The sequence below is a fragment of the Schistocerca serialis genome, chromosome 8 (genome assembly GCF_023864345.2).
Source record: "Schistocerca serialis cubense isolate TAMUIC-IGC-003099 chromosome 8, iqSchSeri2.2, whole genome shotgun sequence".
NCBI classification, from domain to species: Eukaryota; Metazoa; Arthropoda; class Insecta; order Orthoptera; family Acrididae; genus Schistocerca; species Schistocerca serialis.
This window is the reverse complement of record NC_064645.1, coordinates 185,079,484-185,151,572: the sequence shown is the minus strand read 5'-3', so window position 1 is coordinate 185,151,572 and position 72,089 is coordinate 185,079,484. Positions and strand designations below refer to the sequence as shown.

The 72,089-nt window shown below is 42.4% G+C and overlaps 1 non-coding gene across 1 annotated transcript; it reads left to right on the top strand.

Annotated features, from left to right (window-relative positions):
• The first annotated feature begins 54,553 nt into the window (after positions 1-54,553).
• Trnas-gga (transfer RNA serine (anticodon GGA)) lies at positions 54,554-54,637 on the top strand. The gene is given in 2 exon segments: positions 54,554-54,593; positions 54,603-54,637. It is a non-coding gene; the product is annotated as a tRNA-Ser (tRNA).
• The last annotated feature ends 17,452 nt before the right edge of the window (positions 54,638-72,089 follow it).

Sequence of the window (72,089 nt, the reverse complement as noted above, 5' to 3'; positions counted from 1 at the left end):
TACTGCTTGACTCCTCGGTGAAGGTATGTTCTCGAAACTTCAACAAAAGCCCGTACCGAGCTACTGAGCGTCTCTCCTGCAAAGTCTTCCACTGGAGTTCATCTATCATCTCCGTAACGCTTTCGCGAATATTAAATGATCCTGTAACGAGCGCGCTGCTCTCTCTTGGATCTTCTCTATCTCTTCTATCAACCCTATCTGGTACGGATCACACACTGGTGAGCAATATTCAAGCAGTGGGTGAACAAGTGTACTGTAACCTACTTCCTTTGTTTTCGGATTGCATTTCCTTAGGATTCTTCCAATGAATCTCAGTCTGGCATGTGCATTACCGACGATCAACTTTATATGATCATTCCATTTTAAATCACTCCTAATGCCTACTTCCAGATAATTTACGGAATTAACTGCTTCCAGTTGCTGACCTGCTATATTGTAGCTAAATTATAAAGGATCTTTCTTTCTATGTATCCGCAGCACATTACACTTGTCTTCATTGAGATTCTATTGCCATTCCCTGCACCATGCGTCAATTCGTTGCAGATCCTCCTGCATTTCAGTACAATTTTTCTTTGTTACAACCTCTCGATATACCACAGCATCATCCGCAAAAAGCCTCAGTGAACTTCCGATGTTATCCACAAGGTCATTTATGTATATTGTGAATAGTAACGGTCCTACGACACTCCCCTGCGGCACACCTGAAATCACTCTTACTTCGTAAGACTTCTCTCCATTGAGAATGACATGCTGCGCTCTGTTATCTAGGAACTCTTCAATCCAATCACACAATTGGTCTGATAGTCCATATGATCTTACTTTGTTCATTAAACGACTGTGGGGAACTGTATCGAACGCCTTGCGAAAGTCAAGAAACACGTCGATATGCAACAAAATTTTGGAATATATAGCCTATTGTGTTCGAACATTATGTAGTATCTCGAAGAAAACGTCTACTCACACACAGTCAACATGGATTTAGAAAACATCGTTCTTGTGAAACAGAACTAGCTCTTTACTCGCATGAAGTGATGAGTGCTATTGACAGGCAATTTCAGGTTGATTCCGTATTTCTGGATTTCCGGAAGGCATTCGACACTGTACCACACAAGCTGCTTGTAGTGAAATTACGTGCTTATGGAATATCATCTCAGCTATGTGACTGGATTCGTGGTTTCCTGTCAGAGAGGTCCCAGCTCGTAGTAATTGACGGAAAGTCATCGGGTAAAACAGAAGTGATTTCTGGTGTTCCTTAAGGTAGTGTTATAGGCTCTTTGCTGTTCCTTACCTGTGTAAACGATTTGGGAGACAATCTGAGCAGCCGTCTTAGGTTCTTTGTAGATGACACTGTCGTTTATCCGTCTAGTAAAGTCATCAGAGGATCAAAACAAATTGCAAAACAATTTAGAAAAGATATCTGTACGGTGCGAAAATTGAGAGTTGACCCTATATAACGAAAAGTGTGAGGTCTCCAAATGAGTTCTAAAACGAATCCGTTAAATTTCGGTCACACGATACATCAGCCAAATCTAAAGGCTGTAAATTTAACCAAATACCTAGGAATTACAATTATGGACAACTTAGGTTATAAAGAACACATAGAAAGTGTTGTGGCCAAGGTGAACCAAAGACTGTGTTTTATTGGTAGGTCTACTAAAGAGACTGCATACACTACGCTTGTCCGTCCTCTTTTGGAGTACTGCTGCGCGGTGTGGGATCCATACCAGAGAGGATTAACAGGTTACGTCGAGAAAGTTCAAAGAAGAGCAGCACGTTTTGTATTATGGAGAAACAGGGGAGGGAGTGTCAGGGACATGATACACGATTTTTGGTGAACATCATTAAGGCAAAGGCGTTTTTCGTTGCATCGGAATCTTCTCACAAAATTTCAATCACCAGAGTTCTCCCCTGAATGCGAAAATATTTTGTTGATGTCGACTTACATAGGGAGATACGATCTCATAGTAAAGTGAGGGAAATCAGAGCTGGCACGGAAAGATATAGGTGTTTGTTTTTTCCGCTTGCTATTCGAGACTGGGATAATAGAGAATTGTGAAGGTGTTTCGATGAACCCTCTGCCAGGCACTTAAATGTGATTTGCAGAGTATCCATGTAGATGTAGACTTGATTGTTTCAGTCCTTTCTTCTGAACTGGCAGAAATTGGAAGACTTCAGGCTGTTACTGCTTTGTGTCTGACTACAACCATTAATAGTAATAATATTATTAATACTGCGTGCAGCATTAATACTGCGTGCAGCTATAACGAGTAGTAGACCTTATGTAGATACTGCTGAGTAGTGCTGTCAGTTAATATATTTGCCCATTTCTAAGCGAGAAATGAATTAATTTCTGTACTACTGCACTATCTACAACTCGTAGAAGATATTTCTTGAGATATATAGCATTTGTTACGTATCTGTCTCAATTTTATCATCAGTAATGTACCGGACAAAGTGCAACATGCATGTGTAGCGGGTGGACTTTGTGAAAAATCAGTAACCACCACAGCATTAATGCTTCTAATTGAGAAAAATTAATTATTGATAACGTATATAATCAGTATTAGAGTCTTACAAAATTGTGATAATAGTTATGATCTTTTGAAAATAATTTAGTTTCGTTAGTGAAGTAGAATCGAATCGTTTAGTTTTACCTCTCAGAAAATTTCATTTTTCACCTCAGGGGGTAACTACCCCCAGATTGGGAACCACTGCTCTAGGCTCATTAGTCCGATATATCAGGAATCTTTACAATTAAAACTCAGTAAAACACTCTTGATCGCAACAGATGTTTATTTTGGTTGGCAACCGGTTTCGTTCTATAATTTACACCATCTTCAGGCCGTGGGCTCCATGATGGGGGCTGAGAGTGGTGGATGCAGCAAGATCGGCAAGAACACAGCCCTCAGCTGCAAAACGTCCTTCTTACGGATCTTGTTGCGTCCACCGCCATCAGCAACCGAATGGTGCCTACGGGCTAAAAATGGTCTACATTATGGACCGAAAGTGGCTGTGGCTGTCAAACCAAAATAAACGTCTATTGCGATCAAAACTGTTTTTTTGAGTCATCAGTCTTCTGACTGTAGCACGTGCAACCTACGTTCTCAATTATTTGCTGAATGTATTCCAATCTCTGACTTCTTCTACATTTTTTGCCCTCTACAGCTTCATTTAGCACAATGGAAGTCATTCCCCGATGCCTTAACAGATTTCCTATCACCCTGTCCCTTCTCCTTGTCAGTGCTTTTCACATATGTTTCCTCTCCAGTTCTGCGCAGAACCTCCTCATTCCTCAATTTATCAGTCCACCTAATGTTCAACATTCGTCCATAACAGCACATCTCAAATGCTTCGATTCTCTTCTGTTCCGGTTTTCACATACTCCATCTTTCACTGCCATACAATGCTGTGCTCCAAAACGAACATTCTCAGAAAGTTCTATCTCAAATTAAGACCTATGTTTGATAGTAGTAGATTTCTCTTGGCCAGGAATACCCTTTTTACCAGTGCTAGTCTGCTTTTGATGTCCTCCTTCTGCTCCTTCCGTCATTGGTTATTTTTAACTTCACCTACATCGTGACCATCAATCCTGATGTTACGTTTCTCTCTGTTCTCATTTCCGCTACTTCTCATTATTTTCATCTTTCTTCTATTTACTCTTAATTTATATTCTGTACTCAATAAACTGTTCATTCCATTCAGCAGATCATGTAATTCTTCTTTACTTTTACTGAGGATAGCAATGTCATCAGCGCATCGTATCATTGATATCCTTTCACCTTGAATTTTGATTCCACTCCTGAACCTTTCTTGTATTTCCGTCATTGATTCTTCCATGCACAGATTGAACAGTAGGGGCGAAAGACTACATCTATGTCTTACATCCTTTTTAAGCTGAGCACTTCGGTCTTGGTCGTCCACTCTTATTATTTCCTCTTAGCCCTTCTACATATTGTATACTACCCGTTTCTCCCTATAGATTACCCCTATTTTTCGCATAATTTCGAATATCTTGTACCATTTTACATTGTCGAATGCTTTCTCCAGGTCGACAAATCCTATGAACGTGTCTTCATTTTTCTTTAGTTTTGGTGCCATTATCACCAGCAACGTCAGAATTGCCTCTCTAGTGCCTTTATCTTTTCTAAAGCCAAACTCATCATCGTCTAACAATCCTCAATTTTCTTTTCCTTTCTTCTATATATTACTGTTGTAAGCAACTTGGAAGGATGAGCTGTTAAGCTGATTGTGCTATAATTCTGGCACATGTCGGCTCTTGCAGTCTTCGGAATAATACAAATGATATTTTTCAGAAAGTCAGATGGTATGTCGCCAAACTCATACATTCTACACACTAGACTGTTTTACTGAATTTTAAAATTTTACATCAATTAGTGTTCAAACTTCACTGAAAGAATGCTTTCTAAAAGCATGTTTAATCCTGAATGGGACAAATATTAACTTCCGTCCGTCAGGAAAGATTCTAAGAATAACATTAGATGAAAAACTGAATTGAGATGAGCACATAGCTGCAACATTCAAGAAGGAATCAGCATGTCTCCACGATCTACAAAAATGTATAAAGGTCAACCCTTCTTAACTACAAAAGAAACTTGTACAAAAGCTTATGTTTCCAACTGTTGATCTGCAGCTATGTTATCCTGCTAGGACTGTGATGTTAGACCTTATGATCATATTTCACCATCTTACGCAGAGCTATCCTGTCCACGTGCAGATAAGCAAAGAGAATTCGATACACTCTGTCTCCTCCACTGTATTAGCAACGTACACTGTCCCTCATATTACTCCTCGACCTTAAAACTCTTGTCTGGACAACACAGCAGAAACATTCCTTTCCTGTCAGAGTAAAATCATTTCTGTCCCACTCCATCATTCAGCCGCTTTCTCCTTTTCAGTAGCAGGAGCTCAACACTGAAATTGTACTACTCACCATATCAGAAAACTGCGTAAATTCTCCAGTTTCGAAAGACACTTAACGACAAATCTGTTGAAGCAACAGTAATGTCTAACTTTGCCCCTGTACGCGCCCTGTACCTCGTTACAACCTTCTTTTCGACCAGATCTTCTTCATTTCCAAATGCTCTCAGCTGGAGAAGTTTACCTAAATTTCTCACTCAGACGCACTATGTCAGAAGATATCACTTTTTTACAGTTACAAATATATTGTGTATCTGCAACTATTATTATTATTATTATTATTATTATTATTATTATTATTATTATTGTAATTATCAGCAGCAGCTGTAGCAGTACTGCTAGTATTAACTCTATTAATTCTCAAGCATTACTGTTTATTCACATTGTCTCCACATTAATTCGGATTATTTTTGATTCTATTAATACTACTTTTTTTATTAATTGTCGTATTAAAATTATTGTTATTTCTTAGATAACTATAATATAAAATACTGTATGGCTGAAACTCTACTTCAATGTAACAGAGCGTCTCAAGGCCCTAATCTCTTCAGCTTAAATAAATAAATTAAATTAAATATGTTTGTATTGATCTCATAAAGTTTGCTGTAAAGGGAACCAAGTCGTAGAGGAGGGATAGTCATGAGATCTTAATTATAACCACGACAAAATCAGTCCTTGATCGTGAGGCTTGGTGATGGTGTTAATCCTACTCTACACACTAATCCTTGAATGCGGCATTTATTTCCCAATGATGGATGAGTTGCTGGACTCCTTGTTGTAGGAATCTCTTGTGGCCTGTCAGGAAACATTTCACCTCGAAACTCACCTCGTTCGTCATGCTGGAGAGGTCTGACATCCAAGTGAAGAGAAAGGAGTCATAGTGTGCAAGCTAGGGGTGCAAAAAACGGCCTTGTTAAAACCGATACCGGTCTTTTAGTTTTTAATAACCAGCATTTTTCGATATTTCTTTGGTTTCGATTATAAAAGGTATTTTCTATTTTTTGCTAATAACCGAGTGAAAACTGAAATATCATTTAAACATAGCAGTAATGCTACAATTTTTCATTTATAAATAAACGTTTTTTAGAACTGGTGTAATTTTTATTCGTTAAATTTGCTTTGAAATACTGATTTATTATACAAAATGGGGAAAACGATTAGTTCTATTTTAATAACAATGTAGACAGAAGCGAACAACGTGGCACAAGGCTGGTACAGCGTTGCTGAGACAATAGTGTCCGTATTACAATGTGACAGGTTTAAGGTATGCAGATACATGCAGTGTATAAGACTTGCTCCCACCTGATCTGTACGGTAGTTTCTTGCTGTCGTCGCCGGACATCCGTTGTGTCGCAGAATGCCACCAACTCTAGCCTCGAAATGAAGTACAATTCTTCATTTGCTTTGCAAGATTAAAGATTTGTCTGTCACTTCTGTGAAATAATACAAGGGGAAGGAAATTATGGAAACAGTAAAAACTTGATAACAATTCACTCATGGTAACAATAAAAATGGGAAGTACCTGATCTGCTGCCTGTGTCTAGAATCAAGTTCGTAGCCGTTGGCTTATGCTCTATCTAAATTTTAACAATATGTCCTGTTCTAGTGCTTCATAAGTCCAAAAATTTGATAGAACTCTCTGCTTCTATTTCATGAGTAAACTCCATATTCCTATGTAAAGAATTATGAATATTCGCTAGATCTTGAACGTCGTTTTCATCGCCTGACAAAATTATGAAAAATGTCGTCGACATAACTGCGATACATTGTAATTTTCTCACATACTGTGATGCACGTATCAAGCAACATACTGTGATGCACGCATCAAGCAATTTGTTGTCTAAAAAATTTATAAAAATTTCTGGAAAGATTCCTCAGAGACTTGGCCCATTGCACGGCCATCTTCTCGATGATAAATTTTCTTATTAAAAGTAAAATAATTGAAGGATAACGATATTTTGACTAACTCCAGTAGCTCAGCAACATACATGGGGTCTACTTTTCCAAACTGTATGAAATTGTTATAAATAATTTTTGGTGTTTCATTAATCAGCACTTTCGTATAAATATTCCAAATATCGAATGATACAAGAAGTGCATTTTAGGGTGCACTGTGTTTTGTAAAATATATACCCTCTCAAAGCTAATTTTGACACGCTACAGGTTTTGAAACATAAAAACTTCTTTAACCTTTGCTTGCTGAAAGCTATTTACAAAATAAGTTGGACTTTTACAAGCGCTACTTATGAGGCGAATCGAATGGTTTTCTTTATGAAGCTTGATTTGTGCTGGTAAGAGTGTCATTTTTGAATTCATCATCAATAGCCTCTTCTTTTTCGACTTAATACCTAGAAGTATTGCAGAATTGTTAATAGCATTCCTGACAACGTTATCAAAAAGCGCAAGTGGCTAATTACCTGTAAGATTTAATTGTCTTCAAATTTTTTTTCAGATATAATCGGCACCGTTAACGAGAACACATGTGAAATAGTCATGAGTCTTAGTGACCAAACCTAATTTTGTACCAGTTCTGAATTTTTTTGTGCAGTTAGACAGGCATTGCAAAGGCTGATTTTTAATACGAGAAAATGTGAGTGCATCACCCGTTTTTACGGCTATATTGACCTATGAAGATTTAGAGAAGTTTAGCACTTCGCAGCCACTCTTAACTTCTGAAATTAATTCTTTAAACAACTTATTATCAAATTTTGGAGGCAGGTTAAAATTTAAGCCTTGATCAATCAGTCGTAATTCCTGGCCAAGTTAATCACTCTTGCGAATTTGTGTTTTGTTGCTTCGTCGGTTACAAATGTGCGGCATCCGACGCTGTTCCCGATCAGCCGTTGCAACCTCCGCCAGTGCTTCTGTTGAATAACACTAAGCTCCCAAAACATATGTTGATAGATTTGCAGAATTGGCAGGTAAACATTATGATTTGTGTGACACGTTAATTTCACTTTTAATCCAAGTCACTTCAGACCTAGCTTTAATACGTTGTGCAGCATATGAACCACTTTATGTCATTTTAGTGTACATTGGCGTCATTCGTTCTCTAAGCATTTTCTACTGGTCAAAATATCTTCCGCGAATACAAGAATGCAGTGTGAGTTCGAAAGAACAATAAACGGGGTAAATTGGTGCGACATAACTTAGAACCACCACCGAATAAATTCTGTATTGCAGGTATGTACATGTTTTCTGCAGTTCGTGTGAGAGATATTACATCGGGCAAACTGCGAGGGAGTTTCAAATTAGGTTTCGTGAATATGTGTACGCAAGTAGTGGACGAGTGTTGAGATTTCATTTAAAGTGGAACCAACATCAGCTTAAGAACGTTGAAGATGGCATGTCCATTTTCAGTTTGGTAGTAAAGGTATAGCACTGGGCATTTTAGAAGATATCCAATGTATGTGAGTACGACGTAGACCCGGAACTTACAATATAAGAGAAAATCTCAAGCAGTAGAAGGTGGTTCTTTGATTTTTGTCAGTGATTTACTTGTGGAGAGGACAAAAAACAGTGAGGTCAGAGTCTGGTTACTTTCATTTAACTTTCACTATGTGTTATGAATTTTAAGGAATGCGAGTAATTTTATTAGTGAACTGTCTTTCATAAAATTTACAGTAAACGTAAATATGGCATGTGACAGTTATGTTGCTCTATAAAATCTGTACTACTGTATTATAATTTACTGTTGACTTTCTTGCACAACTGTGCTGGTAAAAATGAAATAATTTTGATTACCTATAGGGGAGCAGATTGTGAGACAGATCATATGTTAATCATAGCTCAAAGGAAAATAAAGCTAAAAAAGAAACAAAGTACAAATAGGGTTGAAATTAAAAGGTACGATGTAGAAAATCTGGCAGAAGGAAAAATAAGAGAAAACTTTAGGAAAGAAATGGAAATTAACCTATCGGAATCTAGACTGACACATAGTGACCAGCAAGACGTGGAAAGTAGATGGAGACACCTCAGAAACAGTATTCAAGATGTAGCTTCCAAAACTATTGGTAAAAGAAAACGAACTAACAAAATCTGGTTTAATATAAAGTGCCAAGAAAGAGTACTGGAGAGGCAAAATGCGAGGAAGGCATGGTTACAAGACATGGACAATATTACACTAAAGGAGAGATACTATAAAATCCGCAAGGAAACACAACGAACTCTAAGACAAGAGAAGAGAAAACACTACAACAACATGGTAAGAGAAGCGGAGGATGATTTCAAGCATCACAGAGCAAGGCAGATGTACCAGAATATAAAAAAGTCCTTGGGAAAATTCACTTAAAGGGAACAGTTTATAAAGGACCACAATGGGAAAATACTTACAAACAAGAATGACATACAAGAAACATGGAAGACATACTTTACACAGCTGCTCAACTGCAATGATCCACAATATTACTTTACATTTGAAGAACCAGATACAGTTGATATACAAGTCACCACACCATCAGTAAATGAAATAAGACAAACAATAAAGAAATTAAAGAACAACAAGGCCTGTGGGGAAGACCAAGTATATGCTGAGCTTTTAAAAAATGGAGGACCACAATTGGAAATAGAACTACATTCCTTAATTGAAACAATTTGGGAGACAGAAAACATACTAGCCGATTGGAAAACTGCAATTATATGCCCCATCTTTAAGAAGAATGATCCCCTTGTCTGTGATAACTACAGAGGAATTGCCCTACTCGATGTCACGTATAAAATTTTGTCGATGTGTATACTACACAGACTGATTCCCATAACCGAAGAACTGATTGGGGACTACCAATGTGGTTTCCGCACTAACAGATCCACTTTGGATCACTTATTCACATTGAGACAAATAAATGAGAAGGCATGGGAATTTAATGTAGATATCCATACTCTATTTATGGACTTCAAGAAGGCCTATGATAGCATACACCGACAGACACTCTTGAACACCATGAAAGAATTTGAAATACCATTAAAATTAATCAAATTAGTTAAAATGTGTTTGGAAGAAACCATATGCAAAGTTAAGACACCGGCAGGAGAAACTGAAAATTTTAAGGTGTACACTGGACTGAGACAAGGGGATGCCATCTCACCTATTCTATTTAATATTATCTTAGAGAAGATTGATAGAGAATTCACCAAAACTAATCCACAAGGGATCCAACTGCAGGGACAGAACATTACTAGACTTGCTTATGCAGATGATGTAGCCTTAATAAGCACTTCAAAAGCTGAATTAATCAGGATGATGCAAAATTATTATAAAATAGCTGAGAAAGCTGGACTTCATGTGAATGAAGAAAAGACAGAATATCTAGTCATAAGTAAAAAACTCCAAAAGAATACACCACTGACCGTAAATGGTCTCACTTTCAAGGCAGTTGACCACTTCAAGTACTTAGGGAGTCTTTTTAGCAGAGACAATAGAGCAGAAATAGAAATAGACGCCCGTCTAGCAGCAGCTAATAGAACTTTTTACAGCTGTATCAAAATTTTAAGGATGAGATCACTTAGTACTGAATTCAAAATCCGTTTTTATCAGTCAACTATTGTACCAGTAGCATTATATGGATGTGAAGCTATTACATTCAGGAAAAAAGATGAAGAAAAACTGTTGATATTTGAAAGAAAAATACTAAGAAAAATATTTGGACCAATCTTCGATGAAAATATCATGGAGTGGAGGATAAGGAAAAATGAAGAACTACGGGAGCTGTACAAACATAGTACCATTGTGGAAATGTTAAAGAAGAGAAGACTGAACTGGGCTGGTCATGTAGCAAGGATGCCGGAGAACAGACTACCAAAAATAGCATCCACTAAGAAATTAGAAGGAAAGAGAAGAAGAGGAAGACCTCGAATTAGGTGGATGGAGAATATCCGGTTGTTGTGGTTGTGGTTAGTGTTTAACGTCCCGTCGACAACGAGGTCATTAGAGACGGAGAGAATATCCGGGAAGATGCAGCTAGGATGGGCATCAACTCTGATTGGACAAGAATTTCCCTGGATAGAAATAATTGGAAGAGGCTCGTAGAGCAGGTGTATGGTCGATAAGGCCTTAGCCACGTGTAAAGTAAAGTAAAGTAAAGTAAATGTCTTATTTAAAAATAATTATTTTAAGTAGCTTTGCTTTGGATATGATGCCCCCTATTGGAGTTATGAACAAATCGGATTATGTGGTTCTGTACCATGTTGTTGTTAATGGAATGTCTTTTACTGTTTTACTGCGTTTTACTATTGAGCTTCGTGCACACTAGTCCTGACTGAATTTTTTATTGTTTTATATTAATACTTCTATTTACAATATCATCAGACGTGCTACTCTCTAGCGGTAAGAATTTAGGTTAACACTCCTTTAGTGGTGCCTCGACATCGCAGCTGTGGTCAGTAACTGGTTACGTCTACAGTCTGTACACGAAACAGATGTTTTGCTTGATCTTTGTATGGACGTTATTCAACGTCCTTGTCAGTGGTTTTAATTTCCTCAAATGGTATATATTTGTGTTCTTCAAAAATGTATAAAATCAATTTCATTTGAGGTTTACATTATTTCTTTGATTACGCTGAATTATACGATCTCATTATTTGCACTTGTCTTTATTATCTGTCACTAATCGTCTAATCATTGGCAACATCCGAAACACATCATGTGCACAATGAAGGATTCAATACCATCTTGATCTGTATTACTTATGCGACTTACCAGATTTTAAATTCACATTCACAGCTGTGAAGGTGGTGTGGCGTGTGACAGCGGTACATGCACAGCTTGAAGCAAGCACCAGACAGTGGGTGGCAGCTGGCAGACAACACTTCGTTGGAAGCGTAGAGGTTCCGCCGTCCGGTATTGTCTTTGTCGCAAGGTCACTGGTTCCCGGAATTGGTCGTTGAACAGCGGTACCACCTGGTCTTGGAGCGCACAGCTGGGGACGCGAGTCGTAGTTGATGGCTGACAACACAAATGAGCGAACCCCTATGCAAGTAGTATGGGCCAAGCAGTGTTGTGCTATAGGGCTGTAAGTAGGGTAGCGGCAGAGCCTCAAATTCGTTGGAGAATGCACCTTGGGAAATGAGTATTGGTTAACTGTTCGCAACCCATGATGGTTGCCCCATATCTACAGAGGACGGGGCGGCCACTGTTATCATATGTGGCGGAACTGAGCAGCACGGTCTTGAAGGGGTGTCTGAGGAAGTGAATGATGGTTAGCAGCTGACAATACGAGCGAGCGGTCTCCAAAACTAAAAGTACGGACTGGCCACTGTTGACATGGTGTCTATTATTCTGTTCCTTACTCTTCCTAGGGAGCAGGAGCTGGGATGGGGTCTTGGGCTGTGTGTATGTCTTACACACAGCGCTTCACAAGGGCCAGTGCGAGTTCTTCTTAAGGCTGCCCGCAGTATGGTCCATTGTGCGCTTACAGGAAACACAACAGGATCTAGTGCTACATAACGTACTTTGCTAAGAGTTCTGTACAAGTGTACAAAGTTGTCCATGTTCTTATACTGCCTTTAACTGATTTTGTGAGTGCCTGGTTACACCTGTTTGGGAGTCCCATGGATAACATTATATCGTACATTTGTTCCGTGGTATAGGGAGAAGTCCAAAGTGTAGGCCTATCGTGAATTTCTTGCTCCACATGCATCTGCAAGATAAAGGTGTTGAAGAGAAATTAATCAAATTGTGATGGTTATATTACGAATTCATATTTTCATTTCATTGTTTATTTTTGGGGATTTGAGCATGACTGACTACAGCCCAGTAAAGTTTTACATTGTGTAGTCCAGATTCTAAGCTTATTTTTTCTGTTTCCATTTCTGATATCGATAATACTGTCTTTTATTCATAAAGTCTTCTTTTCTTCACTGTGGATTCATTAAGAAATCCTTAATTACTGCATGGGAATTGTGTGCGTTTACCGTCATTCAGAGTTTTTTTAGTATTCATTGTCAATTCATTAAGATATTTTTTTGTGACCTACGTCCTCAGTTACTTGTATGTATTTCAGTCTCTGTTTCCCTCTACAGCTTTCGCCCTCTGCAGCACCCTTTCTTACCATGGAAGTTATGTCCTCTCATCCTACCCTTCTTCTTGCCAGTGTTTTCCACATATTCTTTCCTATCCAATTCTGCACAGAACCTTCTCATTCCTTACCTTATCAGTCCACCTAATTTTAAACACTTATCTGTAGCACCATATCTCAAAAGCTTCGATTCTCTTCTTTTCTGGTTTTCCCTCAGTCCACGTTTCACTACCACACAATACTATGCTCCAAACGTACATCCTCAAAATTTTTTCCTCAAATTAAGGACTATGTCTGATACTAGCAGACTTCTCTCGGTCAAGAGGGCTCTTTCCGTCAAAGTCAGTCTGCTTTCTATATCCTCCTTCTTCCGTCCGTAATGCGTTACTTTGCTGCGAAGGTAGCAATATTCCTTAACTACACCTAATTCGTGATCACCAATCCTGATGTTAAGCTTCTCGCTGCTATCATTTCCGCTACTTGTCATTACCTTTGTCTTTCTTCCATTTACTGTCAGTCCATATTCTGTGCTCATTAAACTATTCATTCTATTCATCAGATCCTGTAATTCGAGTGTAGGAGATCGTCAGCGAATCTTCTCATTGATATCCTTTCTCCCTGAATTTTAATACCACTTTCGAACCTTTCTTTTCTTTCCATCAATGTTTCTTCGATGTATAGATTAAACAGTAGAGGCGCAAGACTGCAGTACTGTCTTACACCCTTTTTAATCTGAGTACTTCATTCTCATTCTCCCGCTGTTCCCTCTCGGTTCTTTTAAATACTGTATATTACCCGTATTTCCCTACAGCTTGCCCTTATATTTCTCAGAATTTCGTACATCATGCACCATTTGACACTATCGACAACTTTTGCAGGGTCGACAGATCCTACGAACGTATCTTGATTTTTCTTCACTGTTGTTTCCATAGCAACCGCAACGTCAGAACCGCGTCTCTGGTGCCTTGTCTTTCCTAAAATCAAACCGATCGTCATGTAACACATCTAATCTTTCTTTTCCATTCGCGTATATTTTACTCTTCTCAGAAACTTGAATGCATGGGCTGTCAAGCTGATTGTGCGATAGTGCTCACACCTGTCGTCTCTTGCAATCTTGGGAACTGTGTGGATCATCTGTTCCCGAAAGTCAGATGGTATGTCGCCAGGCTCATACATTTTACGAACCAACGTGAATACTCGTTTTGTTGCCACTTCCCCCAATTAGTTTAGAAATTCTGATGAAATGTTATCTATACCTTCTGCCTTATTCGATCTTAAGTCTTCCAAAGCTCACTTAAAATCAGATTCTAATGCGGGATCTTCTATCTCTTCTGTATCTACCAGTGTTTCTTCTTCCATCATGTCAAATGGTTCAAATGGCTGTGAACATTATGGGACTTAACATCTGAGGTCAACAGTCCCCTAGAACTTAGAACTACTTAAACCTAACTAACCTAAGGACATCACACACATCCATGCCCGAGGCAGGATTCGAACCTGCGACCGTAGCGGTCGCGCGGTTCCAGACTGTAGCGCCTAGAACCGCTCGGTCACCCCGGCCGGCTTCCATCACATCATCAGACAGGTTTTGCCCCTCGTAGTGGACCTCAGTGTATTCCTTCCACTTATCCGTCATCTCCTCTGCATTTAACAGAGGAATTCCCATTGGGCACTTAATGTCATCACCATTGCCTTTTAGTTTCTACAAGGTTGTTTTGGGTTTTCTATACGCTGAGTCAGCCATTCCGACCATCATTTCTTTTTTGATTTCTTCACCTTCTTTATGCAGCCATTTTGCCTTTGCATCCCTGCACTTCCTATTTATTTCACTTCTAAGTGACTTGCATTACGCATTGATTTTCCAGATTAAGTTGTTTTTTTTTTTTTTTTTTATTAGAGTAAAACTGATTAATCACGCCATTTGCTCAACAACACATCACGCAGTAAATTTGCATGACACAAACGTTACGCGCTTAAGCCATTTTGTACTATTTCCGCTGCGTCAAACGCCACGCGACCAGCGCCAAAAATGCTATATTTTACTGACACTTGGCCACCTGGACCTCTCACTGCTGTCTCTCATTTCTGACCAAGCTCTGCATATACCACAAATCTGGACGAAATGGGTGATAACGAGTAGGCACTTAGACAGTTGGTATCATTAGAAGGTATCGATTTGACGCTTGAATTAAAATATTTCAGGAGGGACAACGCTTTCTGCTTGGACTGTTGTTAAATTTATGTATTCACTAACATCGCGATTTTGGTTTGTTATGCCACTTTCAGCAAACAGCCTACTATGAAATGCTTCAATGCTGCTTTCCTTGTAAGAAGCCACTGTCCTCGCAACAAATATATTGATAAATGGTTCAAATGGCTCTGAGCACTATGGGAATAACATCTGAGGTCATCAGTCCCCTAGAACTTAGAACTATTTAAACCTAACTAACCGAAAGACATCACACACATCCATGCCCGAGGCAGGATTCGAACCTGCGACCGTAGCGGTCGCGCGGTTCCAGACTGTAGCGCCTAGAACGACTCGGCCACCCCAAATATGTTTATATATCTCATGTATATAATAAGACAGAAGTCTGCATCATCTAGACGGGGTGCTTAAAAATGTGTTACATACTCCTTAGAGATGTAGTATCCGTCAAAACAAAAAAATATTATGTGAATGCGTGGAATCTAAAATTAGAGAGCATGAGGACTTGGACGGAGACTGCAAATAGGTAGCGTTACATGGGAATGTGAGCCGCTCCGGGAGCTTGCCGAGATAGTCCGCGGATTTGGGACAAACACTGTGTCCGGAAAGCGCAACTGCCTAGTAAGCAGGAGATCCCGGGTTCGAGTCCTCATCCGGCACACATTTTGAATCGTTGCCGCTGATTCCGCCAAAGTCCCAATGGAGCTGATGTCGTTAGTTCTTTCCCTTCGGTTTCCTTTCCTTTCTCGCCATTCCCCCTTCACTTTACGTAATAGAGGAAAAGTACCTATAATTCTGTATCCGGAAACAAACTCCTGTTGAGATATAGGCCATTTTGCTTGTGACGAGTAATGTGTAATATTCAGTGGTAGGCATACACGCCATCAGTTCCTTCCCATTCCTTTCATTTCTCCCCCTCCCCACTCAGTTTACGTAATAAAGGAAAAAACAAACAAACACCGTCCGAACAGGCCTTCAAGGTCCATGGTACAGCCCGACCGACGTGTCATCCTCACCCTTCGTCGTCACCGTATGCAGACACGGACGGGCATGTGGTCAGCACACCGGTCTCCCAGCCATAATCAGTTTTCATGGCTAGTGCCACTACTTCTCAGTCAAGTAGCTCCTCCATTGTCCTCATAAGGGCTGAGTGCATTCCGCCTGCCAAGAGCACGGTGACCCATCCAAGTGTTAGCCGAGCCTGACAGCGCTTAACTTAGATGATATGACGGGAACCATTGTTACCAGTATTGTACGACCGTTGGCCACGAGACGAAAAGCACTTGTAATTTTGTGTCCTGAAACAATTACTAGTTGATATATGGGCCATTTTACTAATGACGAGTAACGTGTAGTATTCGGTGGTAAGCCATCTTACTGTTCCAGTTCACTGCACACTGCCATAGCACACATGTGTGGTCAAATATAAATGCTCTAGCAATATTGGGAGGTGAGGCGTTAGGATCGCTTCAGTATCGACGTATGGACACGAATTTTGAATGACAAATTAATTGGACCATACACCTTACCCAACAGTTTAACAGGTTTTCAACGTGATGAATTATCAGTGCCATTGAAGAACGACACCCTTGCAAGAAAGACAACTACTTTGGTTTATGCATGATGGCGGGACACCATCCCATTTTCTACGGATCGTGGGAGTATGCCTCACCGCAGCGTTTCACGGGCGTTTGACTGGTGAAGGAGGTCCGGTAACATGGCCTTCCCATTCATCGGGCCGGAACCCGTTGGATTTCTGGCTACGAGGACGTTCATGAAAAACAAACACTTTTTAAAAGGTGCACGAAATCCACAATTTTGAAGATAAGGCAATGAAATTTTGTACCGTGTTTTACATGAAATTAACACATTTACAGTTAAGTTCCTCGGATTATATGTGTTTAACTTTATTTTGTGGAATCAAAAAAAATGTGTTTTTCAGAACATAATAAATGCACCTTTTTCTCAGAAACTGTTCAAGAGACTTCTACAAAATTTTCGCTGTTTAATCTCTCTTGAGGGACTAGATAATATCGAATAGGAGCATATTAATTTTGATTTTATCCATACTGGATGAGAGGTCGTGGTTGTGAATGTCAATGTTAAAAAATATATCGGCTCAACCACTTGTTTATAGTGTAAAACACTAAGATTGACGCGTTTCGGAAGTCAAGCTTCCATCATCAGAATAATAAAAAGTAAAAGAACCTGTTAAAACTCGCTAAAATGGAACATGCACCAGGCACAATAAATTTTATTATCAATTTTATTGTGCCTGGTGCATGGTCCATTTCAGCGAGTTTTAACAGGTTCTTTTACTTTTTATTATTCTGATGATGGAAGCTTGACTTCCGAAACGCGTCAATCTTAGTGTTTTACACTATAAACAAGTGGTTGAGCCGATATATTTTTTAACATTAGCATATTAAATGTTTCTTAATTATAATTCTATAAGTATAACATAAAATTCATGCAAAATTTCCAAGCGCTTCCCCCCCATATCTCAGCTTAGAATTTGAAAATCTACTCTTGAAACAAAGTTTATTGGGTTTATAAAAGTAAGTTACAAAATTTCGTAAGTCTAGCCTCCACAGATTCCGAGAAAAAGATACATAAACTTTGAAAAACATAATTTTCTTACGTCACCTGTTCAGAAGGCCCCAGATTAGTACTCATGGTTCTCTTTCCCTTCAAGCCCTCTCTTCTGGTTTCTTCTTTTCTGCCTTCGTTACTTTACCGGGTCTTCAGCTGACTTTTCAGCTGCAGAGAGTCGCTGCAGATCTATTTTTCTCAAGATGTTTGGAATGAAATGTTCCCTACGTTACCATCATTAAATAAAAGAACTGCATCATAAGTTGTAATTCTGACAAATGTAGCTGATGAAAATGTATCTTAGGGCATCGTTTCCATATGATGAATTTAGAGATTCATTTGAATTCTTGGTTTTGCCACGAAAACACCTTTTTAGAAAGTCGGGATCGGTCAGAAGCCTGTACGTTGACTTGATAAGATCCAGCATACAATTTGAAAGCCTCTCCTTGTGTATGTAGGGGTTATTATCCCTCTGAGCTTGTAGATATTGATGTGCTGTTTCAAAAAGTTGACGCGGCAGCAAGCTGGCGTCACACATTTGATTATTTTTCAGGTATTTTGGATGCGATTCCATCAATGAAACTTTGATAATCATGGCAATCAATAAAAAATAAATCGGAAATTAATACTTTCTGTCAATTTCATGAACGTCCCCCTTAAAGTTACTGGTGTCTTCCCTGCCCATTGACAATGCGCAGATGTTCCAGGAGCGTGTGACCAATGCTTGTAAGGCAATCCCAATGGAGTCAGGTGTATATGAAAGGGTGGGTGGTACACTGCATAGAAGAGGTAGAGTATTGCCTGCAGTGTCCATTGCTACGTAACAGATGGGAATGAGAGCACGAACTGACCCTTGTCTCAACAGCTGGTGATATCTGAACTGTTCTTCTAGTTTTGACCACCACTACCACATGGAGGAATACGCCACACTTTTCCTTCAACATCCCATATGAAGGACGTAGACTCTTGTCTTATTACAAACATGGAATACACAAGTACGGTCGACAAGCGGACCCAGGTATCGTAAAAGTAAAGATCCTTTGATGTACTTCGTAGGGAGCTATAACTTGAAAGTAGACTGACGGGAAAAAAATCCCAGCACCAAGAAACAATCAATGTAGAGTAATGAAATTTCGGTAATATATTTGTCTAGGTAACATATTTAAGTGATAACGTTCCAAGATCAAAGGTTAATGTAAGTGCGAGGAAAACCATTGCAAATGTGAAATGCTGGGACGTAAATAACCGGTGTATCCACCAACATGTTGAATGTAAGCATGCAAACTTGCATGTATTTTGTCGCACAGGTGTCGGATGGCAGTTTGTGGGATGGTTCCATGCCTCTTACACTTGGATGGTCAATACAGGAACGATTAATGCTGGTTGTAGATGACACTGGTTTTGATAAAGCGCAGGTTACTACCAACATGTTCTGAAGTCGTATATCTGACGTGGAAACAAATGCAGGAGCACTGAGGGGGGGGGGCAGTTAAAGCTCAGAAAAAGAGACAGATGAATTGGCATGTCGTCCCTAGTTGGTCAAAACGAAGAAATAAGAACTAACATAAGTAGTATAGAATGTGGTATTTAAAAAAGTTGTAATTAAGACTACTTCACGCAATTTCCTCTTTACTGTTTTTGTGGAATTTGGATAACAGCTTCTAACAAAAATGCAGCTCGGAAGGAATCCAATTTGGTGAAGAGTTGATTGGTCTCTAGAAGAGCGAGAAATAAAACTTTGTTACAGTACAGGAACCGTTTTAAGCTGCGCAGGAAGTTTTATTTATTTACTGGTGACTAGTTTCGGGCTGGTTTTCCGTTATCAAATCACTCAAGTACATAAGTCCTGCATTACAATCAATAGGAGCATGTATGTTACAGGCGAAAAAACATAAACGTGCAAATATAGGACGTAGCGCCCACACATGTAGCGTCCAGCGGCTTACAAGGACATCTCGTTGTAATGCAAGACAATGCAGTGATGGACAAGCCGTGTAATGGTACTCTTCAATAAATAAATAAAACTTTCTACGCAACTTAAGACATTTCCTCCAACAGTTATTGTCATCATATAAAGGTTGCAGACGTGTTTCAAGCCCAGCACACTGGAGATACATAGAGTAGAACATGAGGTCGAAGAAAAGAAACAGAAATCAGGAATAATGATACCATGGATAGTGTTAACAGTCTAACAGAAATACTGGTTCACTTTTTTGAGAAGAAATACAGTAGGGGTATGTCAAGATGGAGGCTACAACCATGATGACAGGTCAAGTTTAAATCTCACTTGGATGCATTGTGGTTTTGATAAAGCGCAGGTTACTACCAACATGTTCTGAAGTCGTATATCTGACGTGGAGACCGTTCTGCAGAAATGGAAAAGAATGGAGTAATTCACCATCAAAATCTTTAATGTGCCAGGAATCTGTTTTCACAGTCGTCTTGTGAGAGCAGAGACCATTCGTTACAAGCGATAAACAATTGTGTTTATCATGCTCTGGGGAAGACATCACCCAGTCGTTAGCGTCGAAGATAATTGACCGTCTCTCATGAGAAGCAGAGTAATACCGGGTGATCAAAAAGTCAGTATCAATTTGAAAACTGAATAAATCATGGAATAATGTATATAGAGAGGTACAAATTGACACACATGCTTGGAATGACATGGGGTTTTATTAGAACCAAAAAAAAAAAAAAAAAAAATACAAAAGTTCAAAAAATGTCCGACAGATGGCACTTCATCTGATCAGAATAGCAATAATTAGCGTAACAAAGTAAGACAAAGCAAACATGATGTTCTTTACAGGAAATGCTCAATATATCCACCATCATTCCTCAACAATAGCTGTAGTCGAGGAATAATGTTGTGAACAGCACTGTAAAGCATGTCCGGAGTTATGGTGAGGCATTGGCGTCGGATGTTGTCTTTCAGCATCCCTAGAGATGTCGGTCGATCACGATACACTTGCGACTTCAGGTAACCCCAAAGCCAATAATCGCACGGACTGAGGTCTGGGGACCAGGCAGGCCAAGCATGACAAAGTGGCGGCTGAGCACACGATCATCACCAAACGACGCGTGCGAGAGATCTTTCACGCGTCTAGCAATATGGCGGTGGAGCGCCATCCTGCATAAACATCGTACGTTCCAGCAGGTGTTTATCAGCCAGACTGGGGATGAATCGATTCTGTAACATATCGGCGTACCTCTCACCCGTCACGGTAGCACTTACAAAATCAGAACCACGCATTTCCTCGAAGAAAAAAGGCCCGATAACGGTAGATATGGTAAATCCAACCCATACCGTGACTTTCTCGTCGTGTAATGGATTTTCCACGACAGTTCTAGGATTTTCGGTAGCCCAAATTCTGTAGTTGTGGGCGTTGACAGACCCTCGGAGCGTGAAATGAGCTTCGTCGGTCCACAACACGTTACTCAACCAATCGTCATCTTCCGCCATCTTTTGAAACGCCCACACCGCAAATGCCCTCCGCTTCACTAAATCGCCAGGTAACAGTTCATGATGCCGATGAATTTTGTACGGATGGCATCGGAGGGTACGCCTGAGTGCCAACCAAACAGTAGTGTATGGAATGCCGGTGCGACGTGCGACTGCACGAGCGCTGACTTTCCCGTGCGTAGACGAACCCGCTACAGTCTCCATTTCTTCCTGAACTGTCTCAGCAGCATTACGCCTTCTGCTCGGTCGGCCACTACGAGGTCTATCGTCTAAACAACCCGTGGCTTCGAACTTCGAAATCATTCTCGCCACAGCCGCATTTGTGAACGGACCTTTACCCGTTCGAATCCCCTTCCTATGGCGATAGGATCATAACGCTGAACTAGCACATTCCCCATTGTGATAATACAGCTTCACTAAAAGCGCCTTTTCAGGTAACGTCAACATGCTGCGACTGCTGGCGCATCTGATTCTCTCTCTCATTACAGCTCCTTTTATACACGATTGTCATGCGCAGTTACTGACGTCCAGCGCCACCTGCCTGACATTTTGTGAACTTCGTTTTTTTTTTTTGTTCTAACAAAACCCCATGTCATTCCAAGCATGCGTGTCATTTCTTACCTCTCTATCTACATTATTCGGTGGTTTATTAAGTTTTCAAATTTATAGTGACTTTTTGATCACCCGGTACATCCGTCTCAGGTAGATCACGCGGACTTCTCTCTCTCTCTCTCTCTCTCTCTCTCTCTCTCTCTCTCTCTCTCTCCCCTCCCTCCCTCCCTCCCTCCCCTTCCTGTTTGCGCCCTTAGCGGCGGCGGTCGCTGTTTGATGCCGGGGCGGCCTCCTCCCTGTTTCGGTCTATCACGATGGGCGATGCGAACACGGCTTTACTGCCCACGGCGGTAGCCTGGATCAGCTACTGATCTGCCCCTTCCCTGCCTCCATCCGCCCTATCTGCTGTTTCTCCCTCTCGTTCCACACTGCATCTCTCTTTCTCCCCCCCCCCCCCAATCACCTTCTCCCCCCCCAGAGGCTCACGGTCTCAATCCGCCGAGCCGCAACATTTACCGGGAGATAATTGTCTCGGAGGTAGAAATCCTTCTATCTAATCTTTCTGGGAGGGCGGTGGGAGAGGAGCGTAGGGGAGGGGGAGTGAGGGCAGGAGAGGGAGAATATAACGAAAAAATGATTGCTACATGCCTGATATCGGCTCTGCGCCGTAATAGAAGCAATTTAATTTATCTCCGCATGCATCCATCGTCTTACTGGCTCGTAGCGGCTACTGTTTAATTCATAATAGAGCCGGGCCAAGTTCACGCACGTACTACAACGGCCAAGAGAAACGCCTCGTGCCCTGAACCCAGGTCCTCAGCTGGGGAGAGGCCGGTGTTTGCTAATACATCACTCAAGTGTTTCTCGCTTTTCCTAGTTGCTGCAACAACAGCATGATAAATAACAGAAACAACATGACGAAGATCCGTATACTGACAAATGCAGAAGAACTTTAGTTCACCCTATTCGAACACACAAATCATACAGCATCCATTTTGCACAAGTTACGCACGCTTAAATTCTGTAACAAATACAAACGCATCATGGTTTTTATGTACGCACTTACTGACTACCGCAAACGTCAGTACGCTCTGATATGATGTTTCTCCTCGTTTAAGTTAGCTTCATTTTCGATATCAGTCTAAAGGGCTGATTTACAGCAAAATGACAATGGATAAAAGTAAAGCTGCCAGTAAATTTCACTAGTTTAGTAAATGACATACTATATCTACAAGGCAGGGCGTTGCATTAGGATGGAAAAGGGAAATACCTTACTAGTAAATTCCGTTTTTTATCATCATTGTTTCTACTGATTTAGTCCGGTATTCTATCTCTTTCTATCCATTCCTAACCTTTCCGTCTCTATACGCCCACTGTCTCCGTGTTACACCGGCAGACACCTGATACAAAGATCTCAGTGAACCGTTGATTTTAAACTTTCAAAATCTTTTCTTGAAGAATTTACTTTATGTACTAGCGATTCATCAAGAACATTAACACATTTAATCACACTAGGTGAGCGTGGAAGTAGTTGCCAGGAAGTAACTGTTGAAAAATGAAATTACTTTTAACAAATGTGAATTTTATTCTTAAAAGCTTTTTCAAAAACAGATTTAAAATTATAAGCAGAAAAGCACCTTCGAAGTATCAAGTTACAATTTTATTTAGAGGCAGAAAGAACAATATTAACTGTACGAGCATTTGGGCTGAGAAGCTTGCCTGCTCCCTTTCAACACGGCCGTAGTCATGACCGCTCACAGCCACCTCTGAAAGAGTACACTGGTGCAAATCTGCAAAACACCAGATTACTTTAAACAAAAATTTTTTAACAATTCACACAAACACGTAAACTATGCACCCCATGAGAGGGATGGGAATGGTACAACACTCAAATTACTTGTCACCGAAAGTGCAATTTCTTTTTTTTTCTTTTTTTAAAGGACACTTACGGTGGAAGGGTGGCAACCTTATAACCTAATATGACTATTTAAATAAAACCCATAAAATGCAGACTTACATAAAATGTACAACATGCTCTACATTACACATATACCGCCTCGCAAGATGATAGGCAAGATAAAAACATATTTCAAGAATTCGGCCTTTAAGCAATAAATTCGTTAACACTGAATCCGACAAACATGACAGAGGCAGCTATTAACGTACGGCAGACCGACAGACAGACAGACAGTAACTGCCTAATAAATGCGGACGAGCAAAAACAAGTAGTATTTAACAAGTAACTGAAACAACAACATATGACGAATCACTTAACTTTTAGTAACTACGATTTCTGGCGAAGACCTGGCGCAGCACCTCCAACGCTCTCACGAACCGTCCGCCACCAGCCGCTTCAACGGACGCAGGAAGGCGCGCCGATCTCCCGTCTCACGGCGTCGCAGCTCGCACCGGCCAGCCCGATGTCTTGGGTTGACTCCTGGTGCTCTCGTGTCGGCCGCGAAGCCACCGCCCCTCGCTATACGGCGCGGCCCACTGAACTGACGTGGCGACCACACATGCACCGACGCTCAAGACGGACCTGTCATCTTGTGTCCCAATGCGCGACCGACCAACCGATCGATCCAACCGCCAATGTCCATTGCCTGAACAAACTCGAGCAGACTGGCGGCCTAACACATGCTAGCACTCCGGACGACAGACAGACACTGACTGCCCCACACTGACCCGGCTGACCAACCGACCGACTCGCCGAGAGTGACAAAGTGCCCCTTAGCCGAGCTCATAGCGCTCCTTAAATGCACGTAAACAGGCAACTTTTCCCCTTTTCCACCAGAGGGAGACACCAAAGTTGCGATTGCCACAGTTGCGCCGCCGCCAGAAACGGAAGGCAACTGCTTTACACTACGCGCTGCGGCGCGCTCTTCAAAACAGCACATTTTAGCACGGCTCAATCGGTTTCGATCCCTCGTCAGTCGTAGGATAGTTATTTGTCACTTTTCACTTATTTTGCCTCTGGCAACATTTGTTAATGTAAAAATACAATGTCAAAATAAATGTTGTCTATTGCCAAAAGTTTAAATGGGAATGGTGCTGTCCAGAAATAAGTTATGATATCAATATATTGGATTGTTTGTAATGTAATTCTAGCTGAAACAGTCTATGTTTTTTCTGACAGGGGGCAGTATGGGCAGGCTGTGTCAACTGTGTCACCTGCAAACATGCAGTGTTTGTGTAATGTGTTGTTACAAGCGTTCTGTTGTTTCAGTATGGTTCGGACAACAGTAACATACGATCAGAGGCTCCTTACAGTCCCTTTAATGGAAAAGTGAATGAGACATGTGGCTGTCACAACGAAGGTCACTGTGAGTCAAAATGATGTCTCTAGAATCTGTGACAGGTTTCTAGCGCCAGTATCACTTGCGAATCGTCCGAGAAGTGGCCGCGGAAGAAAAGCAACAGGTGCGCTTGCGTGTAAGAGCCATCAGAAATCCTCAACACAACGCCATACGTGTATGGCGGCAGTCCCAAACAGCTACAGGAATGCAGCTGTCAATGCAAATGGTACGAAATAGGCTCCATGAGCAGGAATTACGACTCAGAAGACGTCTCAAGCCTCCTCCTCTATATCGGGTTCGAAGAGGGGCTCAAATGGCGTGGTCACGACACCACACCATACCTTGTCGATTAGGCAGCAGTGTGACACAATTCTCTCTTCTGATGAGACCTGGGTCAGTCTTCACCGTGACAATACTGACATGCGTGTGACGACGAGGACAATGTTTATACCCTAACTGTATCGTCGACCGCCACACTTATCAAGGCGGTTCAGTCATGTCTTGTGGTGGAATCAAGTACGGCTGCAGCACACCTCTTGTGCCTGCTCATGAGAGGGTGAATGGTGTAAAATACTGGGGCAATATCCAAGCACGCATTGTGGATCCATTTGGTAAACAAATTGGTATGGGATTCACCCTGATAGACGACAATTCACGCCCCCATCTCCACAGTCTTGTAAACACCTTCCTGGTGGAAGGTGTTTATAAATGGAAAGGTCTCCATGTTCTCCTTATTTCGGCTGCATGGAGAGTGCATGGGGCCATGCTAAAAAGAGCGGTCTCCAATCTTCCTGTCCCACCAGAGTCCTTACAGGGCAGTATAGAGCTCGCTATGGATGAGCGGGACAACGTTCCACAGGCTTATCTTGACAGTTTGGTAAGGATAAACGCCTAACCGCATTGAAAAGTGTCACCAATAGCAGGAGGGCCACATTATTAATAAACAATGTGAAACTTCCTGGCAGATTAAAACTTTGTGCCGGAGGGAGATTCGAACTCGGGTTTTGCCTTTGGCGGACGTGTGCTTTTTTTTTTTTTTTTTAAGTGACGTCTGCTCGAGGATTGAAAGAAAATGATCATGAACTGCACTAGCAATTACAACTAGGACCCTGCGACCTTAGATCATCGTAGTGTATCATCCCGTATATCTTGCTGGGTCGTCATTGCTCGTTCTTAAATCACTTTCGTTACAACAGGTTCATCGTCTCTCGCCAGAGAAGTACCAACAGCGCGGTGGTTGTGTAGTGCACTTCAATATTGTCCATATTTGGGGTACTAACTATTTCGCAATGCGTTCCTGCTTGTAGTTCAAAAAATCAGGTACTTCATTTGGACCGTCACCGCATGCCCCCGAACCCACGTTGTTAGGGGTTCATTACTATTCGATAGCGCATTTGAGCACATGTAATTTCGATGGATTGCTCACGCGCTGCCTGCGATGTGGAATATCTATGCTACAATAGAATCGCAGGTCAGAGCAGTGTTGGCAGTAAGTCGAGTAGTCGAGTATAGCAGCTCGCAGGGAGCAGTAGTGTTTTGTAGCTCGCACAGAGCACTTGAGTTCTGGAGTTTGGACAGGGCAGTCCAGCGGTTGACTTGTGTTGCGTCGGTCGTCCAGAACGATGGCAGTGCCTGAGTGATGTAGTATAAGGTAATATATATATATATATATATATATATATATATATATATATATATATATATATATAGTTCTTTGTTGCCGTGTGCATATGTTAATTGCCATAACTGATTTAACCACAATTATAATGTTAAAGTCCCATGTAATTCCTTGTAGAAATGTTTCAATAATAACTTTTGTTCTGAAGAAACCTTTTGCCACTCATTTATCTGAGTTTAAAGATTTTACGAATTTTTCCTGTGCATACTCATGTTGATTAAGCAAGAGAAAATCTGTTATTTTCCTACAAATGAAATCTAGTGGCCAGCATTGCAATGGGCTGTGCCAAAAATTTCTTATAGGAGCAGATATATAGATAGCATTATCCGGTGATATCAATGCGAGGTAAGAATTTTTCAGTTTATTCAGGATGATTTCATAGGGCAATGACGCAGCGCTGCTGACGTCAAAACTTATTAATCTCGATATGCAGTCAGTCTTTAATGGAAGGACACATTATGACTCGAAATTTTATTATTGGAAAGAAATTTTTCTGTTGGGAACTTAAACGAGATTTTTCTGTGGGGAGGTTACACTAAATGTGAATATTATAAATATTTTTCTGTTGGGAGGGACAACGTGATGGCCTTAGTCTTGATCATCGGATATAAAATCTCGTGTGGAAGAAGAAGAGTTTTTATGGTGATATGCGTCGGTGTTACCTGCCGTAGAAAACCCAGCACTAATCTGGCGAAGTATCAGACAGCCGCGACCTCTCTGCAGCTAAGGTGGTGTTCGTCCGTCTCAACTCACACTGCACGCAGTTGAGAGACTCCACCATGCGTATTTTATACAGATGTTCCTGAGTGAGCTGTTTCCTATCGACTGTTACATACCAAGTAGACTGGACGTCAGGGTCGAGCATGGCTGCCTGGAATACTCACCACACGAAAGGCCATCGCACGTTGGTGTATTCCGTATCAGCCACATTCGGTTGTCGCCACCATTGCAGCACGCGATAGATCTCCTTTGCCGTCGCCAAGGGTGGAGTCGGGAAAGCACACAAGGTAGACGAACGATGTCGGGATGTTTTGTAACGACACTGGGGATTCGAGGGAGGCCGGCGCCAGCGATCACAGCAGCAATCTCGTGTGGCTGGTGCAGCAACGATGCCGTAACAGTAAATGTGAACTGGCGAATGGGGCCACAGTTCTGTCGTAAACGATTACTAGCCCCAGTCGTCCCCTCTCCTTGGTGGAGGTGAGGGATTCACATCGAACTTTGAACAACATTCCTGTGCTAACGAAGTAGCCGGGAGTCCCCATAATGCTGCGAGCCATTGTGTCGTAATTGTCATAACTGAAACATCCTGTGTGGCGCTAGGTAGACGTTCGCATATTGTAACCTACGGAAGATGTTCAAAGTATTTGTATCTACTCTCCCTGCTCTAATTTGGACCTTCTGAGCTACCCATCCTCGACTCACCACACATCCTCACAGATTTACATCCGCCAGTACTCATCTCCTACTTTCTAAACTTCACAGAAGCACTTCTGCGAAATTTGCAAGACAGGAGAGCTTATGTGAAGTTTGGAAGGTAGGAGATAACGTATTGGAGTATGGTTCAAATGGCTCTGAGCACTATGTGACTTAACTTCTGAGGTAATCAGTCGCCTAGAACTTAGAACTAATTAAACCTAACTAACCTAAGGACGTCACACACATCCATGCAGAGGCAGGATTCAAACCTGCGACCGTAGCGGTCGCTCGGCTCCAGACTGTAGCGCCTAGAACCGCACAGCCACTCCGGCCGGCTACTGGAGTAAGTAAAGCTGTGAGGATGGGACGTAAGGTTCGCTTCGGTAGCTTAGTCGGCCCAAATTAGATCATGTGAAAGGTAAACGAACCGAGTTTAAGTCTCGGTCCGGCACTCAGTGTTAATCTGCCAGGATGATTCGCATGAGCACTCAACTGCATAGTGAGAATCTCATTCTGAATAAACAATGTGTTATATAAATTGACAGTGTCAAAAAACAGTTACGTTTGCAGCCGAACCTGTTGTAAGGTTGTCTTTCATTTTTTTGTTTGTGTTTACCAAGTCGAAATCTGTTTAACTCCTTTTATTGTCTTGCGGCTGTACCTGACAGAGCAGAACAGTTTTGTTTCCTCTTACTCCCAGTACTAACGATAAAGCAATACGCAACATTTATTTCGACCACTGTATCAAGTCAGATCAAACCTCTGTAATGTATCATTTTGCGGCTACAATCTGTAAGTCCTTCTGCAAGTGGCCAGGTAAGTCAGTTAAAAGATCAGTAATGGATCGTTTCGGTGCTGTAATAAGCTGCCTGACCCTCTCTAACTGGCTAGGTAAATCAGTTCAAAGGTCATGTAACATATCGTTTTGGGACTGCGATAAGCTGTAGGTCCATCTACATCTGGCCAGGTAAGTCAGTTCAAAGGTCATGTGACATGTCATATCAGGGCTGCGATAAGATATAGGTCCCTGTGCAGCTGGCTGGTTAAGTCAACTCGAAGGCCGTTTAACGTATCACTTCTACATTAATCTGTGCATCCATTTGTAACTTTTTCGGGAAAGTCATTTCAAAATTTATGTAAGTATCATTTTGGCTTTAGATCCCTCTGCAACTGACCAGCTAAGTCATTTGAAAGGTCGTGTGGTATCAACGTTCGATACCACACTTGTTAGGGGTTGCAGTTATCGACCGCGGTCCGTATTAGTATCGTTGGACCCACGAGTCGCGACTAGCGCCGCCAGCGCCGCTCCGCGGCGTGCATCAACTTTCTAGCGAGCTCTCGTCCACTCTTGCTCGGGACGTCAAGTAGGAAAGTAGCATAGCCTTCAGCTGATAGGAAGCAACCTCTAACAGGGCACTTAGTAACGTATGGCCTAAGTGAGGCCTCAATATATATCTGTTTATAATTATATGTTTGCAGCCAAGAAGAATCCTGTACAACCAGTTAAGTACAATATACATTATTTTTTACCAACGACTTCTAATTATTTTAGTCGTTGCAGGTCCAGACCATGCAGCCAGCACGTTATCGACGTTACCGAGAAACCTGCTGTTATTTATATGTTTCTCTTTAGCATTAGCTACTAGTCAACATTGGCGACGACTCGTTCGTCGTCATCATAACAGTTCGTGGCATGCACCATTTTGAGGGCTGCGATAACCTACATCTCACTCTGCAACTGACCAGGTAAGTCAATTCAAAGGTCGTGTTGTGTATCACTTTGAGGCTGTGATAATCCGAAGTTCCATCCGTAACTGGCCTGTAAGTCAGTTGAAATGTTGTGTAACGTATCATTTTAAAGCTGCATAAGCTGTAGGTCCATCTGCAACTGGCTGTATAAGTTATTTCAAAGGTTATGTAACGTATCATTTCAGATCTGTGATTAACTGTAGTTCGCTCCGCAGCTGGCCAGGAAAGTCAGTTCAAAGGTGTATGATGTATCATTTCAGGGCTGTGACAAGCTATATAACCCTCTGTAACTGCTAGGTAAATCAGTTCAAAGGTCGTGTAACATATCATTTTGGGGCTGTGATAAGCCGTAGGTCCCTCTGCAGCTGGCCAGGTAAGTCAGCTCGAAGGTCACGTAACACGTCATTTCATGACTCCAATAACATATAGGTCCCTCTGCAACTGGCTGGGTAAGTCAGTTCGAAGGGCATGTAACATATCACTTTGGGGCTGCAATAAGCTCTACATCCATTTGTAACTGGCTGGGTAAGTCAGTTCAAAGTTCGTGTACCTTATCATTTTGCCTGTAAACCCCTCTGGAACTGACCGCATAAGTCAGTTGCAAGGTCGTGCAATGTGCCATCGCTGTTGAGGAAGACATAGGGAGTTACAAGTAGTCTCTAATAATGTTCACGCAGTCAACAGCTGTCATGGCGCCTTCGATTACTATCACAAGTCCCATGGAAGTCCAGCTGAATACCTCCATAACATAATACTGCTTCCATCGGCCTGTGTCCAAGGCGCGCTGCATGTTTCGAACAAACGCTCGACTGGATGACGGCGTATCTGGACAAGACTATCGACCTGGTTTAACAATAAACTGGATTCATCTGACCAGGCGGCACAATTCCGTTGGTCCGCGGTCACATCTCGATGATCCTGTGCCCACTGTACTCGTAATTTATGATATTGTTGGGTGAACACGGGAACACATAGGGATCCCCTGCTGTGGAACGTCAGTTCAACACTGCACTGAATGGTGTGCTCCAAAACATTTGTGCCTGCGCTACCACTGTGCTCTGTCGTCGGAGCTGCCACAGATTGCCACCTACCCTGCTCTGAAGAGAGAGCAAGTCTCGATCCCTATGTTCTGTGATGAGGTGTGGACGTCCACCTTCTTGTCGCCCATCGTGGTTTCAGTATTCTTCGAATACTCTCCATAGATGCTGACGACAGTAGCACGCGAACAGCTGACCAGCTCGCTCGCTCCCGGGCACTGAGACACAACTACCTGGATTTTTTCAAAGTCGCTTAAGTCGACGGAGTCCGCATTTGCGTCGCTAGAATTAGTCTCCATTCTTCTCTGCTCCGCTCATATACTTCTCCATTCTTCACTGCTCCGCTACGAGGTGTGGCTAGAAAAAAACCGGACTAGTACTGGTGAAACAATAAAACGAATGCAATAAGGCTGAAAGTCGCGTGGCCTGTCACGTGACTCTCGCTCCGCCTACTGCTCGAGTTTCATCTGCCTCCTGCACTCAGTCTGCCCGTGGCGTCTGTTTTAAGTAGTTGACGTTTTGTCTGTGCGTCGGAAAATGTTGAGTGTACAGAAAGAACAGCGTGTTAACATCAAATTTTGTTTCAAACTAGGAAAATCTGCAAGTGAAACGTTTGTAATGTTACAACAAGTGTACGGCGATGATTGTTTATCGCGAACACAAGTGTTTCAGTGGTTTAAACGATTTAAAGATGGCCGCGAAGACACCAGTGATGACACTCGCACTGGCAGACCATTGTCAGCAAAAACTGATGCAAACATTGAAAAAATTGGTAAACTTGTTCGACAAGATCGCCGTTTAACAATCAGAGCAGTGTCTGAGTTAACAGGAGTTGACAAGGAAAGTGTTAGGCAGATTCTTCATGAAAGTTTCAACATCAACAAAGTGTGTTCAAAAATGGTTCCAAAGTGTCTCACAATTGAACAGAAGGAACGCCTAAGAATGATTTGTTCTGACATCCTGGAAAACTTTGAAAGTGATCCCACCTTCTTACAAAATGTTATTACTTGCGATGAATCGTAGTTTTTTACTTACGATCCCGAAACTAAATGCCAATCGATGCATTGCAAAACTCCTGGTTCTCCACGGCAAAAAAAAGCACGAATGTCAAAATCGAAATTCAAGGCAATGATGATTGTTTTTTTTTTGACATCAAAGGGATTGTGCACATTGATTGGGTACCAGAGGGACAAACAGTGAATCAGCATTACTACATTAGCGTCCTGGCTACCCTACGTGAGCGAGTACGGAGAAAACGGAACGATTTGTGGAGAAAAAAGTCATGGATCCTTCACCAAGACAATGCCCCAGCTCACAGTGCGTTGTCAGTGAAGACGTTTTTGGCAAAACACAACATTCCCATCTTAGATCATCCACCCTACTCACCTGATTTGGCCCCCTGTGACTTTTTTCTTTTCCCTAAAGTCAAGTCAGCTTTGAAAGAAACTAGATTTGAGACTGTTGAAGCAGTAAAAGAAAAAGCGACGGATGTAATGTATGGACTTACCGAAAATGATCTGCAGCATTGCTATGAACAGTGGAAAATTCGTATGGAGCGGTGTAGAGACTGAGGAGGAGAGTACATTGAAGGAGATAACATGAAATTGTAAATAATTGTAAATAAATGTTTTTTTCCAGCATCAGTCCGGTTTTTTTCTAGCCGCATCTCGTATACTTCCTTACCGCATCACATGCCCTCAGCACCACCAGGCAGCATACAGCCTCGCGGTGAGCAGTGGTCATATTATTTTGGCTCATCAGTGTACACTCATCACACAGCAGCACAGAGACTTCTCTGCGACTCCACTCCTCCGCGTCTCGCTAAACTTCTGGTTAATAAATAATCTACATCGCCTCCGAGTACAGAGACTTAGAAACCTGGAGATGGTAAACTTGACCAATCAGCAAGACGAACTCTTTAGTGGTACCAAGCATCTCCTCCAATCAGAAGACAGTGGAGACGGCACCTGTTTACTCGTTCTCAAAAATTTTCCATCAGCTGAACATCTGAAATTCGAACGAACGCGTCACTCACGCATAGCTCTAGAAGAGCCAATCGCAAGGCTGCCTGTTACCAAAACCAGCGCAGATAAAGCCCCGATGCAAGCCAGCTCTGAAACCTGAATTCAACTGCTGTTTCCAGGTCTTTCTTCCGCAAAGCTAAACCAATATAGTCCACCTGGATTCACCCAGTTGCATGTGTTTGCAATTACACCCGTATTAAGTCAATCTCTCAGTCACTCATGTTTTCGTCAGGGGATTGAATTTACGTTGTGTGCTGAACATTAAATGTAATAAAAACGAGAATAAAACACACTCAGTTTCGAGTCCCAGCATGATCTTCCTTCTTGCTATGGAAAAATATGAGAAAATATTGGAAGAGAAAAGACACACAGCCCAACTCGATAAAAGCACAGAATTATAAAATCACCAAATTGTTTGAAAGGTGGACTCACTGCCACCGTCAAACTACGTTGTCCATTTTGGGCCTAGACGGAATATACGAGGGTCATTCCAAAAAATGCACACTATTTTTTTTAAATCCATCTTTTATTCTACATGTTTAAAAGTTTTGCAGTGTGTAGATACATCCTTTAGGAACAATATTTTTATTTCTCCACATAATTTACATCCCTCTCAACTGCCTTACGCCATCTTGGAACCAGCTCCGATATACCCGCACGGTAAAATTCTGGACCAACCTCTTGGTGCCACTGTTTGGCAGCGTGCACAAGGGAATCATCATCTTCAAACCTTGTTCCACGAAGAGAGTCTTTCAGTTTCCAAAAGAGATGATAGTCACATGGAGCCAGGTCAGGACTGTAAGGCGGGTGTTTCAGTGTTGTGCATCCGAATTTTGTGAACACTTCCATTGTTTTTTGACTGACATGTGGCCGTGCATTGTCGTGCAACAGCAAAACATCCTGCTTTTGCCGATGTGGTCGAACACGACTCAGTCGAGCTTGAGGTTTCTTCAGTGTCGTCACATACGCTTCAGAATTTAGGGTGGTTCCACTTGGCATGATGTCCACAAGCAAGAGTCCTTCGGAATCGAGAAACACCGTATCCATAACTTTTACAGCAGAAGGTGTGGTTTTGAATTTTTTTCTTGGGTGAATTTGCTTGCCACTCCATTGATTGCCTCTTCGTCTCTGGTGAAAAATGATGGAGCCATGTTTCATCACCTGTCACAGTTCTTCCCAGAAATTCATCTCCGCCATTCTCGTACTGTTCCAAAAGTTCGCTGCATACCATTTTTCTTGTTTCTTTGTGAGCCACTGTCAACATCCTGGGAACCCACCTGGCAGCACAAACCTTTTTTAACGTCAACACTTTCAGTATTCTGCAATCACTTCCTTCCCCTATCCCAACGTAGCGTAACAATTCGTTCACTGTGATGCGTCTGTCAGCAGTCACCAATTCGTTAACTCTCTGCACATTGTCTGGAGTGTGTGCAGCACGAGGCCTGCCGCTGCGAGGACAATTCTCAATATTGCTGTGCCCGCTTTCATCACGTAACCTGCCTGCCCACCGACTAACTGTGCTGCGATCGACAGCAGCATCTCCATACACCTTTTTCAACCTCTTGTGGATGTTTCCCACTGTCTCGTTTTCACAGCACAGGAATTCTATGGCAGCACGTTGCTTCTGACGAACGTCAAGTGTAGCAGCCATCTTGAAGACATGGTGTGACGGCGCCACTCAAGGGAACAGGTTCAACTAAGTTTGGAAACAAGCGGAAGGATGTATCTAAACACTGTAAAACTTTCACACATGCAGAATGAAAACAGTATTTTTATAAAAATAGTGTGCATTTCTTTTGGAATGGCCCTCGTAATAATATTAAAATAATAAAAATAAATAAATAAAAATAAAAAAATACTCAGGCTATCTCGGCATGCCTCTCAGCAGACCAGCAGTCCCCGTCCATGCCCTACATATTCGATACTTCAATTCCCACAGGAGGTCAAACGTACTTGACCATCTGCACTGAAAATGGTAGATACATTGCTCATCGAGGCGTATCAATTATATGCATTCATATAATTGATTCGCTTGTGACAGTGTCAAAGTAACGTGCATGGGGGACATAGACGGGTCTGCGGATTGGTGGCGCAAGGTGGGAACGCGAGTCGGCCGAGATGTGTGCCGAGAAAGTGTCTATAGTTGCGACAACACTGTGTCCGGATGGTGCAGCGGTTGACGCAACTGCCTAGTAGGCCGGAGAGCCCACGTTGGGGTCCCTGTCCGGCAGACATTTTCGCTTGTCGCCGCTGATTCCGCATGAGGTATCGATGCAGCTGACATAAACAGCTCCATTCCTTTGCATTGTCCCCCTCCACATACAACTTACATATTTTTGGCAATGTTAACGAATAATTAAATTCACACAAAGGCATCAGTGAAATAACATCGTTACCCTCGTTTTATAATCAACTTGCCTCGACGGAGCACAATCTAAACAGCCAGTCGCAAACAACATAGAGAATCCTGTAACCTCACCAGACAAAACGAGTCATGGTCTCTGAAACATCGCCATAGTGGACGCACTTGTCGATGCAGGATATATCAATATCCAGTCACCGATAACATTGCAATGTTCACAGGTCGTCCGTATTATTTGTATGTCTGACGGTCTGTGAATTATTACGCAGGGTTATGAATGTTTTTAGAGGTGAAATCCCCAGAACTTTGGAGGTCAACTAAGTATTACACATTTAGCCCGATGAACACGAGACTTGTCTTCCTAGAAAGTATGAGACCGATGATTGTTACAGTTTACAGAGAAACGCCAGGATATGTTTGCCCAGTAAATCATAATATCCTTTCACATTTAGTATGATTTTAAAACTAGGGCAGTCACAGCTAAAGTACATATACGTAACTGACTGGCCAGTTCATAGGGTGTATCAGGTGTATATTTACCGATTTTAAAACCATTAAAATATAAAGCTGAATGTCCAATAGTTTTCAGTAGCTGTTTTTATTGAAGTCAATTTGAGATTCACCAAACAGGTTCGCAACTTTTAAGATGCATCTTCTGGTGTATCTAGTGCAATGTCATGTGGTGTATGGAGCTATTACATAATGTTGCTGAGTAACAGTTGGCGTGGCTAGGCAAAGTTCTCACCCATCAATTACAATGATCTATAAAAAAAATATCCTTTATCGCAAAAATTTCTCTGCCATGAAATTAATTACTGAAAAAGGTAATGGACGGCAAACCATGTGAATAGATAACTTAATCACGTCTGAACACTGAAATTAACTAACCTCAACTGGTAAAGGGAATTCGTACTGAGACTTTCCGTTAGTGAAACACATCATAATTGCGCGCAAAGAGCATTGCAACAAGAACAGTACTTGGTAATCTTCTCTTCTGAAATTAATCTTTACTAAATCATGTTTCAAAATTCATCCTCCTCTGTATTTTTATCTCAGTGCTCTGCAAGATATTTCAGACCGCTGAGCAGTATAGCCAATCCCACACTCCTTATTTAGCCTCTTTTTGAAAGCTACAGCGACGACAATGCTACTACCAACCAAAGATCACTTTGCTTGTAACATATCGACTTTAACAGCCTGTGTTTGAAAAATATCCAATATACACATATGAATATGACACATAACTTTTCTCGAATACCAAAAAAGCTAGAAAACTTACAACAGACTGGCCGTTCAGGAGGTGGACGTTCCAATCTTTATCGTACCCTCCTCATCTAGATTTTCTGTGGTTTCCCACAATTATTTCAGGCAAAATTCCGGGATGATTCCAAATTAAAAGACACCGCCGACAAACTGCCCCATCCTTGTCCAACTGGACTAAGAATGTTGATGCCTGGATACATTGATAACGCTTTTTTGTTGTTCTTAAATACCATGACATGTCCTGTGTCCTCGTAAAAGTGATCTATGAATGACAAAAACTGCTCTATCAACAACTACTTCTTTTAATACTAACAATAAACGATTCTTTCATCGATGTTCAAATGGTTCAAACGGCTCTGAGCACTATGGGACTTAACATCTAAGGGCATCAGTCCCCGAGAACTTGGAACTACTTAAACCTAACAAACCTAGAACCGCTCGGCCACCGCGGCCGGCTTCATCGATGTGACAGGTATACTAAATGTGTACATAATTGATTGACCAATTCATACAGTATAGCAGATGTCTATATACAGGTGTTAAAACTATTAAAAAAACTGATTTTAAAGTCCAATAGTCCGCAGTAGCTGCTTCTATCCGTTGCTTGACAGAGCAACACAGGAATAAAGTTTAATCGGTTAAGCGATGACGATTCGTGATTTCAACACAGACTGGACAATCATCATTGTTCTTTCTCTGTTTCTGATTGTAATTTCAGTACTCCATTGTGCTCGTGAGTTTCACGAATAGTAACGCGGGGTTGCACGATCTATTCATTCACTTGACTGATCACAGCACCCAGCGCTACGTTACCTGTTTTCGTTAACAGATGCTCTTTGGCCTTAAATTGATTTGTTTCAATATTTGAAAGCGTGTCGTCTACCGTTTTATCTGTTTCCGAATGCGTTTCGTTCTGTCGACGCTGTTCTACTTCATTATTATAGGATCTGGTTTCAATACTGTTCCTTATTGACTGAAAATCATCATGAACTCCTTTCTCAATCTGAGCTGGCAAATTTTCTAACTATACTTTTATCTCTTCGTTTGATCCATTCATCGTATTTTCCACTGAGATATTATACTAATCCAGTGATTGGGTACTACTTCTGCGAAAGATGACAAACACACTGTAAAAGTGACATCTGTCCACCAGCACAGACAGGGATTCAGACAATAGTTTACCGGTTCATTTTCCGGAAGCAGCAAAATGTAAAGCTTTGAAACAATTGTGAATCGTCAGATGAAAGTTATATAGCAACAGAAACAGAGAGTAAATGTGAAATTTGATCAGCTTACACAGACCAAAAGAAAACGCAATAGAGTTAGAAATGCTCATGATTTTGGTCATTCTGACGCAAACAGTTTAAATGAGTATAGATACTTACGGCACGTAGGCCTTCTCTCGAAAGCAGGAGTACACTAAAGAATAGCAGTTTCAGTTGCTTTCGTTTCGTGACACCTAAAACAGTCAATAATTTTCGCAAAAAAGAAAAAACGAAAATTTGCAGTGAAGTGCATAGGGTTCCAAGCTGTTGCAGTGCTGTTTTTATCTTTATTTTTCTGAACTGCTTCCAACTCTTCTACTATCCTTTGTATGTGTCAGAAACAACTCTTCATCTGTCGAATTATCCAGATAAAAATTAGAGTAGTTACAACCCGATTTCTCTACATTACCCAAAAGTGACATACTGCCTGATGTCGACAAAATAGGTCAGTGGCAGACGAATGTTTGAAAATTAACAAGAATAAGATAACTGTTTGTGGAAAGCAAGAACGGGGTGATAGTGTGGCAATGTATTAATTAAATTGGTTTTGGGCTGTGTAATTTGAACAGTAATAACAAAGAATTTTGAGTATTTTATTGATGTTTAGAGACAATGATTGAAGATAGGAAGGAATTAATTATGCATCGTAAGTACGTGGAGGAGAGTAACTGAAAAGTGAGAGTGTTTTGCGATGTGTGCGTTTGAGAGTGAGAAGTGATTACTGGATGATTTCATGAATTTTGGTGGACAATGATGAGGAAAAGTATTAGGTAATTAGTGAAATGACGACGCAATAGGTCAGAACAATAGCTAATGATGAAATGCATAAAGTAACGTAAGGAATGATGAGAGGATTATGAAACAAAGAGAAGTAGACAAAGGGAAGAGAAGATGTAAGGGAAAGTACAGAATATTGTAGGTAGAAGTTGTAAGGGACCTTGTCATTGTGTAGTCAAGAGGAATAGGTGGATTTCAGTAAAGTAAAATGTGGACATAAGGTGACGTCATGTTTTGGAGGATCAGCAAACAATGTGGAAAGTATGAAAATGTGGAAAGTAATGATTATTGTAATGGTGGGCATCATAAAAAATTGAAGGAAGGTTAGTTAAAAAGAAACATGGCAAAGATATAGGGCAATAATAAATTTCGACAGGATAACAACTGTTGAATTCAAAGCTCCGGGAAAATGCTCGATAAGCAATTACTTTACAAACACAAACGTTACTACCTCGTAATACGACTCTGTGCTCAAAAAATTGCATTCACATCTGACACTCAGCTACGTTAGAGTGTTTCTTCATAAATCTCCCTTAACCATTTGCAACACCCAAATCCATTGGTGTGTGCATTAACTAATGTCTCAAGCAACACAGCACGGACCATTTCAGACAAAATTACTATAGTCAAAGTCGTATTTTAAAGACTCGTGAATTCTGTTAAATACTGATACAGCGTATAAGCCACTCTTCACTAAGCCCGTACCAACTTAAAATCACTTGAACTTTAGTTAAATGTCACATACAATACGAGCAGCCCGACTCTGATAAGATTCAGAAAATGATTACACAGTACTCATCATGTCCTAGATAACTTACTGCAACCTTCAAACGCTGCATTTCAAATACAGCTCAGTTCGATACCAATTTCTTATATTTTTTTCAACAAAATCACGGAAAATCTCCCACAGACGAAAGAATCAATACAATTTAATCCAGGTAGGTATCGAGCACAACACTTGTAAACATGTCGTAACTCACGTGCAGCACCACATACCGACCCAAGTTCACTATCTCCTCAGCTCCTCCATAGCGGCTGACTCAAAACCCCTTCAGTACCATAATTGAACCGTTAATTCAGACAAATGTAGGGCGCTACCACTATTTCTTAGCAACTGAAATACAGAATCTTGTGGCCGTCAGACGTTCTTCCAGCGGTCAACTCGCCCAGGATGATCCCTGGCGCGCCCAACCTCTGCTGTCGGCCAACATTGCGCGGATGATCTTTGCCGTCTCTGTCGAACACGTGCATGGCTGGACACAGTGCGAATTTTTTCTAGAAGATATTCATCAGCGGAGACTTTACTTACGATGAAATGTTAAATATCACATGCTTTTCCTTGAGTTATCTGACTTTGTGACGGCTATCACAATAAATTGAAAACATACTATTAAATCGCGTGGACACGAAAACCTATACAATAATTTTGACCCATCACACTGTTTGTATTGTAGATGATTTTGAAGAAATAAAATGATAAAACAAATGTGTCCAGGTGCGAGTAGGATCGCTCACTGAGACAGCCTTATTGAGAGGGATGAAATTCATTTTGATCTTGGAGAGGTAATGATCCGAGTCAAACTGGGCACCTCCCTGTACTTTAACATTCATTATTTCCTTAATTGGTCTCCTAGAGATTGCTACATGATCAGTCTGTTTTTCTCCACACGCATTGCCTGGTGATCGCCAAGTATTCAGTTTACTTGGCTTGTGTTTGTGAAATGTTGACATTATCTGAAGATTGAAGCATCGACACAGATTGACGAGTCTTATACCATTTCTGTTAGTCATCTTGTGACCAGGATATATATATATATATATATATATATATATATATATATATATATATATATATATATATATATATATATATATATATCACCCATTGCGGGAATCGAGTATCTCACGAGTTTAGCCTGTTATCGAAATTGATATTCGCTAGGTATCGGTCCCAGGATTGTAAGACTTTCGATAATATTTTATTTTCAAGTTTGAAATTGGATGACAAATGCCAAAAGAAATATTTCTTGCATGATGTAATCACAGATTCTCAATTTTCTCATTCGTTTATTCGTTTCCTTTAATTGTACCGTGAAATCTTCCTTCTTACCAACCTTCATGACCTGCGTCAAGGGGAAGTACCCTATAGGTTTTAATGAGCGGGTTTACGAGTATCAAAACATGTGACATAAATGGCCATATCTTTTGATTTCACTAACTGAAAAGCTTTACTTTTTTACATCGCCAAGGGTCTGTGGACATTAATATGTAACACAAATTTCAGCTCAATACTTATGCCTGTTCCTAAGAAAAAGTTTTCAACAGTCAGAAGACAGAAAAATGGACAGACAACAAAGTGATTCTATAAGGATTCCAGTTTTACCGATTGAGGTACAGAACCCTAATGTGGAGGTAAATGAATAATATAGTATTGTGGAATATAAATGAAGAAATAAGCTAATGAAGTAAAGGTGTTATTGAAGATGTGAGGTGTAGAATGTTGACAGAGGAAACAAGGGAAAGAAGTAAATGCATTATTTTGTAGTGGTCAAATGTGTATGACACTAAAGCCATATGAAACTATGGTAATACGAGAAATGAGGAGAAAATACAAGAGGTAATGGTAATAAATAGTATATGTTTATAATGGAAGATGTGATGAGAGGTTAACAAGAAAATGAGAATTCTTATAAGTTCAGTGCACTGAAGGGATATGTTTGTTACATAAACTGTGTCTGTTTTCTTTGTGCAATCTTTACTTAAGGCCTATTCTGTTTCCATAATGATACTATTTAAACAGAAATGCTGAAGGTGAAGGAACTAAACAGATCATTTATAACATCAGTAAGTTAAGTTAATTTGGTAGTACCAGATTTACCTTTTTCTCATTTTCTTTGTTAGCATAGAACAATATTTCAATATTTTTTGTGTGACTGATTGGTGACTAACGATATTCTAAACGTAGTTTTCTTAGAGCCAACTCTCTGAATACATTCAATAATCTTTTCATGAATTAGTCCAACTATAGTTGTTCCCTGTCGTTATGTGTCTGTAGTTAGTTCGTTTACTGTCCTTACATGTGCTATATACATGGTAAGTCACCTAACATAACCGCTGGATATATTTCGTAAACCACATCAAATACTGATGAATCGATTCCACAGACCGAACGTGAGGAGAGGGGCTAGTGTAATTGGTTAATACAAACCATAAAAAAGTGCACGGAAGTATGTTTTTTAACACAAACCTACGTTTTTTTTTGTAAATGGAACCCCGTTAGTTTTGTTAGCACATCTGAACATATAAACAAATACGTAATCAGTGCCGTTTGTTGCATTGTAAAATGTTAATTACATCCGGAGATATTGTAACCTAAAGTTGACGCTTGAGTACCACTCCTCCGCTGTTCGATCGTGTGTATCGGAGAGCACCGAATTACGTAGGGATCCAAAGGGAACGGTGATGGACCTTAGGTACAGAAGAGACTGAAACGGCACATTACGTCCACATGCAAACACCTTTTTATTGGTCTTTTTCACTGACGCACATGTACATTACCATGAGGGGTGAGGTACACGTACACACGTGGTTTCCGTTTTCAATTACGGAGTGGAATAGAGTGTGTACCGACATGTCAGGCCAATAGATGTTCAACGTGGTGGCCATCATTTGCTGCACACAGTTGCAATCTCTGACATAATGAATGTCGTACACGCCTCAGTACATCTGGTGTATTGTCGCCGCAGGCTGCCACAATACGTTGTTTCATATCCTCTGGGGTTGTAGGCACATCACGGTACACATTCTCCTTTAACGTAACCCACAGGAAGAAATCCAGAGGTGTAAGATCAGGAGAACGGGCTGGCCAATTTATGCGTCCTCCAAGTCCTATGAAACGCCCGTCGAACATCCTGTTAATTGCGGAATGTGCAGGTGCACCATCATGCTGATACCACATACGTCGACGCGTTTCCAGTGGGATATTTTCGAGCAACGTTGGCAGATCATTCTGTAGAAACGCGATGTATGTTGCAGCTGTTTGGGCCCCTGCAATGAAGTGAGGACCAATGACGTGGTCGCCAATGATTCCGCACCATACATTTACAGTCCACGGTCGCTGTCGCTCTACCTGTCTGTGCCAGCGAGGATTGTCCACGGACCAGCAATGCATGTTACGTAGATTCGCTGCCCCGTGGTTTGTGAAACCTGCTTCATCGGTAAACAGGTAGAACTGCAACGCATTCTCTGTTAATGCCCAGAATTGCACTCGATGATTAAAGTCATCACCATGTAATTGCTGATGTAGCGACACATGAAACGGGTGAAAGCGGTGACGATGCAGTATGCGCATGACACTACTTTGACTCAGTCCACCGGCTCTCGCAATGTCCCGTGTACTCATGTGTACTCATGTTTTACAATGTGCGGCACGTTGGATGCTCTCTGTCCGGGTACACCCTGCAGGCTTCAGCTGCATTTCGTCGACACTCGCCATAGATGAGTACCATCTCCGCCTTTTCAGAGTTCGAATACACCATGGTCACAGTTCCTACGACACTACACTATCGCAGACGTCTGGTAACACGGTGTACTACAGTTGGTCTGCGTGCGGAGACGAATGCAGAATAACAATAGCAGCAAGCGCTACATGCGGACACTGCGACAGCTAGACCAAACCACAACAGTGCACTACAGCCACACTAGTAAAAACGGTCGTCATCGTGCCTGCAGATGTTGCTCGCCGACCGTGGCCCGTGTTTGTTACAACACGCAACTGAACGTCGGAAGTTCCAAGCGTCAACTTTAGGTTACAATATCTCCGGATGTAATTAACATTTTAAAATTCAACAAACGGCACTGATTACGTATTTGTTTATATGTTCAGATGTGCTAACAAAACTAACGTGGTTCCATTTAAAAAAACGTAGGTTTGTGTTAAAAAACATACTTCCGTGCATTTTTGTATGGTTTGTATTAAACAATTACACTAGCCCCTCTCCTTACGTTCGGTCTGTGGAATCGGTTCGTCAGTATTTGATGTGGTTTACGAAATGTATCCAGCGGTAACGTTAGGTGACTCACCCTGTATATGTTTGTACTTGTTAGTAGTGGCTTTTGTTCGATGTGTAGTTGGGTAAACTAGCAAAAAAAATTATCTTAGCTTGTGCACACAAAGAATATTTCCTTTCCATTCTTTCTTACCATTAATTATTAATAGATAATATTTTGACGTTTACTGGTATATATATATTTTTTCCCACTTGTTTTGTAACAGTTGAAACCTTTTCCTTTTACAGTACTTAGGAACACAATTTTTTGCTTGTTTCTACTGTTATGATTACGCTGCATGTGCAGATTTACTTGATCACTTATGGATGATTATACTAAGATTTTTACACTAAGTTTCTAAGAAAAATTTACTTATATCAGCCTAGGCATATGTTATCATACATGTCACTCCTCATGTTTCATGCATTCTCTTATGCACTGTATGGCTTACTCAATATTGGATTATAAAATATGTCCTATTATGTTTGATATAAGCCTTGTGGACTTGCCAGGGATACTACTATCACTGGCAAAACACACACACACCTGTGACAAAGGAAATTATTACAAATCGACTGAATAATGTGCTATTCAATATACAAATATGATGATTTGTCCTGTCATCAGAAAGGAACTGGACATTCATAGCATTATAAATTACAGTGCTGGTCTGGTGGTATATATGAGCTATCAGCAGTTGCATCATCGCAAATAATGGATTGGTAGAGTATCATTAATGAACACATTCCACATATCTTGCTGCACCTGCACCGGCTGGAAATCGATTTCACGTTGTTCTACATCTTTTGCTACTTAAATATTTTTTAGTTAGGTCATATCCTATGCTCACATAACTCATGTAATCAAACATCTAATTTCATTACTAGTATCTTATGTATTGGAAATAAAATAACTTTTTCTTACTGTCAACGTCATTCTAACCATACTTTTGTTCAGGATTTCTATGTAAATACTTCTTTTATCTCTTTTCTACTATTTTCTGTCAGAATTTGTTATTTGTTCCTTCCAATTTGTAAGAAACATCCTACGAAGACCTAATCGGTAATGTGGGTGGGGGTAATGTAAGATTTCTAACTTATTTTTTATATTCAATAAGAGTCACGTATGTTCTATTTTCATTCAATATATTGAATTTCATAAGTGTAGTGTATTATGGATAGCTTTCTAACAGAGTTTGTGAAAGTCGATATGTTCTTCCGCAGATGTTCTAAGTACAAGTACTGTGATCTTTGGTTCCTAATAGCAATGTCGTCGCTGCAGCATTCCAAGAGAACCTGTTGAGGGAGTCGAGTGTCAGCTGTACTACTGAGCGGTCGAAAACAGCTTGCATAGCACAGGTATAAAGTTACAGAGAAGGATAAATTCTGAAATGCGATTTGTTAAAGATTAATTTCACAAGTGAAGAGTATCAGGTACAGTTGTTGCTTCACACCTTGATTTCATGTAATTATTATGTTATGTTATCCATATTGGATGTAGTGAAACATGATTGTTAGTGGTAGTTGGTGACTGACGTAAACAGTCACATACACCTTTTAAAATGTTTTATTTAACTGCCATAATCGGTTTTAGGCTACCATGCCCATCTTCAGATAGCTAATATTTTCAGTTCCATATACCTTTTGATCAGCAGTATATCGCCCACGCCTACACTGCACAAGAATATGTGAATACTTAGCGCACTGTATAATTTCCATCATTAATAACAATATGCTGAAGTGCTTGCATTTGTTTAGATATAATGTAAAATATTTGTATTCACTTATGTAAGTTCCAGTAGGTGGTGATTTGTTTTGTTTTGGTTCATGCGGCTTCCAGGTCGATGTGTCAGTAAAAATTGTATAAATATAAACTATTATGGTGAGCAAATGTGTTGCTCTCACCCCAACCTCTATCTTTTCTGCAAGTAACCTGCAAACAGTAATAATAATCAAACTCTGTATATACAAATGTGTGCACATATATGTCTGACTTATAGTGTGCAATCAGATGAATCTAAAGTTTTTCATCAAAACGTACACTGACAGTTACAAGCAGAAAAAGAAACCATGCTGAAAACATTTTGTGTTACAGTCTTTTAAAAATAAGTTGACTCTTACAGTGCAAATATTTTTCTGTTATAAATCATCTGGCACCGTAGCTCAAAACCAGATAAGGCACTAAAATAAAATATTTTATAAAGTATCTGTGGCAGGTTGCATCATTCACCAACAAATTATGATGTGTCTCAATAGCGGAAAGCTTTAGTAGGATTTACTTTATTGGTTTCGGTTATTTAGTTTCATTGTTCAAACACGATGAAGTGAAGCCATCAACTCACATGGCTTACACTCAGAGGTTATAGAGTTTTCCAATCCTTTACCGTTTTCAGTAATTAATTTCATAGCAGAGAAATTTTTGTTATGAACTATAATTTTTGTAAAGATCATTGTAGTTGTTGAGGAATGACTATCAGATTTTGTAGCACTGTTTTTAAAATATAAATTACTTTCAATCACTTAACAAATTCAAATTCCTCCATTGTCTCCTCACGAAATGTCATTATTTCTGATTGCTTGTGTCTGCGCATTGTACAGAGGGCAAACAGTTGTTTAAAAGGTAAAGCGTGATGTTCTTAGGTAAAGGATGATATTCTTAGATTTTATTACCGATTAGCTATCATGCTGTTGTGCTGTATTTTTTATGTTGATGACTTCGAGCAGCGTCGAGTGTCCTTAGCCATAGGTAAGCCATGAAAATTAGCTAGGGACAACTGCCGTGCAGTCGAAAAGTAGGTTCTTTTTCAAACTTCACGACCAGGACAGTTCGGATAAAATTCAGTTTCAGTTTCATTTCAAATTCAGATGGTTTAATTTTTTATAGTGCAGTGTTACGTTAGCATGTGTACTATCCAGTGTTTGGAAGTCCCTTTAGTCAGTTTGCATACGTAAATTCACAGAGCATTTTTATAAAAACATTTTTGGTTATTTATTTTTCAAAATTCAATTTGTTATTATGTAGCATCTGTATTCTGTTAGTTGTGTGTGCTGGAATTGCTAGTCACATAATGTAATGTCTTGTATTGTATCCCGACTTACTGCACCGCTGTCACAGGACAGCTTATATAGTTTACAGTTTTGGCCTCCTAATTAATTTGGTTGAAGTTCATTAAAATATTGTTATGCAACATCAGTTATGGCGACTCATTTATCAGGTAGCGTTTCCGTAACCACACCACTTGCATTGCTCAGGATTGCAGTACTGACAACGAGTTACAAAGAATGGCAGTTCAGTTTACTCCAGTTTCAGTGCAACCTCATTCGGCTTATGCATCGTGTATAATATTGTTTTGCAGATATGTTATTTAATAATGTAAAAGGCTGCATTGTTTATTTATATCTCACTCTGAGTCGCATGACACACATGACACACTACACACACATTGTTTCATAGTGTTACACCTCACATACTATCAGCAGACCTGAGGACCATAGCGGTAGAGTTTGGTTCCCATTTTGTTTGCAGTATATTTACCCGGCCGTGGTGGTCGAGCGGTTCTAGGCGCTACAGTCTGGAACCGTGCGACCGCTGCGGTCGCAGGTTTGAATCCTGCCTCGGGCAAGGACATTAGGTTAGTTAGGTTTAAGTAGTTCTAAGTTCTAGGGGACTGATGACCTCAGAAATTAAGTCCCATAGTGCTTAGAGCCATTTGAACCATTTTGCAGTATATTTAAATTTTTTCGCATTGAATAACAACAAATAGCGACCGGTTGACAGTTCTGCTACCGGAAACAATGTGATTCGCGCTATTGCAGACATTTTTCTGAATGATTTGGAAGAAATTTTTTCGAAAACATCCGTTATTTAATAATCGAGCACTTTAATACCAGACAATAATTTCATTTTGCGGGAATAAGTAAGGCATCAAGCAGTTTTCTTAAGAAAGGTGTATTCAGCATCTTCAGTAAACCTACATGAACCGATATTATAATGCATGCGAAATCATCTCATTCCATACAATATAAGTAGTCCTTTTTTAATTCAGTGTTGCAGTGGATGTTGCCTGTACAATATGAAGGTTTACGTATTTTACTTTGATAGACAGCATCATAAGGACGTGCTTCCATCATAAAATTTCTCCCGTCACCTTCCCAAGATAAGGGTGAGAAAACACAACTTGTTAGTGTGATTATCAGTAAGTGATTTAAATCGCTTTTTTCGTGTGAGTTTTATCGCAATCAGCAAAGCAGCTACGGGCAATGCAGTAATCAGACTGAAGCAGCAACTTTCCCACTAGTATCTCTACTATCCTCGCATCAGAAAACACATCTACTTATAAAGAGATTTTTAAGGAATTACATCTTGCGCTTCTAGTTGGGTTCAATTTACAATGAACGCTGTGTGTTCTCAGCTAGTATTTGATTATTGGGAATACCAATCACAATGCGATGTTCTTTCTGCATGGCATGTACATTAATCACCAAAAAGATTTAAAGAAAGTGCACTATGGGGTCAGAAGTGCCAGACAGCTACTTCAGCTTCCTCTAAAATTCCATGCCGTTCATGTGGTGTGCAGGATCTCCTTTTGCTCTCTCATTAGTACCATATCTTTTAATATTCTGGGTAGAGAAATTCAGGAATACAGAAATACAAGTCACTTAGGAATGCAATAAATATGAAGTGCAGAAAGCTAAGGCGAAGTAGTTGTATGAAAAATGTGAATAAATCGAAAATGAAATGATTGTTGGAAGGAATGACTCAGAATATAGAAAAGTCACAACAACCCTCGGTGAAATTAGAAGCAAGGGTGTTAACATTGAGAGTTCAATGGGAGTTCCACTGTTAATTCCAGAGGAGAGAGCTGGTAGGTGGAAAGAGTACATCGAAGGCCGCTGTGAGGGGGGAGCACTTGTCCGATAGAAGAAAAAAACAGGGGGCGACAGCCAAGCAATAGGGAACCCAGTATTCAAAACTGATTAAAAGAGCTTTGGAAGACAAGATCAATAAGGCAGAAGGGATAGATAACATTCCATCAGAATTTCTAAAATCATTGAGGGAAGTAGCAACGAAACGACTATTGACAAATGTGTGTAGACGGTATGAATCTGGTGATACACTATGTGACTTTCGGAAACACGTCATTCACACTATTCCCAAGATTGCAAGAGAAGCCTACTAGTGCGAGATTTATCACGCAATCAGCTTAACAGTTCATACAGCCAAGTTGTTAACAAAAATAATATGCAGAAGCTTTAGCAAAGGTAAAGGCAGAGAAGCAATTCTGATGTTAAGGTCGATAATGGAAGCAAGACTAAAGAAAAATCAAGACACGTTCATAGGAGTTGTCGAACTAGAAAAAGTGTTCTACAATATCAAATGACGCAAGATGTTCGAAATTCTGAGAAAAATAGGGGTAAGCTATATGGTAAGACGGTTAATACATAATACGTACAAGAGCCAAGAGGAAACAATACGTATGGAAGACAAGAACGAAGTGTTTGGATTTAAAATGGCCTAAGATAGGGATGGATGCAGTGTTTCCCCTCTACTGTTCAATCTGTACATCGAAATAGCGATGACAGAAATAAAAGAAAGGTTCAAGAGTGCAATTAAAATTCAAGGTGAAAGAATATCAGTGATAAGATTCGCTGATGACACTGCTATCCTGCGTGAAAGTGAAGAAGAATTAGAGGATTGGCTGAATGGAGCGTACAGCAAACTAGCCCGTGACAGACAGAGCAAGGACGACATAGAAAGCACTGGCAAAAAGGGTATCCCCGGCCAACCGATGTCTACTAGTATCAAACATAGGCCTTAATTTCAGGAAGAAACTTCTGAGGATGTACGTTTGAAGCACAGCATTATATAGTACTGAAATAAAGACTGTGGGAAAACCGGAAAAGAAGAGTATCGAAGCATTTGAGATGTGGTGCAACAGAAGAATGTTGAAAATTATGTGGACTAATAAGGTAAGGAATGAGGAGGTTCTTGAGAGAATCGCCGAGGAAATGGGAAGCATTGGCAGGAAGAAGGGACAGTACGGTAGGACACCTATTAAGACATCACAGAATAACTTCCATGATGCTAGAGGCAGCTGTAGAGGGCAGAAATTGTAGAAGAACCCAGAGCTTGTAATACATCTAGCAAATAATTGAGAACGTAGGTTGCAAATGGTTCTCTGAGATAGAGGTTGGCACAGGAGAGGAATTCGTGGCGGGCCGCATCAAACCAGTCAGAAGACTGACGACTCAAAAAAGGATTGCCACTGAAGCCATGAGAACAGTTTTTACGTTTTCAGCCCACTGAATGTGGCACGAAACCGACGCTCAGTGATGTCAGATTGCGGCTGTGATAAAACCAATCCTGCAAATCCACAAAAGACAAACGGTACTGCACTTCACGCACATCTTTGTTCACTATTAATTCATTGGGTTCCATGATACAGGTTTTCCCATATGCTCCGCGACAATAAATAATTACTTTCCGTTTCATGTAGACAGACAAGAAGAGCGTAAAAGTTTTCGAATTGTTGCGCTACTGAGGATTAGATAGGTAGATAGCATATCTAACGTGGAGGTAGTGAATCGAATTAGGAAAAAAACCATTTATTTCGCATCTTTACTAAAGAAGGGATCAGTTGATCCTGCAGCATCAAGGAATAGTCAGATTAGTAATAGAATAATTGGCAATAGAAGTATGGGCTGTAAAAATTGTAGAGGTAACCTAGGCATGAATACAGTTAGCTGGTTCAAATGAGTATATGTTGCAGTATTTATTCAGAGAGGAAGGCACAGAGAGGAAGCACAGAGAGCTGTATCAAAACAGTCTCCGGACTGAAGAGCACAACAATAACAATATAAGCCGTAACGACCATTTCACGGTGCGCAGACTGTTCACGTCTGGTGTGTTCACGCCTGGTGCACTTCCGGGTTGCAATTTTTCCGATGTGGTAAGAAGAAAACTGAGTTGTTCTTCTCCTAACGGACGAGCATCACACGACCATCTAAAGCTATAAATCGCGCCTGTCTTCTAGTAAATTTCCTCTGTACTGGCCATATCAGGTCCCGATCTTAGAGTGTGCACTTATTTACTGAGTCACCTCAAGGGAGAGATCATTCCCCCGCTTTCTTACTTTGCATAACTTGCTTCTTGTTACCTGCGCTTACGAAAAGGTACTACACGACCTAGCGCACCATAGACTAGTAGTGACCAGCGGCGCTTACAGCAATAACAAACGGTAGTCGCAGCACACGTATGACCAAAGTAAGCATGCAAAGGTGTCTTTAGAAACATACACAGCTTTTTTTTCTAAGCTCTTCCTGAATGGTGCTCCTTAAACATTTTATCACTTCGAGTAGATTATATATCACTAAGAAAGAAAGGTGTGTTTGCACAAAAAGTGGGCATTATGAACAATAATGCTCTGTAGCCACGCACTATTATACAAGGTATAAAATAACATGACGAAAAACTTCGAGCATATATATACTGCTAAAACCTCCACAGATTGCGTATTATTTGATTTATTACTAGTTTCACTAATCAGCTGTGAACATCTTCAGACATTACTTACCCTGATTGCAAGGCATTGAAGGTCCTAGAGGAGCTTCAGATCTTCAAGGCGTTGCCATCAGGGTAATGAATATGTGAAGATGTTCTTGTGTAATGGACAAAAATAGTAATCAATAAAATAACACGCGACCGATCTATCATACAATGAAGGCTCTCATGGCGGGCATTTAAGTCCATGGAGATTTTTTTTTTATTGTCATTAGGACGCGGTCCAACGCGTATTCCTCTACAGGGCATGTAGTCTCAGTTGCGAATACGGGCAACCTCCATCTGTAGAATGGAATGACGACACTGAAAATCTGTGCCAGACCTGAACTCGAGCCCGGATTTCCCGCTCGTCGCGAGCTGTCGTCTTTACAATTTCGACTTCCCGTGCACGGGTCATGACCAGACTCAAACTTCCATATCTCGTCGTCCATGTGTCATTAACCTGCACTCGTGCACTTACTGTAACTCTCGTACGATTGTGACATTTAATGAAAAGTCACTATCCCGGTATCGGCGGATAAATACGATGTAGATGTGCCTGCGTTTGTAAGAAGTACCACGCAATGCATGCGTGCCTGTCCGAAGGAACAATGCATCGTACTTCTTACAAACAGAGGTAGTGCAATATGGCATATTTCTCTACCGACTGTTTCTTCCTCCAGTGCTGAAGAGATCATCAGAGGCTATAAAGACTCTGTCAACTAAGATTTACATCCCTTGAAAAGCACAAAAACAAATGTAACTGAAAAGAACAAGGATTGAAATTAGACGACTCTCACCTGCAACAACCTCCACAAAATACGTCAGCGCTGTTATGCGATCTTAGGTAACGGTCTGATGACATCGAAAACGTAACGTTGGGTGGATTCGTATAAGCATTTCGACTGCTGAGCTTGCTGAAGTTGGCACTGATAGCTGAATCTTAACAACCTCTAATGATGTCTTCAACACTGGGAAACGAAAAGTTGGACAGAGAAATATGCAGTGGACTAAGGTCTAAAGTTCACGAAACAGAGGTCGCCACATTCAAGACCTTTAGCTACAGTAATTCTAAACCAGCAGTGTCCACAGTCTTACCTTACCTGGTCCACGCTGGAAGAAGACGAGTATTGCCTCATAGTACACTAAACACGATCAATGACCGCTGAGGCAGACCAGTGAGAGAACAGCATAGTGTTGGGGAGTTTCAGATTCAAAATATTCGATTTATCATAACTTACTATAAATGGAATTTTATGAATTTTTTATCGATACTGTGATATATGCTCAGTTCTTGGGACGCGCTGACACTTGCTTCGGGCAGCATGCGTCCTGCGGGCCGCTGGTTGGACACCCTTGTTCTAAACGGCCGCTTTCTCCCCTACGAACGATTACTCCATTTACGAAATTTAGAGCTGTTGAGTGTGCCTTAAGGAACAAACTGAAGGTAAGAACCCGTGTTCGGAAAAGTCATCAAACGAAACTGCAGAGCTGCAACTGATAAGAGGCCAAACACTGAGGGCTACTAAGGAGCGCACGTATGGTTAAATCAGCTCAGCGTGCAACCACGCTGCCTCTTGTGGGCCGCAGGTGAACCCGTCGCTATTAAACGAAGTGCACAGTGGTTTGGTTCAAATGGCTCTGAGCACTATGGGACTTAACATCTGTGGTCATCAGTCCCCTAGAACTTAGAACTACTTAAACCTAACTAACCTAAGGACATCACACACACCCATGCCAGAGGCAGGATTCGAACCTGCGACCGTAGCAGTCCCGCGGTTCCGGACTGAGCGCCTAGATATCGATTGCAACGCACACACGGCTCAGTAGCGTGGCTGCTTATCCTAACTTTCTTACTGACGATGCTTTCTACAACGTCTAGAAGACTGTCGAGCAGCAGAGAACTGCTTAAGGACTTGGGCACTTTGCCTACAAATTAACAGTATAAACAAGTGTTAATTAAAATGTTATACCGATTTGCTTAACAGCGTGGTGGTCACACAGTTCCTCAACTGTGGGCTCGGAGCTGGAGCTCGATAGTGTCCTAGATGCGTTCCATCTGGTTCGGATCGCCACATTTGGTGGCCAAAACATCAGCATGATCTCTCTGTCAAGCTCCTAAAACCACAACAGGACGATTTTGAGTCCGAGACATGGAGAGTTGCCGCGCGGGGTAGCCGTGCGGTCTAGGCGTCTTGTCACGGTTCGAGTGGCTCCCCCCCCCCCCCCCCTTCACCCGTCAGAGTTTCGAATCCTCCCTCGGGCATGTGTGTGTGTGTGTGTGTGTGTGTGTGTTGTCCTTAGCGTAAGATAGTTTAATTAGTGTGTAAGCCTAGGGACCGATGACGTCAGTTGTTTGGTCCCATAGTCCTTACCACAAATTTCCAATTACATGGACAGTTTGTGGAATTTATGCCACAGTGGTCGCCGTTTTTATTCCTACATTACACTGTAGGCTGCAGAGTATACAGCGAAGTTGCATCAGTAGCCAATAGTCGGTAGCTGACCTCACACAATGCGACGCCAAATGGTCACGTAGTGTAGGAACACGGATCGTTCGAGGGGCTTCCTGTGCTGGAGCAGTGGGGATTAACCGTTCGGATGGGGCGCCAAGCCGCGTATCGCTCACAGTTTGGTTTTGCAGATTACTAGTAAATTTTAACTTGCTACAGTACCGATGGTCTTGTTTGCACTGAGAACAATCATTTAATAATTTCAACAACTTTAATAATTTTTATGAGAAAGTTAGATTTGTAATTAAAAGTGAACTTTTATTAGATGCAGAGCTGGACCAATCAAAGCCGAGCAGGAGGAGACAGGTGCGAAACGGTGGTTAGACTAAGCGTCTGCAGGAGTCGCGACCAGTACCGGAAGGTGTAAAGACGTGTGTTGTAACCGAAATGTAAATTCACTTGAAGATGTGTAAACTAAATGTTAAAGTATATTGCGTGCATGCAGGAATATTTCAAATTTCAAAATTTACTTTTGCCGTCTTCGTGCGCCTGCAGGCTGTTCACGGCAGAGCTTGAATAAATTTAGAGAGGCATTTGTTGTATCTTAAGTCAGTGTCCGTTCCTTTATTTCCACCGAGTCATAATTTGGAATTTTATTTTGCACCACTGTTGTCCTTGCACCATTCAATAGGAGCAACGAACTCGCGACCTGCTACATACATACATACGTGCAAAACGAGACGTGAACTGTGTTACAATCTACAAATAACAAACATCAAAACAAAACTGTGTCATTCTATATCCCACTGATGATGCGTTAATGTGAAAAAACGAGAAACACGTCTGAGAGACGTAAAATAGAGTACAGCAAGACAGCCGGCCTGGGTGGCCGAGCGGTTCTAGGCGCTACAGTCTGGAACCGCGCGACCGCTGCGGTCGCAGGTTCGAGTCCTGCCTCGGGCATGGATCTGTGTGATGTCCTTAGGTTAGTCAGGTTTAAGTAGTTCTAAGTTCTAGGGGACTGATGACCTTAGAAGTTAAGTTCAAAAATGGTTCAAATGGCTCTGAGCACTATGGGACTTAACATCTATGGTCATCAGTCCCCTAGAACTTAGAACTACTTAAACCTAACTAACCTAAGGACATCACACAACACCCAGTCATCACGAGGCAGAGAAAATCCCTGACCCCGCCGGGAATCGAACCCGGGAACCCGGGCGCGGGAAGCGAGAACGCTACCTCACGACCACGAGCTGCGGACAGAAGTTAAGTCTAATAGTGGTCAGAGCCATTTGAACCATTTTACAGAAAGACAAGACGGTTTTTATTTACAAACCAAATATTTCTGTTCCTGCTGCAGAGGATGGCCACACAAAAAAACTCGTTAATAAAAACATAAATACATTGTTTTTTTATTATCATCACAGATGTGAGCTTTGGCACTTAGAACGTTTGAGATTTCCACTGTTCAGTGGATAATACCTCGCGAAATCTACCAACGACTTGCCGAATCCATGCGCTGCAGTATCGCTACCGTGTTGCACTCCAATGCTGGACCAACATGCTATTGGGCAGACAGTCGTAACGTGTTTGATTCCGTCGGCGTGTGCTATACTACCGTGCATGATTTGATTTGTATGCTCCATTCATTCAAGCATTCCTGGGGGATTCTGATATTCCCCTAAACACATTTGTGCTATTACCTGGTATTAGAAGAGCTTGTACCTTCTTCTAATAAGGAGGTATTTCCGTATGCTCCTTTCCTACCTACTGTTTCTCGCAACTTTTCATTTCATTACTTACACTACATCTTAACCTAAATATCGACGTCCCACTAATGCACCACGTACCTGTATTAAATGCGTTCAATCTATTTCTCCCACTTTTCTCACAGTCGAAGTTCCACATCCATACAACGCTGTGCTCCAGACGTCTCATTTCCAAGTGATATTTGATACATGTAGAGCTCTCTTACTTCTTATGTATTTCATAACCTAGACAAAGAACTCATACAGCTGTAGTACGTGTAATATCGAACGCTTCGTCCAGGCCGTGAAGGCCCAAGGAATGTCGACCGGCCGCCCGGCCGCCGTGCCATTCACTGCCTCGCAGCGTCATGCGGAAGCGGTGTGGACGAACATGTGGTCACCACATCGCAGTCCTGGCCGTTTTGCCGCCTTTCCGGACCGTGAAGCTGCTGCTGTTCATTCAAGGAGATCCTCAATTGGCATCGCGCGGCTGAGTGCACCCCGTACCAGCTCTTTCTCCCTGGCAGCACCGTGAATGGGATCTAGGTCCTCCACAAGGCATCAATCTTCGCTGATCATCCAGGAACGGAGACGGCAATACAGTTAACACATGTAGCTGATTTTTTAAAGTTTTGTTGAAACTAAGTCCAAGTTGTGTAATAAGAACGCCGTGTATATCATACAACAAGTTACACTACGGGCCATTAATACTGCTACACCAAGAAAAAAAGCAGATGATAAACGGGTATTCATTGGACAAATATATTATACTAGAACTGACATGTGATTACATTTTCACGCAGTTTGGGTGCATAGATCCTGAGAAATCAATACCCAGAACAATCAAATCTGGCTGTAATAACGCCCTTGATACGCCTGGGCATTGAGTCAAACAGAGCTTGGATGGCGTGTACAGCTGCCCATGCAGCTTCAACACGATACCACAGTTCATCAAGAGTAGTGACTGGCGTATTGTGACAAGCCTGTTTCTCGGCCACCATTGACCAGACGTTTTCAATTAGTGAGAGATCTGGACAATGTGCTGGCCAGGGCAACAGTCGAATATTTTCTGTATCCAGAACGGTCAGTAGAGGACCTGCAACATGTGGTCGTGCATTATCCTGCTGGAATGTAGGGTTTCGCAGGGATCGAATGAAGGGTAGAGCCACAGATCGTAACGCATCTGAAATGTAACGTCCACTGTTCAAAGTGTCGTCAGTGCTAACAAGAGGTGACCGGGACGTGTAACCAATGGCTCCCCACACCATCACGCCGGGTGATACGCCAGTATGGCGATGACGAATACACGCTTCCAATGTGCGTTCACCGCGATGTCGCCAAACACGGATGCAACCATCATGATGCTGTAAACAGAACCTGGATTCATCTGAAAAAATGATGTTTTGCCATTCGTGCACCCCGGTTCGTCGTTGAGTACACCATCGCAGGCGCTCCTGTCTGTGATGCAGCGTCAAGGGTAACCGCAGCCATGGTCTCCGAGCTGATAGTCCATGCTGCTGCAAACGTCGTCGAACTGTTCGTGCAGGTGGTTGTTGGTTTGCAAACTTCCCCATCTGTTGACTCAGGGATCGAGACGTGGCTGCACGATCCGTTACAGTCATGCCGATAAGATGCCTGTCATCTCGACTGCCAGTGATACGAGGCCGTTGGGATCCAGCTCGGCGTTCCGTATTACCCTCCTCAACCCACCGATTCCATATTCTGCTAACAGTCATTGGATCTCGAACAACGAGAGCAGCAATGTCGCGATACGATAAACCGCAATCGCGATAGGCTACAATCTGACATTTATCAAAGTCGGAAACGTGATGGTACGCATTTCTCCTCCTTACACGAGGCATCACAACAACGTTTCACAAGGCAACGCCGGTCAACTGCTCTTTGTGTATGAGAAATTGGTTGGAAACTTTCCTCGTGTCGGCACGTTGTAGGTGTCGCCACCAGCCCCAACCATGTGTGCATGCTCTGAAAAAAAAAAGGTTCAAATGGCTCTGAGCACTATGGGACTTAACTGCTGAGGTCATTAGTCCCCTAGAACTTAGAACTAGTTAAACCTAACTAACCTAAGGACATCACACACATCCATGCCCGAGGCAGGATTCGAACCTGCGACCGTAGCGGTCTCGCGGTTCCAGACTGCAGCGCCAGAACCGCGCGGCCACTTCGGGCGGCGCATGCTCTGAAAAGCTAATTATTTGCATATCACAGCAACTTCTTCCTGACGGTTAAATTTCGCGTCTGCAGCACATCATCTTCGTGGTGTAGCAATTTTAATGGCCAATAGTGTATGAGGGACACACGAAAACAACAGTCTTTAATACAGACTGTTTTATAATTCCTGTTTATTTGCAAAAAGTATATAGGGGTCCGTGCGCAACTATGAGGTTGACACATAAGTTCACAGCGTGTTTGTTTTGCATGTTAGTATACCGGTTGCTGTGAGTTTATTTATCGAATTAAATATTTTTATTTTTAGTTCAGTGTAGTTATTTGAGTCTGCATATTGTAATTTGGAGATAGTGAGTGGAGTTGTAGACGCTAGAAAATGGAGTGCCAAGTAGAGAAATCGGAACACTTCTAATATATTCTTCCGATTGAGTTCAATGGAGGGGTGACAGCAGCGGAGGCAGCTAAAAACGTTTGCGCCGAGTAGAGAAATGATGCCATTGGACATAACACGGCAAGAAAATGGTTTCCGCGCTACAAAGATGATTGTTTTGACATTATGGCTCTCCACGTTCAGGATGACCTTTGGGGTTTGAAGATCGTTCAAACGCACTAATCCACAAGGATCCACGTCGGTGTACTCGAGAACTTGTGAATGTGATGAACTGTGATCATTCCTCCATCGTGCAATATTTGCAAGCAATGGGGAAGGTTCAAAAATCGGGTGTACGGGTACCGCATTCTCAAAGATAGGCCGGCCACGGCGTGCCAGACTTCTTGCGTCCAGCATGTGCGGTCCGCGTGCGGGCCAACGCCCCACCTGTCGCTCGGCTTTATTCGGTCGTTCTCGGAAGTACCCGGAACAGTGCGACGTTTCATTTAGCACTGTGGTGTGTCATTCTGCGGCCGGCACAACTCTCTGAGTTCGGCAGAATCGTGGTGTCAGCGCTGTTTACCCTTCGCTATTTGTTCGTGGTATGGAGTACGGTAACATGTCCAATGGCTGTTTACATAAAAAGAGGCAGCCGAGCCATCTGTCGCCACAATCCTTTAAAGTAAATGGGAATGACAGAAGAGAGAGACGAGAATTCTCAAGCCGTATAAGCAACGGATACTGCTCACTTGCCACAAAACGACGTTGCAGTACCACGTAGAAAAAATTTAAACTTTTAGATGACAATGAAAGAGCAAAAAATTAAAACGATTGATAGACGGGATTCTATGTTCTGTACATCGTCAAGTACTTTGTGTTAAATTTGCAGGGACGGAGCACTTGAAGCAACTCGTGATACGAATGATAAAGTATCTTAATACACTCCTGGAAATTGAAATAAGAACACCGTGAATTCATTGTCCCAGGAAGGGGAAACTTTATTGACACATTCCTGGGGTCAGATACATCACATGATCACACTGACAGAACCACAGGCACATAGACACAGGCAACAGAGCATGCACAATGTCGGCACTAGTACAGTGTATATCCACCTTTCGCAGCAATGCAGGCTGCTATTCTCCCATGGAGACGATCGTAGAGATGCTGGATGTAGTCCTGTGGAACGGCTTGCCACGCCATTTCCACCTGGCGCCTCAGTTGGACCAGCGTTCGTGCTGGACGTGCAGACCGCGTGAGACGACGCTTCATCCAGTCCCAAACATGCTCAATGAGGGACAGATCCGGAGATCTTGCTGGCCAGGGTAGTTGACTTACACCTTCTAGAGCACGTTGGGTGGCACGGGATACATGCGGACGTGCATTCTCCTGTTGGAACAGCAAGTTCCCTTGCCGGTCTAGGAATAGTAGAACGATGGGTTCGATGACGGTTTGGATGTACCGTGCACTATTCAGTGTCCCCTCGACGATCACCAGTGGTGTACGGCCAGTGTAGGAGATCGCTCCCCACACCATGATGCCGGGTGTTGGCCCTGTGTGCCTCGGTCGTATGGTCCTGATTGTGGCGCTCACCTGCACGGCGCCAAACACGCATACGACCATCATTGGCACCAAGGCAGAAGCGACTCTCATCGCTGAAGACGACACGCCTCCATTCGACCCTCCATTCACGCCTGTCGCGACACCACTGGAGGCGGGCTGCGCGATGTTGGGGCGTGAGCGGAAGACGGCCTAACGGTGTGCGGGACCGTAGCCCAGCTTCATGGAGACGGTTGCGAATGGTCCTCGCCGATACCCCAGGAGCAACAGTGTCCCTAATTTGCTGGGAAGTGGCTGTGCGGTCCCCTACGGCACTGCGTAGGATCCTACGGTCTTGGCGTGCATCCGTGCTTCGCTGCGGTCCGGTCCCAGGTCGACGGGCACGTGCACCTTCCGCCGACCACTGGCGACAACATCGATGTACTGTGGAGACCTCACGCCCCACGTGTTGAGCAATTCGGCGGTACGTCCACCCGGCCTCCCGCATGCCCACTATACGCCCTCGCTCAAAGTCCGTCAACTGCACATACGGTCCACGTCCACGCTGTCGCGGCATGCTACCAGTGTTAAAGACTGCGATGGAGCTCCGTATGCCACGGCAAACTGGCTGACACTGACGGCGGCGGTGCACAAATGCTGCGCAGCTAACGCCATTCGACGGCCAACACCGCGGTTCCTGGTGTGTCCGCTGTGCCGTGCGTGTGATCATTGCTTGTACAGCCCTCTCGCAGTGTCCGGAGCAAGTATGGTGGGTCTGACACACCGGTGTCAATGTGTTCTTTTTTCCATTTCTAGGAGTGTATATATGAAGATGGTATCTGTTCTTTCGGACATGTCTTGTCTGTATGCTGACAATCTGCAGCTGACAAAAATTATATTATGTCTTCAGCGGGGCAAAAACAATTAGTAAAAACTGAAAACATGTCCGAAAGAACAGATACCACCGGTGACCATGCAGCTCGTTAGAATGAAATTGCAATGAAATGAATACCCTTAGCTGCATACAGGCGTTGATATAAGTGAACGGGGACAGTTGAAAATGTGTGCCCCGACCATGACTCGAACCCTGATCTCCTGCTTGCATGGAAAACGCCCTATCCATCTTTTTTTCTCATTTTGTTCGTTAATGTTCGTTGTATTTGTTCGGGGCGGACGTCCTATGATGCTAGTTCAATGTCATCGTTGATCCATTAACTCAAGTTTCTTTCTTTCAGAGGGCAGCTAACCCTCTGAGCGAACACGCTGAGCTACCGTGCCGGCATCCATAGGAGCCACCGAGGACTTATAGGACAGTGCAACTGCAGGGACGTATCTCTGGCACGCCTCCCGTGAGACCCACATTCGCAACTTGTTGTCCCGCACTATATTCATAGTGCCCCTGCCCATCATACTCATTACTCGCGGCTTTATCTCCAATTCCCGTAAGAGTTCAGACACTGTTTGTGCATCCGCACAGAAAAAGATGGTCAAATTGCCGGTGAACCTTAACTATATGTACACTCCTGGAAATGGAAAAAAGAACACATTGACACCGGTGTGTCAGACCCACCATACTTGCTCCGGACACTGCGAGAGGGCTGTACAAGCAATGATCACACGCACGGCACAGCGGACACACCAGGAACCGCGGTGTTGGCCGTCGAATGGCGCTAGCTGCGCAGCATTTGTGCACCGCCGCCGTCAGTGTCAGCCAGTTTGCCGTGGCATACGGAGCTCCATCGCAGTCTTTAACACTGGTAGCATGCCGCGACAGCGTGGACGTGAACCGTATGTGCAGTTGACGGACTTTGAGCGAGGGCGTATAGTGGGCATGCGGGAGGCCGGGTGAACGTACCGCCGAATTGCTCAACACGTGGGGCGTGAAGTCTCCACAGTACATCGATGTTGTCGCCAGTGGTCGGCGGAAGGTGCACGTGCCCGTCGACCTGGGACCGGACCGCAGCGACGCACGGATGCACGCCAAGACCGTAGGATCCTACGCAGTGCCGTAGGGGACCGCACCGCCACTTCCCAGCAAATTAGGGACACTGTTGCTCCTGGGGTATCGGCGAGGACCATTCGCAACCGTCTCCATGAAGCTGGGCTACGGTCCCGCACACCGTTAGGCCGTCTTCCGCTCACGCCCCAACATCGTGCAGCCCGCCTCCAGTGGTGTCGCGACAGGCGTGAATGGAGGGACGAATGGAGACGTGTCGTCTTCAGCGATGAGAGTCGCTTCTGCCTTGGTGCCAATGATGGTCGTATGCGTGTTTGGCGCCGTGCAGGTGAGCGCCACAATCAGGACTGCATACGACCGAGGCACACAGGGCCAACACCCGGCATCATGGTGTGGGGAGCGATCTCCTACACTGGCCATACACCACTGGTGATCGTCGAGGGGACACTGAATAGTGCACGGTACATCCAAACCGTCATCGAACCCATCGTTCTACCATTCCTAGACCGGCAAGGGAACTTGCTGTTCCAACAGGACAATGCACGTCCGCATGTATCCCGTGTCACCCAACGTGCTCTAGAAGGTGTAAGTCAACTACCCTGGCCAGCAAGATCTCCGGATCTGTCCCCCATTGAGCATGTTTGGGACTGGATGAAGCGTCGTCTCACGCGGTCTGCACGTCCAGCACGAACGCTGGTCGAACTGAGGCGCCAGGTGGAAATGGCATGGCAAGCCGTTCCACAGGATTACATCCAGCATCTCTACGATCGTCTCCATGGGAGAATAGCAACCTGCATTGCTGCGAAAGGTGGATATACACTGTACTAGTGCCGACATTGTGCATGCTCTGTTGCCTGTGTCTATGTGCCTGTGCTTCTGTCAGTGTGATCATGTGATGTATCTGACCCCAGGAATGTGTCAATAAAGTTTCCCCTTCCTGGGACAATGAATTCACGGTGTTCTTATTTCAATTTCCAGGAGTGTATATGAAGATGGTATCTGTTCTTTCGGACATGTCCGACCATCCATTTGACCATCTTCTGTGAAGATGCACAAACAGTGCCCGAACTCTTACGGAAATCGGCGGTAAAGCTGCGAGTAATGAGTATAATGGGCAGGGGCACTATGAATATAGTGAGGGACAATAAGTTGAGAATATGGGTCTCGCGGGAGGCGTGCCAGAGATAAGTTCCTGCAGTCACACTATCCTCTTTGTCCTCGGTGGCTCAGATGGATAGAACGTCTGCCATGCAAGCAGGAGATCCTGGGTTCGAGTGGCGGTCGGGGCACACATTTTCAACTGTCCCCGTTCACTTATATCAACGCTTGTATGCAGCTAAGGGTATTTATGTCATAGTAAAGTATCTTAAGTCACACCACTACTCCATTTTCAGTTGCAACATTTTTCACTAATAATGAACGAAGAGTACAGAGATTTCATTTATTACTGAAAAGTACGTTGGTTAAGTTAAGGGGCAAGCCGGAAACTATTTTTCGAATTAAATTTCACTATTGTTGAATTTACGAAGGAAAAAGTAGTGCAGGAACGAATTGTAGACTTGGCATTTTAAGTGGACTTGACTGCACACTGCCCACAGTACGAAATTCCAAGGTAATTTCTTTCTGATTTGAAGAACATGCATTTAAAAAGAAAATCGCGTTGTAGAAAGAACACGTTCTGAAAAATACGATCGAGTCACTCAGCTCATTGGCGTTAAGGAAAGCGCGACGTTTGAATAATTTATTCTGGCTTTGTGGAATTACCACGATAGTTTAATTAAATTTTGAGGGCACTGTCAACATGTTTTCGAACTTTTTTCGACAACGTTTGCCGTTTCAGTTGAAAGCGCCCCTGTGCATGTGCAGATATAACTGATCAACCTGCAAGGTAATTCCAGTTTTAATTACACATCTTTTTACATTAAAACCGTCCAGCACGTCTGCATTGTTTTTCACAGGTAGATTTTCCAAGTTTCCACAACGAGGTCATAAACGTACTACAATATTTCTACCAACATATCTGTGTGAAAAACTTTTTTTTTATTATTAAACTAAATAAGTCACGATTACGTGGCAACTTGAATACGAAACTCTATGAAATTCAGAATGAGATTTTCACTCTGCAGCGGAGTGTGCGCTGATATGAAACTTCCTGGCAGATTAAAACTGTGTGCCCGACCGAGACTCGAACTCGGGACCTTTGCCTTTCGCGGGCTGGTGCTCTACCATCTGAGCTACCGAATGACGGCTCACTCCGGCTACTCATAGCTTTACTTCTGCCAGTATCTCGTCTCCTACCTTCCAAACTTTACAGAAGTTCCGTGAAATTGTCTGCGCCTGTCTGTATGCCGACAGTCTGCAGTAGATAAAAATTATATTACGTCTTCAGCGGGCCAAAAATAATTACTTAATACTGAAAACTTGCTTTCTGTGATCTATGTTGTTGAGAAACGTAAAATATAAAACCAAGTTACATTCAGTACGACTGTTCTGCCACTTAAATGCGTCGCGTTCGCTGTTTTCCCCTTTTCCCCTCCTTGCCGTCATACAGCGCGGTGTGGCGGTGGAGCAAATGTGAAGCGAGGCTGAGCGCTCTGGCACTCAGATCCGGTCGTGGCCCGAAAGCCGAAATCTTGGTCACCACTGCTCTAAGACTAAATTACAAAAATCAGCAAATGTGCGTGTCCGCTTTCCCGTCGTCAATCGATTCGTGAATAACACCGACATTCCTATCCTGTTTCGTTACTGGTAACGAAAAATGGTGTCTTTATGCTAAAATAAGGAAAAGATGGGAATGGTTGAGCCCAAACAAAACAGCAACTCCACATTCAAAGGCATGCGTGCAAAGTTACGCATCTGGTGGAACGACGACGCTGTCGTGTACTACGAATTGCTTCCCCCTTCGCTGCTCACATCGCCGGCCGAGGTGTCCGAGCGGTTCTAGGCGCTACAGTCTGGAACCGCGCGACCGCTACGGTCGCATGTTCGTATCCTGCCTCGGGCATGGATGTGTGTATGATGTCCTTAGGTTAGTTAGGTTTAAGTGGTTCTAAGTTCTAGGGGACTGATGACCTCTTAAGTTAAGTCCCATAGTGCTCAGAGCCATTTGAACCATTGAAATGCTGACATCCACTGTCAACAAATGAGTCGTCTTGCAGACGCAGTCCAAGAGTAACGACCAGGAAGACTCGTGAAGTGATGATACTCCACGATGATGCCACATGCATACACTGAAAGAAAAAAAAAAAACCTTTGCAGGAGTTTGGAAAGTCATTTCACACCAGCCTCATTCGCCCGATCTTGCACCCTCAGATTTTCTCTGTCGAACAACCTTCAACAAATATCCTTTCTGGTTGAAAATACGCTCCGAACGTGGCTCCACGAGTTCTTCGACTCAAAACCACGTGATTCCTATAGTCGCAGAATCGAAAAGTTACACCAGCGTTGACAGACTGTTGTAAATAAATGATACAAACCTCTGCACCAACCCACAGAATAACGACAGTATTATCGATACGCAAACAGCAACCGAACAGCAACTGTAGCAAAGCGTCTTGCTCTATCAGTTCATAAAGGGTGATTTCGCTAAATAGGGACAATGCTTCAAGGCCACCATAGTCTGCATGATTGCCCCAAACAACAGCCAAGGTAAGCCATGTTGAGCCTCCAAACACAGCTTGTACATCACAAGTGAAGTTCAGACGCAGCCCACGAAAAACATATGGTTCTCCAATTAATTGCTGTTTATTAAACTGTCCAGCCAAGTCAATATCAATTGCTTTTAAGCTACGATACACAGATACACTGCGCCGCCAGCGACGACGGTAACCTAGACGTCGCAGAGGCATCCATGGGAAGATAAGGAGCAAATCAGGTCATGTGGACATATGGCGGAAAATGCGTTCCAAAGTAGGTATTCGAAGATAGAGAAAAAAGATATTTGACAGTAACACCGGTATCAGCACTAGGCAAGTGCCCCACAAGGATGAAATAAGCCAGAAAACGGAATGGAACGTTCTACAAGTCAACAGCCACTATCCGTATTTCACACCAGAGCAGGCTCTATCATCTACAAATTTGTCTGCACGACGAAGGTATTGTCGTAATACAGTAAGAATTTGCAGAACGACCTGCAGAGAATTGATGAATGGTGCAGGCTCTGGTAGTTGACCCCGAACGTAAATAAATGTAACATACTGCGCATACATAGGAAAAGAAATCCGCTACTGTACAGCTACATTCCTGATGACAAACGGCTGGAGACAGCGTCTGCCGTGAAATATCTAGGCGTAACTATCCAGAACGACCGTAAGTGCAATGACCATATAAAATAGATAGTGGGAAAAGCAGACACCAAACTCAGATTCATAGGAATGGAACTGATCCACGAAAGAAGTGGGTTATACGGCGCTTGTTCGTCCTATTCTTGAGTATTGTTCGTCTATCTGGGATTCCTACTTGTAGGACTGATGGAGAAGATCCCACGAAGAGCGGCGCGTTTCGTCACGGGATCTTTTAACTGGCGAGAGAACGTTACGGAGATGCTAAACAAACTGCACTGGCAGACAAGAGAGGCGTTGTGCATCACGGAGAGATTTTCTACTGAAATTTCGGGACAGCACTTTGAAAGGTCTCTGTTGGATTCCTTTCATGTTAATTTCTTAAATCTGTTGTCATTTACGGCATAAATTCCTCTTCTAAATTTACTGTGGCGTATCTGACTATCTGGGAGGAGACTGAGTAGTGGAACGTGTTACTTTTACACATAAACAAGAACGATCTGTCACACTACTACACTTTAAAACACAGTTTATATGTAATTCATGTCACACAGTCTCAAACGGAACCTACATCTGCTTTCTTTTATATACTGTATATGATAAGATACTGTCAACCCCCTTCCCTTCTGTGTGAGAGGATGAATGAGCAAGTGTATTTCTAGTTGCATGCTTGAGGGTAGCAGACAAGCCTGTCTGCTAGAGAACAGTAGGACCAACGTCGGAACAGGTAGCTACGCTTTCTAAAAGCAGAGATGTTTCTATCCTTAGTATGGTCCTGTCCGTCCGTTGTCATGTTGGTATAGGAAGCTGCCCCTCTGGCCACTTCCGTTTGTATTTGTGAGCCACCCCTCAGGAAGGGACCAGGCAGTCTGTCCGTGGCGAGCGTCTGAAGTGGTAAGATCTCCGGCTAAGCGCGTGTCTGCTAAGTCCGTAGGACAATGGATTTCTTAAGTTCAGCCTAACTGTAAATTTAATCACCTTTATTTCAGGTTTAGCTCTAAAATATCTAATGTTATCTTAAATTGCAGCGCAGTGTAATTCTCGTGTGAAGTTCAGAATATATTCCGGTAGTTGCTTTGTCACTACTTTGTGAGTAAAGTGGAACCACGTGTTGATCAGTAACTCTAACTAAGTTCATCAATCTTAAATGCGAATGTGCGTGAGATTACAACGTCTCGTCTTGACAATAATTTTCAATATAGCAACTTTTCTTTATGTTCAACCCACGTGGGGTACACTTTGTGAAACCAGTACCACGTGCTTATACAATTGTTTGACCCATCAGGTTAATAGTAAGACGATAGTAACCAGTTCGAGGTTTTTCTTTTGTAAATTGCTTTTCGATCTAATTTATTTTAGCTATCAAAATTATTGTGGAGTTACACTCTTTGTGTAAACCAAGTTGACCACGTGAAGCATGTGGTGTAATCATCAAAGTAGCCCTCAGCTATTCTTTTCGGGAAGATTTCACAAAGAGTTAATATGAATTTAGTATACCATTGTGTGGTAATTACATGACGGACAGGATTGTGCTACGAACGTAACTTCTTTGAGTGAAAATTGAATTGGTTGGTAGTGGTTAATTTTCTGTTGCATATGTTTCAACGCTCTTTGTGTGTTGTTTTATGAATGCAGTGTTGTATGCAGTCTCCCAATCTTGGCTCCATATTTGATGTGTTCCGTAAGATTGCAATCTCACATTTTCACAATCTTAAATAAGGCACCAGTTTAGTTAGGAATCAAGTTTAATATGCTGAAATTTCAATGATCAATGTTAAAATAAATTTCCAAATATAAACTGATTTATTTCTTTTTATTTAAATTCTCTTTTGTATATATATCACCGGTTGTCGTATGGCTATTAAAAGATTATAATTAATGTTAGTCTGGTTGGGAATTTGGTAAGCTAGACTGGATACCTGGTGAAACAGTTGCTCAATAATGCAAGGTTAACTTCCCCAGACAGCTCACAGTTTTAACCCGATTTTATTGTCGAGCAGCACCGCTTACATAGCAAAATAAAGTAACAACGTTACAACTTTTCAGGGGCAGACGGACAACATATTGTTCCCTCCTCCCCCACCCCCTCCCATATATCTCGCGTATTGACCACGAGGAGAAAATTCGAGAAATTAGAGCCAAGACAGAGGCTTACCGACAATCATTCTTCCCACGCACTAGTCGCGAGTGGATCAGGATTGGAATGGTCAGATAGTGGTACCGAAAGTACCCTCCGCCACACACCATTAGGTGGCTTGCGGAGTATGATGTAGATGTACATGTCGTTGGAGGCGCCACCACGACGCCGCGATTTCTGTCACCCATCCTATTCGCAGATAAGGCTGCCTTTACGAGTGGCAGGATCGTTAATATTCACAACACCCATCTGTTGATTACTGAGAATACCCTTAGTTTGGTGGTTTAGAACCAGGTTCAGCCTCAGTATGTACACGGAAATTGTTGGTGATCATCTTGTGGGACCAGTCATCTTTCCACCACACGTCACAGGCGAGGCACATCTGCACTTGTTATGTGTGGCACTGCCTCCCTTGGTGGAAGACGTATCATTGGTGGCACAATGAGCAATGTGGATTGGATTGGATTGTTTGGGGGAAGAGACCAAACAGCGAGGTCACCGGTCTCATCGGATTAGGGAAGGACGGGGAAGGAAGTCGGCCGTGCCCTTTCAAAGGAACCATCCCGGCATTTGCCTGGAGTGATTTAGGGAAATCACGGAAAACCTAAATCAGGATGGCCGGACGCGGGATTGAACCGTCGTCCTCCCGAATGCGAATCCAGTGTGCTAACCACTGCGCCACCTCGCTCGGTGTGAGTAATGTGGCTATTGCTTGATGGTGCACCAGCTCACTGTCCTCTTCAGTGTGGAGCTAGAACACTATTACACAGAGAACATGCCTGGTGTACTGTCATGTGTACTTTCAGTAACTGACGGCCACACTGTGTGATTTCTTTGATTACCTCTGTCCAGTAGGCGTACCCTTCTTGGAACGAATTTCCTGTCATATAGCCTCATGAGGTTCTTTTCTCTTTATCTTCTCACGCATCGTTTCTTACACTTTGTCCCCGTTTAGCAAAATCGCCCTGTTTTTTTCTCACTTTTCGATAAAGTCCGCCTAGATAGCTGAGCGCTGAGCGTGGCTTAATGCCATATGGACATCTTGGATTCAGTTTCTGGTACTGCCAGGGATTTTTCCTTGGTGAGAGAAGAGCGATGGGGTGAAGCCAACCGAAGAGCTACTTGAATGACAAGTAGCGGCTCCAAGCCGACAACTACCGGGAGACCGGTGTGTTGACCGCATGCCTTTCCATATTGTATAGAAAGAACGTCATACTGGAGACGATCAGCTTCGTGAGGCTACCTGAGCCTGATCGCGGAGATCTAGATCTACAGCTAAATGACTACTCTGCAATTCACACTTAATCGCCTGGCAGAGGCTTCATCGAACCGCTTTCACTCAATTTGTTTACCGTTCCACTCTCAAACAGCGCTCGGCAAAAACGAACGCTTAAGTCTCTCCGTGCGAGCTCTGATTTCTCTTAGTTTGTTGCAGTGATCACTTCTCCCTATTTAAGTGGGCGTCAGCAAAATATTTTCGCATTCGAATGAAGATTTAAATTTCGCAGAAAGATCTCGCCGATATAAAAAACGCCTTTGTTTTTATGATTGCCATCCCAACTTCTGTATCATATTCGTGACACTCTCTCCCCTATTTCATGATAATACAAAACAATCTGCCCTTCATTGCCCTTTTTCGATGTCCTCCGTCACTTGTGTCTAGTTAGGATCCCACACTGTGCAATATTATTCTAACAGAGAACGCACTAGCCTAATGCAGGTAAATCCCTTCAGTTGATTTGCTGCCGCTTTTAAATGCAATGCCAATAAAAAGCAGTATTTGGTTCGTCTTCCCCACAATATTATCTCTGTGACCGTTTCTGTTTAATTTGTTCGTATTTGTAATCCCTAGGTACTTAGTTTAATGAACAGTCTTGAGAGTTGTGTGATTTATCGTGTATCCGAAGTTTAACGGCAATCTTTTAGTACTCACGAGGATGACCTCACACTTTTCTTTCATAGGGTCAACGGCCACTTTTCGCATCAGACAGATATCTAAATCATTTTGTAATTGAATTTGATATACTGATGATTTTACTAGGCAGTAAATGACATCATCGTTCGCAGACAGTCTCAGACAGCTGTTTACATTGTCTGATAAATCATTTCTATAGATTGTGAACGGCAGAGGGCCTATAACACTTCCTTCGGGAACAACAGATATCACTTCTGTTTTATTAGTTGACTTCCCGTCAATTACTGTAACCTGTGAACTTTCCGATAAAAAATCTCGAATCAAGTCGCACAACTGAGACGATACTCCAGAGATACGCAATTTGATTAGAAGCTCCTTATGAGGAACGGTATCAAAAGCCTTCTGGAAATCTAGAAATATGGAATTAATTCCGAATCCTCTGTCGATAGCCCTAATTATTACACGAAAATAAAGAGCTAGTTGTGTTGCAAAAGAACGATATTTTATGAATTGGTTCAAATGGCTCTGAGCACTATGTGACTTAACATCTGAGGTCATCAGTCCCCTAGAACTTATAACTACTTAAACCTAACTAACCTAAGGACAGAACACATACCCATGCCCGAGGCAGGATTCGAACCTGCAACCGTAGCACTCGCGCGGTTCCGGACTGAAGCGCCTAGAACTGCTCGGCCACCGCGGTCGGCGATATTTTATGAGTCTGTGCTGACTATGTGCCAACGATCAGTTGGCACACAGTCGCACGAACTCATAAAATATCAATCAATAAAATTCTTCAAGATTGGAGGCCGCATTATCAACTACAAAATTCCGACGTTTCGGCGACTATTGCGAGACGCCTTTCTCAGGGTCTACTGCTTGTGACAACGGCATGGAAGCCTTGGTTTACTCTCATAAAATATAGTTATTCAAGGTTTGTTCCAGGTAATTCATAATGTTCGAACACAGCACATGTTTCAAAATCCTGCTGCAAATCGATGTCAGTGATATCTGTCTGTAAATCAATGGATTATTCTTCTTTTCTTGAGTATTGGTTAGACCTGTGCAACATCCAGTCTAGGCACGGGTTTACATCGAGCGAAGGGTTTTATACACTCATCAAAAAAAATTTTGCATCACCCCGGTTCCCAGAACTCCTGAAAATAGACGTTGACTGTGGATATTGTATCACAGACACAATTCCTTTGACTGTTCAGAGATGTCACTAAACCCTCCAAAAGACGTAAACAACCATGCATGAGCAGCGCCTATTAGACGGAGAGGGTCCGAAAGCCGATCAGTTCCAGTCATTCAACCAGGAAGTAGGTACGCGGGTCGTGTTATCTGTAGTTCAACCATGCCTAGACTGTCGGTACCACGGTTCGATCGCGTCTGCATTGTTACTTTGTGCCAGGAAGGGCTCTCAACAACGGAACTGTCCAGGCATCTCGGAGTTAATCAAAGCGATGTTGTTCGGACATGGAGGAGATACAGAGAGAGAGGACCTGTGGCTGACAAGCCTCCCTCAGACCGACCGACGGCTACTACAGCAGTGGCTGACCGCTACCTACGGATTATGGCTCGGAGGAACTCTGACAGCAACGCCACCATGTTGAATAATGCTTTTCGTGCAGCCACAGAACGTCGTGTTACTACTCAACCTGTGCGCAATAGGCTGCATGATGCGCAACTTCATTCCCGACGTCCATAGCGAGGTCTATCTTTGCAACCACGACACCATGCAGCACGGTACAGATGGCCCAACAACACGCCGAATTGACCGCTCAGGGTTGGCATAACGTTCTCTTCACCGATGAGAGTCTCATATACCTTCAACCAGACAATAGTGTTAGATGTGTTTGGAGGCAACACGGTCAGGCTGAACGCCTTAGACACACTGTCCAGCGAGTGCAGCAAGGTGGAGGTTCCTACTGTTTTGGGGTGGCGTTATATGGGGCCGACGTACGCCGCTGATGGTCATGGAAGGCAACGTAACAGCATTACGATACGTGAATGCCATCCTCCGACCGACAGTGCAACCATATCGGCAGCATATTGGCGAGGCATTCGTCTTCATGGACGACAGTTCACGCCCAGATCGTGCACATCTTGTGAATGACTTCCTTCAGGGCAACGACATCGCTAGACTAGAGTGGCCAGCATGTTCTCCGGACTTGAACCCTATCAGACATGCCTGGGATAGATTGAAAAGGGTTGTTTACGGACGGCGTGACCCACCAACCACTCTGAGCGATCTACGCTGAATCGCCGTTGAGGAG